Source organism: Rosa rugosa, chromosome 1, assembly GCF_958449725.1.
Source record: "Rosa rugosa chromosome 1, drRosRugo1.1, whole genome shotgun sequence".
In the NCBI taxonomy this organism is placed as follows: Eukaryota; Viridiplantae; Streptophyta; class Magnoliopsida; order Rosales; family Rosaceae; genus Rosa; species Rosa rugosa.
The window spans coordinates 52,980,200-53,041,147 of NC_084820.1; the positions used below are offsets into that span (position 1 = coordinate 52,980,200).

Consider the following 60,948-nt stretch of genomic DNA (forward strand, 5'->3'; position numbering starts at 1 on the left):
CCAGTGTCTTTTAAGAGTCTTTACTCTTTAGACTTCACTTTTCTAGAAGACAAGAGGTTTATTTTTTAAAAAAAATATTTTTTTATTTTTTATTTTTTTTAAATAATATCATGTTGATATATTAATACTCAGGCCAGAATGGACCATTACATATCCTCCCTCTACCATCTTTGGTAGATAAAGAGTTTGTGGTAAACCACAGCGATACATAGGTCCAATTATTTGACGGTACCCATGCAAAGAGAATTATTGAGAAATAGACATAGTAAATAAGCAAGCCTAAAGGTCAAAACTCATAGTTGCCCTAAAAAAATAGGAAATAGAGTTCCCTAAACAAAGAGAATTATTGAGAAATAGACAAACTAAAACAATAGTAATAAGGCCTAGGAAAAACCATGGCCCAATGAATCGAGCCTGTGTGTGATGAGCAGGGAAGTCTGGCCTCCTTCCTCTCGGCAGAAAAACCAGTGTCATTGTCACGCCGCCTGCCAACGATACCCACCGACCTGCCCGCACCCGAGTTGCCAGCCACCGACCCGCTTGCCATCGTTAATGTAACATCCCGTATCTTAATTCACCGGTTTACTAGTCATTTGGACAGTAAACGACAATTTGATTTACTTTTACTCTTTTTCGATAACTTTAGTGGCCCTAAAAGTTGACTTTTTGATCGGGTCAAAATTTTAGAAAACTTTCTTCGTGAAAGTTGTAGAGGACGTTAAACCGAGCGCGTGCATATGTGGTACGAAAAAATCGGAGTTCGTATGTGAAAGTTATAAGTGAAAGATTAAAGTTACTGTTTATGGTAACTTTCTATAAATAGCCGAGTTACTGTGGTAGATTTCCATTTTCGGAAATCTACCGAATTTTCTCTCTCTTCTTCCCCGACTTTCCTTCCCCTTCTGCCGTTTTTTTTTCCACCGACGAATTCTTCCGTTTCCGGCCACCCCACGACGGAATCCGGGCACCGGCAGGTTCGCCTCCTCCTCCTTGTCATGCCTGGGGTGGTGTTTTGTGGTGGCTCGGCTGGTGGAGCTCGGAATTGAGCCGCGAAGTTTACTGTAGCAAAACGAAGGTTTCGTCGATTTTGGTCGATTCCGGCCGTTTCTGGCCACTAAACCACCGTCGAGGGTGCGGTTTTTGCCAAGGATCATTTTGCCCCTAGCCTTGAGCCACGATTTGAAGTGTAGAGGGAGAACTGATCGAAACCCGATCCTAGGGTTCTTGGAATTTTTGGGTTTTCTTCACCGGCCAAATTCGATCACTTAAAGGTAAAATTGGAACATGTTGTAGTTATGAAAATTGTTGGGTCTGTTGAGTAGGTGGTGCTGCCAAAACTTGGTGGCCATCGGAGGTGGTAGCCACCGGCGCGTGGGCCCCAAGCGCTGCCACTGTGGATGGCGCGTGGAGGCGTGTAGGGTTGGTTTTTAATTCCTGTTTTAGCTCAATTAAATCCTATAAATGTTGTAGAGCTTGTATGTGAAGTTTGGTGAATTTTGGAGGAGATTGGAAGTGTTTGTGATTTTCCGAAGTTCGGAGTTTTGTGATTGAATTGTGGGAAATCCGGCTGTCCGATTTCCCTCGTTTTCGTTGTGGAATATGTAAATCAAGGAATTGGCTTTAGTGGTAGAATGTGGGTTGAATCCAAGAAGAATTAGAGAGATGTTATTTGAGGATTCGATTTTAAGAATCGTATTTAATTAGAATAATTATTCACGGAATATATTTGTGTACAGGGCGACGTACCGAGCTATTGCTCGACGAAGGAACTCGTAAGCGTGAACGCCTAAATAGTACTGTGAGTGGACTTTTGTTTTAAATAATGATGCATGCAATTATTTTGAAATTATTGATTTATTTAATTATCGTTTTAATTTCGAGCATGATATTTTGTCTTGGATTATAATTTGACATTGATTTTTCATGAGTTTCGGATATGAACTTATTATGCTCGGATTTAGATTTATGAGTTGTTTTTGAGAATATGAATTGATTTTTCAGAAATTGATTATAATTATTATTTGAAATTCTGATATTGTGATTTTCAATGAATTCTTTTCCGAGGTGATTTCCGGAAATCCATATTTATTTTCATTCGTCGATTTGAGATTTCTGAAAGATTTTCGAAATGGGATTTCGATGGAATTATTTTTTGTTTATTTATCGACTTTCAGTTTTTGCATTGGGATGCCTCGATGATGATTTTGGAATTGGTTTTGTTTCGAATTATGGAGATACTCTTGGCGTGTGGGACACGTCGTTGGAAATTCATTTGCGAGAGTTGGGGAAGCCTTATGTATTTATGGATTTTTGGTTTTCGGATTTTCTTTTGCCATACTTTGGGTGACTATTATCATTGCTAGCATTGATCTTCCGCCTTTGTGGCGAGGTGATGGGATCACCGAAGCCCGTCCGCCTTTGTGGCGCTGGTTACTGTCTTTGTGACAGTAATGCTGAAGCCCAGTATCCTAATCGCTACACATAGTGGCGTATGGGTATATAACGGGAGTATATGGGAGTACTTTAGCCTGGGAGGCTATCACCCGAGCCTGAGTGGCTTATTCGTATGACTATCATCTTCCCCTACTCCTTATATTATTGCTGGGCTAGCGGGGTCTAGTCCGATTCCCTTAACCAGCGGGGCTGGTCTTATTTTCATGAGTATCAGAGTTCTTTCCTCTTTGCTTGGTTGTGGCTAGCGGGGTTAGTCGGTTTTCTTGAGCTGAACTAAAATTGTTGTGTTTCTTTAAATTGTTGCATGCATCGGGTTTTTAAAGATATAAATGTGCAAGCTCATCTAATAATGCTTGAATAACTGAACGCCCATCTAGACTTTCCCTCCTAAATTGAGCTGTTTTGCTATATATATTTCTGGAAACAGCTAGAAGCTCAGGATTATTTTGTCGAAGTGAAGAGAGAATTTGGCATGGTTTTATGCCAGCCCTACTCATTTGTTTAACTTGTAAAGCTTCCTCTTCAGTAAATCGACGACAATAGGGATGTCCAGTCATGTCACTGGAAGGCTCATGGTTATGTAACAAACTATCTATCACTACCCTCCACAGCCCTTCAGCTGTCCTTTTTCCCAAAATTTTAAAAGGACAGTTTATCAAACAAGAAGATGAATTATTTTTCTTGTTCTCAGGTGCAACTGCAGTTCGATAACAACCACCTCTATCACAACCAATAACCACATATCTATTGGTTTTAGATCTTTTGATTACCAAAACATACCCTTGCACCAACCCAATCTTATGAACAGCAGCAATAAGGTCTTCTCGATTTTCAAAAAATTTAGTCGACAATAAGAAGAAGTCATTTGAAACATCAATCATTGTTTGATCTCCTAAATCATAAATCACCAAATTTATAGTTAGGGAACTAACTAAATAACTACTGTTAGTTAAAATTAATTAGGTTCAAATGTTATTCTCGCTTTCTTATCGTTAAGAAGAGGTTATTCTAACTTTCTTCAATCAGTTTACTACCCTCTAACCCTGTCCAACCAAAGTTACTACTTTTTTTCTTCTTCTTTTTTTTTTTAAAAAAAATAATAATTAAAAGCTCTAAACGTAAAAAGAAAGTGATAACACAGAATACATTGAAGAAAAATGTAAGACGAAAAACATACCATTGACAATGAGGTCTTCAATGATACTAGACGAATGATTAAATTGTAACTCTTCGATATCATCTGAGGGCACCAAATTTATAGGAATCTTTTGCAACTCAGCATGCCCGGGCTCTTCTTCCATTGCAACTCAACATACGAAGGTTTCTGCTATCTCTTCTATTGTTGGAAATTATGTTCAAGTGATGAAATCAATGAATTTACTTTTTGCAAAATTCACTCCCAAACATGTGAGTCATAATAACAACCACCTCTAATTTAACAAAGCCCATAGCAATCCAAGATACATAAACCATAAATTTTGATAGAAAATTGAATTTAGTTTATCAAAAATTAGTCAAAATTAAACCTTTAGATTAAATCAAGGGTAAGATAAGTACCTTATGCTTGCGTTTGTTGGAGATGAAGGTTTAAGTCTTCCTTCTGCGAATTCGGCCATGTCGACCCATGGTCACAAAGTTCAACACTCAAAACTTGAAACGGCAAGGAATAGAATGAAAAATCGGTGTAGAATTTGATATAGGATCAGGTCAATTCAGCCAAATCCTTGCATCAATTCCTTTGGGTTTGCCTCAACGTCTTCTATCAGTAGCACTCTTGATTGGATTGTGTTGGCCTCAACGTCTTCTACCAACAGTACTCTTCGGAAACAAAAGGTTTTGCTGGAGAAGAGAGAACGAGAATAGAGAAAGAGAGAGCAATTGTTGTCGTGGTTTTAGATAAGGAAGAGAAAGAAAGAAAAAAAAAGAAAGGGAAAAATAAAACAATTTTCTGACATAGGGATATTTCAGGAAGTAAAAAGATAGTAGATGGGAGATAATATTAAAAAATTGAAAGGGAGTGTGGATTTTAATTTTGGGAGTGTAGATTTCAGTTCCCAAAATCAAAGTCATTCTTTATACATCTAATAAAAGACAAGTAGACTGAAATTCTCGAAATAACAAATTAATTAAGAATTACTAGATCGAACTACTTTTAATTGGAACAAATTTGCGTATTAGAGCATCTCTAACAAGTTGTTTAGAATTGAGCAGTGGATGTAATAAAGTGGTCTTCAGACCCCATTTACTTGACCTAATAAGGTCGTATGATTTCAATCAACGGATTTTGTTTCCGTTTCTCTCAAAATAAGTTGTTTATAATTTTTTTCTAATTTAAAAGAAAAACATTTTGTTTTCTACTCCAACATCTTCTCAACTATAATAATCTAGTGAGCAATCACCCAACTATAAAAATGGCTAAGGTAATAAAGAAGTCACTTGTATAATTGAAATATGAGTATGATACTGCGCACTAATTTAATATTTGGACAACTCTGCCGCACAACACTATGTTTTAAAGCTGCCTCTTGAGTTATGAGCACATCTTGAATTATTCTAATTGGCATGACAGATTTTAATATTTTTCTATCTCCACCTCACCTTTTTTTTATAGGTCGGTAAAATTATCTGTATATTAATGTCTTATTTTTTGAAGTAAAGATGAAATTGTATTAATGATTCATACGATTACAATCGTACTGTAGGGCATCCAGAACAGACTCTAGAGCTTGAAAGAACCATTCCATATGAATGTCATAATCAAAACCAAGACCTGCTAATCTATGAGCAACATGGTTAGCAGTTCTATAAGTATGATGAACACCTATAGACTGCAATTCACCTAGCAAACCTTGGATATCTTCAACAATAGTTCCCAAAGAAGATAAATCTTGGTCCTCTTCTGTCACAGCCTTAACAGCCTCTAAACAATCACTCATTAAAGCAATATTGGACAATCCAAGTGCCTGGATGATCTCCAACCCAGATTTAATAGCAAGAAACTCAGTATGATAAGCAGAAGACACATTAGGCACCCTATACGCAAAGCCAGCGATAAACTCACCCTTCTCGTTACGCAGAACACCTCCTATGCCTCCATGTTGTAAGGAAGAAACATAAGCACCATCAACGTTCAAGCACAACATACCAACCATGGGAGGGGACCAATATGTTGTAGCTTTTGTCCTTTTGGAAGTTACCGGTGTCATGCTTCTGTTAGCTTGAAGAAACTCTTCATACCAAGCCATAGTACAAGCAACAATTACTGGTGCTTGTTTAACATTATCATTCCATAGTTTATCATTTCTGTTCTTCCAAAGCCCCCATAGAATCATCAGTAACTTAGAAAAATTTCTGATGAGAGACTGGAAGCCTGTTCTAGTAACCATTCCTTGAAAATAAAAGGAGTAATAGGAACCTGAATGGAAAAAGGAGGAGCTGCAAGGATTTTCTGTGCAGCAGGACAACCACAAAGCACATGTCCAACACTCTCTAACTGGTGTGAACAAAGCAAACAGCCCATATCACCAGTATAGCCCTTCTTGCTTAAACTCTCTCTTGTTGGTAGCACATTGTGACATGCTCTCCAGATACAAATAGAAACCTTCCCGGGGATATTAGCTTTCCATAATGTCTTCCAAAGAGTCCTGAAAGGGTCACCAAGAGAGGAAGAAGCAAAGAAATCCCCCATCACCATATTCCTAGCTACAAAATAGGCAGATTTAGTAGAAAACCTGCCTTTCTTCTCAAACTTCCAACTCAGGCGATCTCTCCTATCTCTGCTACTGAGAGGAATACACAAAATGGCATCAACAACTTCCTGAGAAAAGACAGGTTGCAGAACATCCAACCTCCAACTCCTAGTAGCTGCATCAAACAAAGAAGAGACAGACTCAATGTCACTAGCAAACGGTCTACGCAAGTGATGATGAGAAATGTTTGGAATCCACTGATCATTCCAAACATTGATTGAGGTGCCCGTGCCAACCTGCCAAAGTAAACCAGCCTGAAGCACAGTTCTAGCTTCCATAATGCTTCTCCATGCAAAGGAAGGGGAATCCCCCATATCCGCATCTAGAAAAGAACCAGTTGGAAAGTATCTAGCCTTAAGCAATTGAGACAATAATGAGTTAGGATTAGTGATTAGCCTCCACCCCTGTTTTGCAAGCATAGATAAATTATGGGCATGCAGATTCTTGAAGCCTAGACCTCCCTCACTTTTAGACAGACACATCCTTTCCCAAGACCTCCAGTGAATTTTGCGATTAGAATCTGAATCTCCCCAAAAGAATTGAGCACAAAGTTGATGCAAATCATCACAGAGACCTTTAGGAAGCATATAACAACTCATAACATAAGTTGGAATAACTTGAGCCACAGCCTTAATTAGAATCTCCTTACCAGTAGAACTCAAGATTTTGGTGCGCCAGCTGATCAGCTTCTTTGTCAGTCTTTCCTTTAAGTAAGAGAAAATTGCTGTTTTTGATTTCCCAACATGAAGGGGTAGCCCTAGATATCTGCCATGATCCTCAACACATTGCACCCCTAAAATAGAAGCTAAAGTACCTTTGACATCAGGATGCACATTCTTACTGAAAACAACACTGCTTTTATCCAAGTTAATCTTTTGACCAGAAGCACGCTCGTAAACATTCAGGATGGACTTGAGGGTAGCACATTCTGAAACAGATGCTTCCCCAAATAGAAAACTATCATCTGTAAATAACAAATGATGAACAACTGGGGCCCCAGGACTCATACGCAACCCTTTCAGTGATCCCTGAGAGACTGCATGAGAAATAAGAGAAGAACAACACACAAAATGAATAAGTATGGAGAGAGAGGGTCCCCTTGTCTAATTCCTCTGGATGGAGTAATGTAACCTGTAGGTGTACCATGTAAAAGAATAGAATAGCGCACTGTTCTAATATAACATAGAACAGTATCAATCCACTTCTGCGCAAAACCCATCTTAGATAAAATAGCAGTCAGAAAAGTCCACTCCAATCTATCATAAGCTTTACTGATATCTAACTTGAGAGAGAAGAAACCCTCATTCTGATACCGAAGCTTATGCATAAAATGAGAAACCTCAGAGGCAACCAAAGTGTTATCAGATATCAAACGACCTGGAACAAAGGCACTTTGAAGAGGGGAGATGATTCCAGGTAGTAAGACTTTCAATCTGTTAGCAAGAACCTTAGAAGCAATTTTATACACCACATTACATAGAGCAATAGGCCTGAAATCAGCTGCAATCTTAGGCTCTTTAATTTTTGGAATAAGAGTCAAATGAGTAAAATTGCTCTCAGAATCCAGAATACCTGTGTTTAAAAAAGTTTTCACCGCTAAACACACATCATGCTGAACAATAGCCCAGTGTTTCTGGAAAAAAACAGGAGACATACCATCAGGTCCGGGTGATTTTGATGGATGCATCTGAAACAAAGCCTTCTTAATTTCCGCATCTGAATATGCAGCTAATAGAGAAGAATTCATATCATTATCAACACATGGTTGAATCTGTTCAAGAACTACCTCCAAAGCTGCAGAATCAGAACCCTCTGAGCGAAAAATATTTTCATAATAATCAACAAAAATTGAGGCTACCTGAGCAGGATCAGTTTGCCATTGCCCTGACAAATCAGTGATACCGACCACCTTATTACGGCTATGTCTGTTAGAAGCTTTCCTGTGGAAAAAAGCTGAATTACGGTCCCCCTCTTTCAACCATAATACTCTAGACCGCTGGCACCAATAAGCTTCTTCCAAGGATAGAAGTTCGTTATACCTAAATTGAAGAGCTTGTTGTTGTTCAAAGTGAGAAGGATCAAACGGAAGTTTCATCAACATATCCATCTTAGATTGCAAAAGAAACATCTCCGTTTTCCTCTGCCGAAAAGTTCCCGCATCCCATTCCATCAGAAGTTTACCTGTTGAACCAATTTTCAATCCAACCTGCTTCAGAGGTTCACCAATAGAGGGAATGGACCATCCTTTCTGAATAACAGCAGCACATTCTTCATGTTGCATCCTCATATTCTCGAACCTAAAACGCCTAGACCTTGGCACTCTGACAACCGGTGCAGCAGCTACCTCTACAACAATGGGATTATGATCTGACCTGTTAGGAGGCAGTGCAACAACTCCGGTCCAAACGTTTCTTCGTATAACAGTTCGCCCAGGTAAAGCGAGAACCCACGAAACCCATATCCTCCAGATTACAGTCGGCCAAAGCTTCCCGGAACATTGTCATCAGAACTGTTCTCCCCTGTGGGCCACCTGATTTCTCATCTACACATAGAATCTCATTGAAGTCACCGACAATCAACCACGGCAGATTCACCTGTGAAGCTAGAGTTCGTAATAGGTCCCATGTCTGAACCCTATCACCATGAGCAGCAAAGCCATAGATGCCGGTGAACTGCCACCCTCCGACGATGCCCGGAGACGTAACCACAATATCGATATGGTGTGCTGAGTAAGTACGCAGATTGACTTTCAAGTCTGACGATCAGAAGAGGGCTAGACCTCTTGAACCCTTCTTTTTGGGATAACAGATGCATCCAGCAAAACCCATTTCGACTCTCAGATCCTCGAGAAGCCCCGGTCCGGCCAAAGTTTCCGAGAGGAAGACTAGACTAGGGTTGACTTTACGAACCATCGAAACTAAAGCTCTCTGTGTTTCCGTGTTAACCAGGCCACGACAATTCCAATTAAGGATCTTGAACTATTGCATCGAAACAGATGCTGAAGCCACCGGAAAACTGGACAGAACCGACAATGGAGGTGCAGTGCAGGGGCACTACGTAGCAGGTGCAGTCCGTCGTGGAAAGAGACAGAAAGCAGAGGATGATGCAGAAGCAGAAGCGTCTGGATATTCTGACAGTAGGATGCCGCCGGGATAGCACTGCGACCACTGGAGGCGGAGCCGCAAATAATGACGGGCAGAGGCCCGACCTAGGGTTTTCTGGAACGATATGTGAGGCGCGTGAGGCGCGTTCTTTTGCGTAAAAAATGTATATTAATGTCTTTAATTAGTCTACATTTGAATCAAATTATTGTAATTTTTTTTTAATCCCATCTCTACCCACCCTTGATTGGGAGGATATTATCTTACTATCTCACCAAACACATGCACACAATAACAAACTAGTCTACTTGATGTATTAATACATTGAGTACTATTCAATAATATAACATTAACTATTTTTTTGTTTGAACATGAAAATGCAATTACAAACTAGGTCCCTAAGATCTTATACAATTAACTATGAATGCTCAAGATATTCGAATAAAATGATGAACTTTTTTTTTTAGTACATATGAGATATCAAATTTAGACCATTTGATTTATCCTCTTCTTGTCTTATACTAATGACTTTCCTAAGCAAGTTCTGACCTAGTGCTCTGCTAGGGTTATCGTCGGCCTCTCACCTTCGACAAAATTTCCAAAATTTTCAAACTTTGATGGCCGTGGCCACTGCTAGCCTTGTGGCTAATTGTTTCTTCCTTCTTATTGCGTTCGTCTGGTTGTTGGGAGCGCCGCCTTGGATTTGGCTCCCGGAGGTGGTCTGGGATGGCATGTCTGCTATTCTGTTGGTTTCTATGGGGTCGTGCTCTGACAGTGTGGCTTTGAGTTGCTCTATATCGGATCGAAATGCCTGGGTCACGGACCGGACTTGTCCGGTTGGTTTCTCAGCGATGGCTGGGTGTATCAGAGATGGTTGGTTTCTCAGAGATAGCAACGTCGGCACTGGTGGCTCGCTGCAGCGTCGAAGTGTTGCCGGAGTTGGGTTGATCCGACCAGATCAGGGGTCCGATCAAAGCTTGGGTGAGTTTCAGGTTGTGCTCGGCGGCTCTGATCGGCTTCGTCCAGATTTAGGAGCTGGTTTTTTCATTGCTTGTGAAGGTACCGGAATTGATCTGAGATTGATTCGAGGTGATCCGATTTTGGGGCTGACTTGGGTGCCTTTCAACCCTGGAGATGGTGCAGTCTCGTCGGCTGCGTCCCACGGTGACGGCGGCGGCGGCTGGTTGGGCTGTGGAGGAATATGTGGGGTGGTCTTAGCTATTTTGCCCTACTGGGCCAGTTGGGCTTGGAATGGGCTAGAGGGCCTGACGCATGTATGGAGGTGGATGGTTTGGGTTCTACGACTTTTTAGGGCGTGGCTTGTCTTTGGAATGGGGGTTGAGGGCATTTGTTCCCTTTCCGCTCCACCTATGAATTGGGTTGCTATGGCCCATAGTATTGTTTAATTTCTGTTTTTGAGTCGCAAAAACTAGTGCCTTAGTTGGAATCTTTTATGCAAGTTTCGAGATTTCTAGGTTTTTGTTAGAATAAATGTGCTATAATTTACCAAAAGGTGGGTGTACTCGGGATTTTTTGGGATGTTATTCCATTAGAATAGGGTCTAATGAGGTTCTAAGGAACGATTCTTTCTGTCGACCCCAAATGGGTGTTTCGTTTTTGTACTGCTTGCTGAATTATAATGAAAGGGCTGACCTATAAAAAAAAAATGACTTTCCTATAGAACTGTACAAGTCCCCCAAATTAATTTCTTTCAATAATGAGAAAAATAATGAGAAAAGTTGTTTTCTCATTATTGTTTCATATATTATTACGTAATAACAACAATCATGTGAAACATCAATCATGTGCAGTGATTCTCATTGTTTAATATCTTTATCACATCTAACTATTTCTCTAAACCCCCTTCCTTGACTTCAAGTGCTCCTCACTTTCCTTGAAAACTACCAGACATCGGGTGCCTTGGTTTCCCAACCCTCACAAAGCCAGTATGGCCTTGATGATATTCTCTCTTCGGATATTCTTCTTTCTTTCAGTTTTGCTTTCCTTTGGCGTTATTGAGCTTGAAGGTTCCCACCATGCTTGCAGCAACCTTCTGAATTTGGAACTACCTTCAACACGCCAAGCTAAAGAGCCTTACAGAACCGGGTATCATTTCCAGCCTCCCAAGAATTGGATCAACGGTGTGTATATATATCTTCAACCTCTTTATTTTTCTCTCGATCTGATTTTTGTTTAATTTGCGTTTTCTCTAGCTTCTCATCCTGTCCTTGTCTTAGTTTATTATTGGTTATAACTCTTACAGTTTGTTCTTTGCTTCTTGTATTTCACATTTGACTTGATCTTATTCTCGAAATGGACAAATGGGCGTTCTTAATTTGGAACCTCACAGATCCTAATGGTTAGTTCCTCTCTTCCCGTGGTCTTACTTTCTACCTTGTCTTTTTATTATTATTATTATTATTATTATTATTATTATTATTTTTAGCAATTGTATTTTCTGGGTTTGGTTTGCCAACCAATTCATATGATCGCAACACACAATAACTAGAGATGCAAATACCTAAAGAGGTCATCTCTTAGCAAGAAAGTCGTGCCTTCTCTGTCCGATTACCTTAGTAATGCCAATAATGAGGTTGGCAAAGTGCTTCTAAATCATGTCTGACAAGACGTATAGAATATTGGTTTCACTAGTTTACAATAATTATAATTGAGATGACAATCCTACAATATTGTAAACCATCCTACAATATTGTCCATTCGGTGACTAAAGTGATTGACAAAGTAATAGTTGAGTGACCAAATTGATATATTTGAAAATTGAGTGACCAAAGTGGTCGAATGAGTTATAGTTGAGTGACCATTTGTGAAATTCTTTATAAAAATTGAAGGAGGGCCAACTACCGATTCATACCTCCAAAATAGAACCTCCCAAAAATAAAAGGCTTTTATTGATTTTATTAGTTGATGAGGATTTTTGGAAAATTAGGGAGGTGTAGATTGTATATTGGTTATTTGTAAAAGTAAGATAGGGGTCTATTAAGTGAGGATGTCCAGATACTAATTTTGAAAGTATGAGAAAAAGAAAAAAATAATAATAGAGAAGTTGTTAGAGAAAAATAATGCTATGTTTTTCTCTAAAACTAGAGAACAATAAAGAATAAATAATAAATAACAGTTATGAATCTCCAAAGTCTAAACTCTATTACAAAAATTCATTTTCTTTCATGATCAAGTAGAGCCTTAGGGTTCTGAGTCCAGTGCGGCGGCAACTCTCCGGATTGCTGTTTGTTTTAGCCCAGTGAGATCGTCGTGGGTTGTGGTAAAGCTGGGTGTGGGGTTCAGCGTGGGTTTGGTAGCGGCAGAAAGTCAGACTGATTTCGGCTTGTCGTGGTGGTGCAGCGCGGAGGCAGAACGTGGAGAGAGCTTTCGATTTGGATCTCTTGATCCGGTCTCCGATTCTAGGTGGATCTGGTTTGCTGGAAGCCAAGGTTCAGCACTAACGGTGAAGAAGAGCGGGACGAGACGCAGGTCTTGGCAGATTTTTCTTTAGTCGGAGTACGGATCGAGTTTTTTTGAAGCAAAGGTGTTCGACGTCGAGGCTTGATTGGTGACTGGTAGCGACGTAATTTGATCAATCGTATAGGTCGAGGAGTTCTGCCGGACTCTGCTGATCATTGGTCGACGCCTGATGGAGGAGTGGCACGGTCGACGCCTGATGGAGGAGTGGCACGGTCGGCCGCCGGAGGGCCGGGCGGCAACAGAGGCAGCCTGGAATCAGAGGGCTAGGTTGGCCTGGTTTTGGTCTTGGGTCGTTGGGCCTGAGCTCAAACCTGGAATGAGGGGTGTTTGGGCTTCTGGGCCTAGATTTGAGCTCAAACTTGGGCTGGTTAAGTCTACTGCAATGGACAAGAAGAGCAAGACCAACCTGTTGCCGAGGTTGTTGGCTCCTGAAGAGGTTGAGGACAGTGCTGGCTCCAACCCTAAGGGGGAGGAGCTAGTATTTTCTGAAGTCTCTGCTATTAGACATCTAGTTACAAGCCTAATAGAGTTGGCGTAACCTTTATGAGTTGTTCTAAGATGTTTCTAGTTGTTATTTGTACAACAATAGCGTACTGACAAATTAGACTAGATGAATGAGTTTTCCTTAGAATAACGAGGTTGTTTTTGCTCGTTTTAGGCTTGCTTTTCGGCGAGCGTCCCTTTAAACCTTAATGAGTTTAGTATTGGCTTAGATAGGTTTATCTAGTTCACCGGATTCTTATATAAGTGCATGTTAGACTCTGGTCTGTTTTTCATGGCTTTGATATCTAATAACATCAAATCCTATTAAAAAAAATAAAAAAATAAAGAATAAATAATAAGAAAGTTATTGGAGATGCTCTCTAATTAGAGGTGACCAACGGGCTTAGGTAATTGGATTGAAGGAGATTCATTCAGGTTTTATGTCACGCTCGGATGAGTCCATCAATTAATATGCCAAACCAAGTCTGGCTAATCGAAGAAAACATTAGGCCAAATCTAAGTTTGATCTTGTAAAAGAGATTATTGGGCCTAAATCTTGTCCTTATCTTATCAAAAAGGTCGTATGCTTTTAAAACGAACATTGCACCCCAATTTACAGTCTAAATCGATGTGTTCAAGCCACTCGAAACCACTTTTTTACTCGTGTACTAAAATCTTGTATATTACTCATGTTTTTTCTTGGCTCTTTTATTTTTGGCCACACCTTGTACTAAACTCTTATGTATTACTTGTGGTTTTCAGGGCCATTGATTTACAAAAACGTGTACCATCATTTTTATCAATATAATCCTCATGGTGTAGCGTGGTCACCCAATATTGTTTGGGCCCATTCAACATCAAATGATCTTGTCAATTGGATCCCACATGACGATGCCCTCAACCCATCAGAGCCGTTTGATATTAACGGCTGTTGGTCGGGGTCTGCTACAATCCTCCCTGGGGGAAAGCCAGCCATTGTCTACACTGGAATCAACTCCGAAAATGAGCAAGTTCAAAACTTGGCCTTCCCCAAAAATCTCTCAGACCCATTTCTCAGAGAATGGGTTAAAATCCCACAAAACCCACTAATGATCCCAACCGAAGCTAACCAAATAAATGCAGACTCATTTAGGGATCCAACTACTGCTTGGCTAGGTTCAGATAATAGATGGAGATTAGTCATTGGAAGCAAGAAAAACCAAACTGGCCTAGCCATTCTATATACGAGCGAAGATTTCCTACATTGGACCATGGTAAACCACACCTTTCATTCAGCAAAGGAAAATGATATGTGGGAGTGCCCAGATTTTTTCCCAGTTTCAAAGAGTAGCCCAATTGGTCTTGACACATCAACGAATGGTCCGGATGTTAAGCATGTGCTCAAGGTTAGCTTGTTTACTGCTAAAGAGTACTACACAATTGGAACATATAACCTAGACAAAGATATATATAACCCTGATAAGGGATCAGTGGAGAGTGATTTGGGTTTGAGATATGATTATGGTAAGTTTTATGCATCAAAATCCTTCTTTGACAGTGCTAAGAACCGTAGGATCTTGTGGGGTTGGAGTAATGAATCCTCAAGTGCCAATGATGACATCAAGAAGGGTTGGTCTGGACTCCAGGTATAACATGTCTATCATAATAGCTATGCACATCCAATTACACTTCACAATTTCTCACGATCCATATAGCTAATGGAATTGATCAGTCTTTAATAAGCTAGCTTATGAATTAAGACTTATAGTATTCAAATTGATTCTTATTGCAGACAATTCCAAGGACCATTTTACTTGATGAGTCTGAAAAACAATTGGTACAATGGCCCATCGAAGAACTTGACAAGCTGAGAACAAAGCAGGTTAGGTTGCCAGGTATTGTGATAAAGGGAGGATCACTACATGAAGTACTTGGAGTCACAGCAGCACAGGTATGCATTTTTGTTTTCTTTTTAGGATTAAATTCTGTTTACTACCTTGTACTTTCAAGGGTTCATCAGTTCAGTCTCTACACTTCTAATTTAATCAGAAAAGTCCTTGCACTCTCCAATTTCATCAAATCGATCCAATCCGTCACTATTCCGTCAATTTTCGCTGTTAAAATGCTGACGTGGGACCTTCTCACATGGAAAATTCCCAAACTACCCATCATTAGGCAGCTCGCCGACTTGTCAATGTTGTGAATACAGATGGGTAGTTTGGAAATTTTCCCCGAAAATTGATGGAGTGGTGATGGATTGGATTGATTTGATGAAATTAGAGAGTGCAAAGACTTTTTTGATTAAATTAGAAGTGCAGGGACTGAACTGATGAACCCTTGAAAGTACAGGGTAGTAAGCAGAATTTAGTCCTTCTTTTTATTTATTTATAGGATTTATACTATTGAGTTTCTGTTATCTGTTATTAAAAAGCACATAAATCCATTTCAATACCTGAATAATTTCTTGAACTGGTTATTTTTTTACTTTTGTTGGTGATCTTCGGGTTTACAGGCAGATATAGAAGTTACATTTGAGATAAGTGATTTTGAAAAAACAGAGGTGCTGGATCCAAGTTGGACCGATCCACAAATTTTGTGTAGCAAAAAGGATGCCTCAGTTTATGGGGGTCTAGGACCATTTGGGTTGCTGGTTTTGGCTTCAGAGGGTTTGCAAGAATACACAGCAGTCTTTTATAGAATATTCAAATCTCACAACAACAACAACAAATATGTGGTGCTCATGTGCAGTGATCAAAGCAGGTATAGACCCAGGAATGTCTAACCAAACTTCAATTCATATTTTCACCCCATTTATTCTTTTTTGGTTTATTGTCTTCATAGGTCTTCCTTGAATGAAAATAATGATAAGACTACATACGGGGCATTTGTAAATGTGGATCCTGTTCATGAGAAGCTATCACTCAGAAGCTTGGTAAGTTGCTAAATTTTTTTCCGCTTTACTCTTTTTGTTTATAGTTTATACATAGCTCATATGATTGTATCTCAAGCGCATTTCAAAATGTTGCAGATTGATCACTCTATAGTGGAGAGCTTTGGTGGAGAAGGCAAGGCGTGCATAACAGCTAGGGTTTATCCCACATTGGCTGTTGATGGTTATACCAACTTATATACTTTCAATTATGGGAAAGAGAGTGTAAAAGTCACAGGAAGTGCATGGACCATGAGGACTGCAAAGATTAATCGATCAAGAAAAGAAGAGAATGAATAGTGGAGAGATAGTATTGTTGGCAGGAGGAGAAGAAAAACATGTGTGGAATATTGATCTTGTATATGAAATCTTCGATCATTTCTAATGCCTATTTGAGATAATGAATATGAGACCCAAATAATTTGTGCGTTTCATTTAATGAGAGGTGGAAAGATCGATGGTAGAGCGTGGCTTGGAGAAACCCTAAGCATGCATGGCCGCACTCTGTGGGGATGTTTAACGTAAAGCGGCTTACAACCAATATTTAGCCTAGTTAATTTTGTTCTAAACGTAGTTAATTTTGTTCTATGATTAATGTAGTAGTTCTAAGAAGTAGGTCTAGATTTCTTCTACAAAACACTCGATCAATCACTCAATCTTTACAAAACTTTGGTTAATTAATTTTTTGGATTTCTTCAATTCCAACAGACGGATTAAAAAAAATCCAAAAATCATGGTAAAAAATATTGAATTAAAAAAGCACATTTACCATAAAACAAGAAGCCAAATCTACCATGAATAGTGTGCTTATGCTTGATGCACCTCCTCTTATTAATGCATCTCTGGCATGGCCATCGATTTTGCTTTCGCTCCCGTTTTGTATTAACTAGAAATTATGCCCACGCTTTGCCGCGGGAGTTACTCGTCAATGAATTAGAACTACATAATGGAAGAAAGAAATTATTACATAATATTACATGGTATCCCTGATCTCATAACATTACTGTTGTTCAGGAGAGTAATTGCTTGTGTAGACAACGATAGAGATCAATTCCGCGTGATGCTGCGGGGTTGGTTATAAGTTTAACTACAACAAAAACAAACGTTCAAAATATTATGTCCGTAATCAAAGTATCTTTTACAGATTTGAAAATCTGGTATGTTAACCAGATACATACATGAGCGATTTTGATCCAATTAGGTACATCGGTGCTGCAAATAAAACCAAGAGCAACAGAAGATCAGAACTTTAAGAATCAGATTAATCAAACAAGAAAATCAAGTCAAAATATTCTTCCAATTTCAGAGTAAAAAAAAGTTAAAAATTTTCCTTATCAAACTTAAAAGCTGAAAGTTCATCACTGTAATTAAAAAAAAAAAAGGGAGAGAGAGCAATTTTTTTGCCATGAAATGTTCCCATATTTGCAGAACATCTAGTGAACAATGAAATACCTAATTCCCTAATAAAAACTTCCATTCTTTCAATCGTTGTCCCAAATTTTTGTTTTGGGGGAGGAGGGGAGCTAGGGGGAGAAATAATCCCACAGAATTGCAAAAGAATCATTTGAGCACCATGACCCCCTAAGAGTTAGAAGTGTACATGTTATATATGCAAGTGCATCATCTGTAAATGATATAATCAATTTCCTAACCACATGTAAATGAAAACTTTCCTTCCATTTTTCAGAAACTACATGAAACAAAAGAGCATGAACAATCAAGCAAGAATTGTGCTAAAACAACTCACTCCTCAAAATCTGAACTTTGAAGAGTAAAGGTATTCCCAATGTTAGAAAAACCAATACAGAAACAGCAACATACTTTTTGCTATTTGTTAAGCAGCAGACAAAGGGTATTACCTGCTATGGCATTTACAAATGTCTTAATTTGAAAGTTGCTGCTTCCATCATTCTTTGCCACTGGTGCAAAATCTTGGCAAACATCCTGAGGTGTAGAATGTCTCTTTAGCTGCGACAGGCGCCATATATCTACCTTAAAGATAAAAAAAAAATTGAGGAACAAGATAAAAAAAAAATTGAGGAACAATTGTGCTAGATCGCCCAGCTAGAAATACACAAATAGTGCTAAATGATTGCTTACACATTTAAACTGATAAATTCAGTTGTTAAAGCAAAGGAAACCAATAGCTTACAAACCCAGGTGTGATAGTTGGAAATTACAGAAGCGAATAAAAAAAATTGAGATACATATAGACACAGATAGAGAATTACCTGACTTGCTGAAATGCTTTTAGCCAATATGTAATCCATAAGAAGCAACCAGCCATAGCTGCTGTAATCAACCAAGTTAAGCCTTTAAAGCTGAAGACTGAATTTGAAACTATGACCGAATGACTCAAGCTGGAAAAAACATGCAGATGCCAGACAAATTGGAATCGAAGCTCTCAGTAGAATCAGTTGATCTATTTTCTTGTATCTGTCACTGAAGCCTAGTGAAATTTTATCAAAAGATTATATGCCTTTTTTTAAAGGATGTTAAGGCTTTAAGGTAATGCATAAATGAAGCATTTTATATTAACTGTTCCTGATTATTAGGCTAAAACGACGCATAAACTTTTAGAAAATAAACAGACAGAAGAAAGCAGTATATCTAAAAGATGTAGATACAGATCACAAAATGCAGAAACTTGAGAAAAGAAATTCATCAGTTAAAAATTTTGTTTCTTGCTGGAACATGGTGCAATTTGTTTCGTTTGAGGAAGATGACTTTGTTAATCATAAAGTTAACCATTTCATGACAACACCAAAAGCTACTATGCTAAGTTAATTGAGCACTATAGAGATGTTTGAACGAAAAGACAATGGATTCAGATTCATTCACAACTAAACAACTGGTAAAAGGAAACAAAGTTTATATAAGAGGATTATAAAACATGAAAAGAAATAATGATCAAAATATGAAAGATGATAACTCACTTAGACACTGCTGGCCATTGTACTGGTGCCCAAACGCATTTTTTCTGATCATTTCCGGCAAGTTATCTAAGAATCCAAACTAAACCAAAAGCATGGGCCAGAGAAGACCCACCTGTTTTGAACCCCTTATATAAATTCCACATCTTGAATTCCTGGAAAAAAAAAAAAAAAAAAAAGGATGTTAAACCTTAAATTGTAGGACTCAAACTTTAATCTGCAATATGCATAGGCATGCCTTACCTTTGAATTGCTCAAAGGTCTTCTTCTTTCTGTTTCAATCATGACAATAGCACGTGAATGGATCCTTGCAAATATAGATGATGAAAATCATGAAATTAATTCATCATTTTCTCCCAATATTCATATCAAATCAATTGCACAACTAAACCAAACAATGACGTAAAAAGGGAAAGACTAAGCCAAAATGAGTTCAAATTAATAAAAGAAATTGGTAAGTGTAAATGAATGAAAAAGCTTGGGTAACTCACCAAGTCGATCTGTGCTGATGTTGATCTTGATGGAGAAGTTTGATGTCGGCTAAAAGCAGATGCTGACGACAATGGAGGCTTCTCGAATTAGGATAGTACCGGAGATCCCTCTTATATATTCAACTATTCAGGGCAAAACTGTAATCCCAAAATGGAATTCATTTCCAACACTAGCTATTTGTCCGATTGTGAAATCTGGAAGAATCGGTATTCTTCGTTTTGTTTGGACTTGATAATATCATTATCGGCTTTTGTTCAAGATTGCAGGTTGTTTCTGCCATCAGTCTACTGGGTTTTCAGACAATGTCAAATCTCAATTGAACCAGCCGACATCGTGTCAAACACTAAGAAGAACCTGAAATTCTAGTGGAAAAAGAAGGACAGAAGCGTCTTTTTAACCCCTTCCAATGCAAATGACGCATATGCCCAGCTGACATAGTATGAAACACGTAGAAAAACGTGTAATTGGGAGAAAAATTCAAGGGTAAAATGGCCTTTTCGACCTGATGAACAGTAATAACAGTACCCACCCAACCGGCCTTTCGTATATAGTATAATTTATTATTAAATGACTAAAACAGTTGAATCTAATAATGTATTGCAAATTAAACCCTAGCAGACCACAACTCGTGTTTTGAGCTGGATCAGCGCCGTTTCCGGTGTCTGTGCGTGGCGGCAGGGGCGGAGCCACGTTGGGGCACGGTGGGTCCCGTGCCCCAGTCAGATCTTCATTATATATATTTCTAGTTTCATACTTGCATGAAAAGTTGTTGTGAAGCAGTGGTGGAGGTATTCAAGTACTTGTGCTTGGTCCCAAGTTCCAATGTTGGTACTAGCCAAAATATGTTAACCTTTTTGTTTATTTCTTCCTTTTTATAACATTAGTACCATTCTAACTTCTTAACACAAAAACATTAACACTTCCCTTTTATGTAGTTGAATGTTTGATTAATAAAATATGTAATTTTAAAAAAATATTGACCTTTCTAATTTTTTATTTTTATTAAAATTTTAATATATTCTAAGTTTTTTTATTTTAATTTTTTAACTTTCGAGTGCCCCAGTAGAGATCAATTTCTGGCTCCGCCACTGCGTGGCGGTGTATTGACCGGGATCAATGATGAGTCTTCAGGTTCTAGCATGGAACTGTCGAGGGATTGTGGGGGGATGTCGTCTTCGTGCGTTTGTAGATTTGATCAGGAAAGAGAAAGCTAGGCTTTTGTTTTTGTCAAAGACTCTGTGTTCTTAAGGTCAGCTTGAGACTTTAAGGGTTAGGACCGGATTTGATAACTGTTTGGGCAAAGAAGATGGCGATGAATCACCGGGGGTTGCACTCCTCTGGATGAATGACGTTCCGCTGCGCATACACAATTACTCAGCCCAGCATGTGGATGTATCTATTGCCACTTCGGGTTCAGCAGAAGAATGGAGATTGACTGGCATCTATGGGTATGCTCAAACTAGTGACCATAGTCGAACGTGGGAGCTGATGAGGCAATTGGCAGCGTTGTCTTCTCTCCCATGGGTCCTTATAGGGGACTTTAATGAAATCCTTTCCATGGAGGAAAAATATGGGGGGGGGGGGGGGTGGTGTGTGTTCGAAGATGGGCACAGATGCAGGCCTTCAGGGCAGCGATAATGGATTGTTCGTTGATTGACATGGGTTTTTCAGGTAGCCCTTTTACTTGGTCCGATCATCAGACCAAAGAACGTCTTGATCGAGCTTTATGGTCGGCTAAGTTAAGAGACTTGTTTCCAGCTTCTTTGTTAACGCACTTGCCTCCAAGTACCTCGGACCATAGTCTGCTATTGCTACAGGTTTGCTCCAGTCCTCAACCTAGGCAATACCATAGACGTCGCTTTCGGTTTGAGTAATTCTGGGAGACTCATCCCGAGTGTGAAAGTGTTGTACAGAGGGGTTGGGCAGCTGTGAGTCCGGAAGACCCACTTAGCCAAACAGCTATGAAGATCAAGCAAACCGGCAGAGAACTGCAGGCTTGGCAGCAGCCTACTTTCATGTTCAGGAAAGCAGAGATGAGAGCGGTGCGCAATCGTTTGGATGAGTTGTTGGGTATGCCCTTCGATCCTGCACATAATGTTGAGAAGCAAAGCTTGAATGCTAGGTTTCAGGAGTTACTCACTCAAGAAGAAACATTCTGGATTCAACGTTCCAAAGCTTTATGGTTAAAAGCAGGAGATCATAACACTGCTTTCTTCCACTACAAGGCGTCAAATAGGCGAGCACGCAATTCCATTAAGGGTTTGCTTCATTCTGATGGGTGGTGGGTGTTCGATATGAAGGAAATTGAGCAGGTTGTTACGGGATACTATCAGGCTTTGTTTGCATATGAAGGAGTGCATAGAGCAGCGTGGGATATTATTTTGAACACTGTACAGTCTCGGGTCACTATGGAGATGAATAAGGAACTACTGAATCCTTATACTGATGAGGAAGTGAAGATAGCTCTATTTCAAATGCATCCATCAAAGGCCCCGGGACCCGATGGAATGTCCCCTTTTTTCTTCCAAAAGTATTGGCATGTGGTAGGTCCAGATATGTGTACGGGTGAAGTCTTTTTTATCTTCAGGTGTTCTACCCACGGAAATGAATTTCACACATGTGACTCTGATTCCCAATGTTTCGGAACCTAAACAAATGACAGATCTACGTCTTATTGCTTTATGTAATGTGCTTTACAGGATATGTTCAAAAGTTCTGGCTAACAGGTTAAAGCGACTATTACTGGATGTCGTCTCTCCATTGTAAAGCGCTTTTGTTCTGGGTAGGTTGATTTCGGACAACACTTTGATCGTAACTGAGGTTGCCCACTTTTTGCATACTACTCGAAGAGGGGAGGATGCACACTTTTCTCTTAAACTTGATATTAGTAAAGCATACATACGATAGACTGGAGTGGGATTTCATACGAAGTATCCTGTTGAAGTTAGGATTTGCAGCTGCATGGGTTGATTTAGTGATGACCAGTGTGACTACAATCAGCTACTCTTTTTTGGTGAATGGGGAGGTTTGCAGTTATGTAAAACCGGCTAGAGGAGTTTGTCAAGGGGATCCACTGTCACCATATCTGTTTATTTTATGTGCAGAAGGATTGTCATCCCTCATTCAACATTTTGTGTGGCAACAATGGGTTAAAGGTATGAGACTTACTCCTACGGCCCAAGTGTTACATCATTTATTGTTTGCTGATGACAGTTTTGTGTTTCGAACTGCTGATGAGGAGGAATATCAGCAGTTCCGGAATATCTTATACACTTATGAAATTGCCTCAGGGCAACAGATTAATTTACAGAAAAGTAGTGTGGCTTTTAGTCATCATCTGGATATGGACAAGCAGCTGGTCTTAGCAAACATTAGGGGGGTTCAGAGAGTTTATAAGCATGACCGTTACTTAGGTCTTCCTACGCATGTAGGCGAAGCAAAACTGCAGCTTTTGGTTATCTAAAGGAAAAACTGTCCAAGAAGTTAATTAGTTGGCATGCTAAGTTGCTAAGTGGAGTGGGAAAAGAAATCTTAATTAAGGTAGTGGCTCAGACGGTCCCTAATTATGTGATGAATTGTTACATGTTACCAGTGGGGTTATGTGATGATCTGCAACAATTATGTGCGGGTTTCTGGTGGGGTGATAGTGACGAAAAAAGTAAAATTCATTGGCGTTCGTGGGAGAGGCTCTGTATACCTAAATATGAGGGTGGCATGGGCTTCAAAAACTTGCATTGTTTTAACATGGCTATGCTGGCTCTAAACAGGGATGACGTTTACTGCAGAATTCAGGTTCGTTGATCTCTCAATTGTATAAAGCCATTTACTTTCCAGAGAGTGATTTTTCAAATGCCCAAGGGTACGGGGCTATCGTTCTCCTGGGGGAGCATTATGGAGGCTAGGGAGGTGCTAAGTCAAGGACCTAGATGGCGTGTGGGTAATGGAACACAGATAGATATATGGAAGGATAGATGGATTCCGAATACTTATCCCAGGTGTCCTTCTCCTCCACCACTGGGGGCACCAAATTTGTTGCAGAACTTATTGATCTTATACTACATTGCCGGGATAAGCCCAAGTTGGAAGAGTTTTTTCCACCGGCGGATGTGGATCTTATTCTGTCTATTCCTTTGGGATGCAGAGGAGTACATGATCGCTTAATTTCTCATTTCCATAAGCATGGTTTCTTTACCACTAACAGTGCATATTTTGTAGCTAGGGATGTGGCTCTTGGGAATGTACTCGCTCCACCGTTACCATCTGATCCTTTCCGGCCATCATGGAAGGATATTTGGTGTGCCAAGGTTCCGGGTAAAGTAGCGTTACATGCTTGGAGGCATTGTTCTGATGTGTTGCCTACAAGAACTGCTCTGAGTCGCAAAGGGTATATGGGTGACATGGGATGCCTGCTTTGTCTGAACCCAGTGGAGTCTACAGAACATCTTTTTGTGCAATGCTCGTATGCACAGGAGTTATGGGGGGCTGCCAATACTACTGTTGATTTTAATGGTAGTACGTGTATAAAAGAGTGGCTATTAAATTTGGCTTCAACGCAATCAAAAGACAGATTTGCAAAGAGCCTAGTCGTGCTATGGTCTATCCGGAATAATAGGAATTTGCAACTCTAGGAGGGTAAGCAACATCGCCCATCTGAGGCTGCCATGCTTAGTCTGGGGTGGCTGGAGGATTATAGAAAGACTCATGCTATGGAAAAACAACCACATACAAGCATGCCACAACGATGGGCCAAACTGGCGTTAGGGTGGATCAAATGCAATGTTGATGGTGCCTATTTGGCAGCGACGCGAGTGGCAACGTCAGGGGTTGTGCTTTAACGTGAGGATGAGAACTTTGTGGCAGCTGCAGCTAAGCCTTTAAGGTAGATCACATCCCCATTTCATGCAGAGTTGATGGCCTTACTGGAAGGGTTGAAATTAACAGAAACTTTGCATTATGAAAAGGCTATTTTTGAGTCGGATTGTTCGTTGTTGGTACAAGCAATTGGCAACCAAGTAGCTGATATTTCTAGCTTGGGTATATTAGTGGAAGAGGTCAGGGACTTCCAACGTCGAAAACAGGACTTCAAGGTGTACTATGTACCTCGGGAAGTTAATACTTTAGCTCATAGGCTTGCCAAGTATGCTTCGACTTCGTTAGAGGGTCAAGCATGGTTTGTTATTGCTCCCGATTTCATAAGGGACGCCATTCTAAGTGATTGTAATCACTATTGAATTTAATGAAATTTCATTTAAAAAAAAACAGTTGAATCTAGGACGAGTAGATCGAGGATGACCAAATGCCAATATATCAAATGGCCATTGCTTGGAATCATGGCAAGTGGTTTAGTGGATGCATTGGGTGCTTTCACGGGAACTTCAAGATGTGGAACCCTCATGTCCTACGTTCGAAGTCTGGGTTGGTATAGTGTTATTTATTGAATTATAAACGTGGTTAGGAAGCCTTTGGGATACGGCGAACAATCTAAAAAGAGGGTGTCAAAAAAAAAAAATGGTCATTGCTTGGGGGAGGAGGGGGTGATTAAATATGTTAACAAAACTGTTTTGGTTTGGTTTTTGTCGCAAATCCAACAAGCGAATACCTAATTTTTCTAATATAATTGACTCAAGATTAGTTCTTCTATGCATTTGTAAGTCTAAATCTAGTAAAGATACAAAGTAAACGAAATTATTAGACTGAATAATTGGACGGCGAGGACCTATTAGACTGAAATTATGACCTCAGGGACTTTTCAGATTAAATGAGAATGTCAGGGACTGAAACGAAAAAATAGTTAGAGTACAGGGACTAAACATAATTTAATCCTTTCTTATATTATGATATTGGAATTTGAATGATGTGTCACAGTTAACTCACTCAGTCAACTGATCTTTAATGTTGGAGAATATACAGATAAATAAGGTCGTCTCTGGTTTGGTACATTAAAAGAAGGCAAATGATTGTTGGCCTCAAATGCGGCCTAAGATTTGTAGTCTTAATCTTAGGTGTCATACCATATCACCTACACGCATCACATATTTGTCAAATCATACCATGTAATCTTGAAAAAAAAAGACCATTGTACTTACATGAGCATTTTCCAAGCATAATTAGCTAGAATGAGCCACGCTCATGCTACCGCCAGCGGTACCAATTACCACCAACGGTGTGACCTACGGAAGCACAGCCAAGCAGGCTACCGTCTGAGCCCCTGCTCACCCCCAGATCACCGCTGACGCGCCGCCACGCGCCTCGCCAAGATAGCATCAGAAGCTCCAGAAGCTGGGAACTTAAGCATGTCAGTCCCACATCGAAAACAAGGAAGAGGTCAGCCTCTTCCCAACCTATAAAAGGTTCTCTCCTCTCTCCTCATTAATTACGCATTTACTACTTACCTACTGTTACGTTGTCAACATAAATACATTGACTAACTTAGGCATCGGAGAAGAGAAGACCGCCCAGCGCGGTCTCCCTTTAACGCCCTCTGTATTTTACTTGACAGGTAGCGGGAGTATTGATCTGATCACAAGTAGCGGTCCGGTCCGCCCCTCGGACCAGCGTTAACCAAGGTTTAGCTACCACTAAACTTTAGACATTAACAACCATCTTATCCTTCTAAAATCTAATGGCTCTAAATTATTTTGGCTTTTTTTTTTCTTTTTTTCTTTTCATTACATTCACGCTTAGATTTAAACAACATTTTTTTTTTCCTTCAATCAAGAATAGAAAAAAAATTCATGTAATTCGATCAATACAGTAAAACCTCGATAAATGAATGTTCGATAAATTAATAATCATGATTAAATAATAAATTTCTCCACTCTTGACTTGGGACTAGTGTTTATTACCAAAAACCTCGCTAAATGCATAAGATAATAATTTTTCTAGACATCCTTAAAGACCCAACGAATATATAAAGTAATAATTGATGAAATAAATGAAAAAAAATGAAAAAAATATCGCAAAATATATTAATAATTGATGAAATACATAAAAGAAATAGTATATAATATTCAAAAAAAATTTAAGGACAAGAGAATTTGGGAGGATACTTGGCTGCTTTCATTAATAATAGGGGCCTCTTTATATAGAGGATTACAACTACAATATCTTGGAGTACAAGGAATCCTAATCAAACATTGATTAGGAGATGTAGAATATTCGACCCTATTACAATTAGAACAGGTAATCATGTTTGTTGTTGTTTCTGGTGGCTTTCTCCGGGTACCTCACACAGAATGCTATACCGTCTGGGGTATCGATGCACCTCCTAAATCCTGTACCAAGAACACACGCTTAGAGGGGTAAACCGTACCGGACGGTTTACACCTCTCCGATGCCTGAGTGAGAAGCTAATATAGGTGTATAGTAAGTAAATAGTAGACAAAGGAGTTATTACCCGTAAAAGGTGGTTGTGCTAATGCCTTTATACTCGAGCATGTGAAGGAAGTCTCCCCCATCTTCGATGTGGGACACTAGTTGTTCTTCTGATGCCATATCAGTCCTCCTGTGTGTAAATAGTTGGGCTGTGCTGGCCTTGCCCAGGGCCCTGGGTGCCCGGGGTGGCATCCCAAATGAGCCCCGCCATGGTGGGTCGTGAACCCGGCCCATGGCATAGTACATGGGAGTACCGATGGGGCCCGGCCGATAGTGCCAAACTTAGTTGAGACTTCCCTAGTATGTACAAGTCCCCCAAGTTCCCGTTCAAGATGTTTCTTGGGTGGGGACTTATTATTGTCTCGGAAGTTTGGCACTAGTGTGCCTATAGGGAGTCCCCCAAGTTCCCGTTCAAGGGATATCTTGAGCGGGTTACGCTGTAGGTAGCTAATCTACACGCTGCGATAGGGTGAGGGTTGAGCCTCCGGTACCCAATGGGGTAGAGAGGACTTGGCTCTGATACCCGATGGGGTAGAGGAAGTGAGCCTCCGGTACCCAATGGGGTAGAGGATGTGAGCCTCCGGTACCCAATGGGGTAGAGAGGACTTGGCTCTGATACCCGATGGGGTAGAGGAAGTGAGCATCCGGTACCCAATGGGGTAGAGGATGTGAGCCTCCGGTACCCAATGGGGTAGAGAGGACTTGGCTCTGATACCCGATGAGGTAGAGGAAGTGAGCATCCGGTACCCAAGGGGGAGAGGATGTGAGCCTCCGGTACCCAATGGGGTAGAGAGGACTTGGCTCTGATACCCGATGGGGTAGAGGAAGTGAGCCTCCGGTACCCAATGGGGCAGAGGATGTGAGCCTCCGGCACCCAATTGGGTAGAGAGGACTTGGCTCTGATGCCCGATGGGGTAGAGGAAGTGAGCCTCCGGTACCCAATGGGGTAGAGGGGACTTGGCTCTGATACCCGATGGGGTAGAGAGAGGACTTGGCTCTGGTACCCGATGGGGTAGAGGAAGTGAGCCTCGGGTACCCAATGGGGTAGAGAGGACTTGGCTCTGATACCCGATGGGGTAGAGGAAGTGAGCCTCCGGTACCCAATGGGGTAGAGGATGTGAGCCTTCGGTACCTAATGGGGTAGAGAGGACTTGGCTCTGATACCCGATGGGGTAGAGGAAGTGAGACTCGTGGTATCCAATGGGGTAGGCGGTGCATGTCAGCCACGTGGGGCAGACTGAGTGCAATAAATGCCCGTCCCCTCAACTGATGGTTTTCGAGACGTGGGACACGTGTAGTGATCTTGCGGTTGAGGTCTTTTCGTCTTCAACGGCCCTGATGCTTTGGAGATTGAATTTAAGAGGGAAACAGACTGTTTCCCTTCTCACTTTTTCCAAAATTCTGAGAATTTGCGAGTTTGCTTTTTTACCTTCTCTCTGTGTGCCTCTGTTGCTGTGAGGAGTGAAGACGAAAGCCTTGAGGTCCGATCACAGAGAAGGCCTTGGCCGGATTAGCGACTGCAGGAAAAGAGGTAAGAGAATGTGGTTTGGTTTTTGGTTTTTCTTGTGTGTTTCCGTTTAGCATGTTTTTTTTCTGTTTTTCTTGGGTTTTTTTGTGTTGCGTTTCTGGGTTTTTTCTGGGTTTTTGTTTGTTTGCGTTTCTGGGTTTCTCAGAATAAGCAATATGTGAAAGTGGGTAGGGATTGCTACGGGCGATTGGGTGTTTATGGACTTTGCTTGAATTTATGGGTTTTTTTTCTGGGTTTTTTGTTTGAAGTGGGGAGTGATCCGCGCTTCACCATGGTCTTAGATCTGGCTAGGCTAACCCTTGTGCTTCTGATTCCAGATACATCGAGTTTTGAAGTCCCCGGTATCGTAGTTAGGATGGAATCAGAAACCAAGGGTGGGGATGCGGGATCGTCGTACCAGTCCTCTGCCAGGCAAGCTGAAGTGGACATCGATCGGTACTTAGCGCAAGTAAGTCAATTAGCAGAGAATACCGGATCCTCGACTGGGGTGTTCTCGGAGAGCAGTGAGGAGTCCGACGAGGGTGAGAGCGAGGGAGGGTCGGCGGAGGCCCCGGTAGTCACAGTGGCAATTCCCGAGGGCATACCGAAGCCTAGGTATACACTTGCGGACGGGACCGTATGCGACGAACCCCGGAGAAGTATGACGATGAAGGAGATCATCGCCATGCGACTGAAGTGGGGAATACCGGATACAGTGGAGCTTAGGCCTCTCAAGGATGGAGAGATGGCCGCAAATCCTGCCCCGGGGTGGGTGGCGTTGCACGAGAACCAGTTCCACCAAGGATTATCGCTACCTCTGCCCCGGTGCCTACAGTATCTGCTGCGGATGCTGAACCTGTCACCGGGGCTGTTGACCCCGAATGCTATTCGTCAAATATACAGTATGTTGGCCATGTGGGACTTGTGCCAACAAGGGTGGCCTTCCGTAAATGAATTCCGCGCGGTGCACAGGGTCCTGTACTCGAGGAAGCTGTCCTGTGCGGGTACGGTGACATTTGCTGCTAGGGACTACGAACCACTAGTTACCGATATGCCCTCCTCGATGAGCAAAAGGTGGAGGAACAAAGTATTTCTAGCCGGGGGCCGGTGGCAAATCAAAAATAAGAAGTGGCAGTTGACCGGTACCTTCCAAGCCATCGGGGACCAGGCCTACAGTTTGTCTGAGGTAGAAAGGAAGAGGATAGCCCGGGTATATGCCGTTTGGAATGAGAAGGAGAGGAGCTCTTATAGATTCATCCGACACTCTATACTTTATAGGCTAGGACTAGGATGGCTTCCCGGTGAGGCTGAAAGGTTTTTTTTTGTTTTTTTTTTTTGTATGTCACCCTATCCTCTTTCCTTGACTAACTTCGAACTGATTGCAGTGAAAGCACCGAAGAGGAAACCCCGGAAAGGCAAAGAGGAGGACAAGATGGATGATAATCAGCTGATGGATATGTTGATGGGGCAAGGAGAAGACGCCCTTCACATTGAAGTCGACCTAGGGTCGAAAACTACGGGTCGGTCCGTTGAAGAGACCCTACTGGAGCTTACTGATGCGGGGTATGGGGAACCTAATCCTGAAGCTCCCGCGACCCAAGTCGTACAGCCGTCAGTTGCTGACGTCATTACCATTGCTGATACCGGAAAGGAAAAAGCATCGGCCTCTGTATCTATTTCCTCCCGCTCCACTGGGAGTGATGAGGCCTTGCTTCCAGGTGAGAAGAAGAGATCTCACAAGCATCGGCACCGAAGCGAGAAGCATGAGGTGACGTACACCGGCCGGGACGTTAAGGGATCCGGTGCTAAGAGACAGAAGAAGGATCACCCGGTACCTGAGTCGTCGCCTTCGCTTGCCCTGTTCTCTCCTGCCCTTCCCGTAATCCCCAAAAAGCCCATCAAGCAGCTGCTGAGTGAGTACGGGGTTGCTGATGAGAAGTTCGTGCGGGCCATGCTTAGTGACCTGAAGGATATTGATCTCGACCGGGTGCGGGCCAAAGACAATACTCCCAAAGAGAATCGCCGTATTGCCCGGGAATCCATGATGCGGGTACGAGTTTGCTTTACCCTTGTAGCCTTTTATTACTATATATACATTTTAATCGGTGCGCTTGCAGGCACTCTTCAATGTGTACGCGGTGGATGCCAGCGAGGAAGATACTCAACTGAAGGAGGAGGTTAGCAGTCTCTCCGGGCAGGTGAAGTATCTTCATGGCGAGAAGGCCAGGCTGGAGAAGGAGCGGGACTCCTTGAAGAAGAAGATTGAGTCTTTGACTCCCCTGGTTGCCGAGATGGACGCGGCCAAGCAGCGGATCGCGGAGCTTGAATCTGAAATCTCTGAGGCCCGGGAAGAGGTGAAAAGTGCCCGGGACTCCGAAAAAGAGGCTACGGAGTCTGCCACATCCTGGAAGGAGAAAGCAGACTACCTGGAGGAGCGTCTTCCCGCGGAGAAGTACGAGGCTGTAGAGGAGTACAAGGCCTCCGAAGAGCTCATTGCCATGCTGGCTGCTGCCCAAGACAAAGCTGTTATCATGAAGTTCAAGGAATGGGTGGCGGCCGGGTACTTGGACGAGGCCAAATTCAGGCGGGGCCTTCTTGAGAAGAAGAAGAAAGACAAGGATGCTGCGGCCAGGTCTGGTGCCGGTGGATCCCAGAGTACCGGTGGGGAGCAGTAATACTTGGATTCCTTTTTTTGTATATGTTTTTTTTTTTAGTAGAAGTTATCCTTGCCTTGAACAATGGCGTAATTCCTGTGCTTGGTAGTCCAGGCTTTTGTGGATTAATTTTTTTTTGAATTTGAATGGGAATTGGAAAGGAATTAAAATTTGCTAGGATTTTGTACCTTAAGCACTTACTTGCATCACTTATTACCGGAATAGAGTAACTGACAATAGCTATGTCCGGGCATGTCCGGGGTAGGTAAAAAAATGCTAGAAATGGTCTGAATAATTCATTTTTCCATTCAAATACCACATGGTGGTTAAATACAGAATGAGTACCCGATGGGTAGCTTGCCATAGCTGTATGGTCAAAAATCAAAAGCTAGGACAAGATGCTCCCGGAGCTACTTGTAATAGTACTGCAGGCGCTGGGTATTCCATGGATGCCGGGATACGACTCCGTCCATGTCCCGGATGAAAAAGGTTGCGGGGCCTACCTCTTCAATGATCTCGTAAGGGCCTGTCCAGGATGGATCCAGTCCCCGGGGCTCTGGGTAGACCTGCTTCATGACCCAGTCCCCCAACTTCAGTGTGCGGGATTGTACCTTGGCATCGTAGTAGCGAGCTATCCTCCTCTTGTTAGCCAAGTTATGCATGTGTGCCACATCCCTTCGTTCCTCTAGTAAATCGGCATCGAGTTGTAGGCCTTCCGAGTTGGTACCCGCATCGAAGTATTCGATCCGGGGACTCTGGACCTGTGTTTCAATAGGGAGTACCGCTTCTGTCCCGAAAGCCATGCAGAATGGGGTCTCTCCGGTGGCCTCTGTTGTCGTGGTCCTGATAGCCCACAACACCTCCGGGAGTTTAGCAGCCCAAAGACCCTTGGCATCGTCGAGCTTCTTTTTCAGTATCTTCTTGATGATCTTGTTGACAGCCTCGACCTGACCGTTGGTCTGGGGTTGGGCCGGGGATGCATATAGAATCCTGGTGCCCAGGTTCTCTGTGTAAGCCCTCAACTCATCATTGTCAAACTGGGTACCATTGTCCGTGATTATGGTGTCCGGGACTCCAAACCTGCAGTAGATGTTCTTCCACAGGAAATTTTTTACCTTTTCCGTGGTGATGGCGACAAGAGGTTCTGCTTCAACCCACTTTGTTTGATAGTCCACAGCGACGATGGCGTATTTGAATTGTCCCACTGCTGTGGGAAGTTTACCAATCAAGTCCAAACCCCACTGACAGAACGGCCACGGTGCCAGGAGGATGGAAAGAGCAATGGGCGGTGCCCTTGGGATATTTGCATACATTTGGCACTTGTGGCAAGAACTGGATATTGTTTGGGCTAGGGCCGACATGGTTGGCCAGAAATATCCTGCCCTTAGGGTCTTGTGTGCAAGAGATCGGGCTCCGGCATGGTTACCGCATACACCAGCATGTATGTCCTTCATTATTTTGTGACCTTCCTCCGGTGTTACACACCTCAGACTGGGGAAGCAGTGGCCTCTCCGGTATAACTTGCCATTCATGATCGTGTATCGAGCTGACCTTAACTGCAGTCTTCTGGCCTCGACCTTATCATCCGGTGCCAGGCCGTCGATCATGTATTTCAAAATTGGGTCCATCCACGAAGCTGTGTGATCCACAGCGAATATTTCTGACACAGTTTTAGAAGTGCTAGGTCTCTCGAGTATTTCGACTTTAGTGGCTCCATAGGTAGGACTTGGGGAAGTTGATGCAAGCTTAGCAAGGGCGTCTGCCTTGTCGTTTTCTGCCCTCGGTATTTGGGTAAAAATGTAGGAGGTAAATCTCTGCACTAATGCCCGAGCCAGAGCCTGGTAAGAGGACATGTGGGGTTCCTTTGCCTCGAAGTTACCGCTGACCTGGTTTACGACTAACTGGGAATCACTGAAAATACTAAGGTGCTGCACCCCTAGTTCCCGGGCGATCTGCAGACCTGCTATGAGTGCCTCGTACTCTGCGGTGTTGTTGGATGCCTTGAAGGCAAATTTGAGGGCGTACTCGTAGACTTGATCGTCCGGGCTAATTAGCAGGATACCGGCTCCACTTGTTTTCTTGTTGGATGCGCCATCAACATATAATCGCCAAGTGCTTGGCGGAGGCGGATCCGGGGCTAGTGGTTCAGGTGATTCTAGGGAAGGGTTATGGGAGGGAATCGCCTCAGAAATAAAATCTGCCGCTGCCTGGCCCTTGATAGCTGTCCGGGGTTGGTACTTGATATCGAACTCTCCCAGCTCGATGGCCCATTTAATTAACCTGCCCGATGTCTCTGGTTTCTGCAAAACCTGCCTCAGCGGGTGATTAGTGAAAACGGTGATTGAATGTGCTTGGAAGTAATGCCTAAGCTTCCGGGCCGATACCAGGAGGGCCAGTGCTATTTTTTCAATGTCCGGGTACCTGGATTCTGCACCAGTGTACCCCTTTCCAGCATAGTACACCGGGTACTCGCAATCGGAGTCCTTCCTAATCAGAGCTGAGCTTACAGCCGTTGAAGATGCCGCCAGATATATGTAGAGCATTTCTCCTGGAACAGGTTTGTAAAGTAGAGGTACCGCTGATAAGTACGCCTTCAAGCCAATAAAAGCAGTCTCGTGCTCAGCTGTCCAGGCTATTACCTCGACGTGCTGGGTTTTTAGTAGTTTGAAGAAAGGAGTACACTTGTCCGTCAGCCTGGAGATGAACCTTGACAGGGCGGCCACCTTGCCTGTAAGAGATTGGACCTCGTTCCGGTAGGTTGGGGATACCATGTCTAATATAGCCTGCACCTTCTCCGGGTTGGCCTCGATCCCCCTGTGGCTAATGATGTACCCAAGAAACTTTCCTACCTCGACCCCGAAGATGCACTTCTGCGGGTTAAGCCGCATACCATTGTGTAATATGATGGTGAAGACGATTGACAAGTTGGTTACGTGGTCCTCCGGAGTTAAACTTTTTACCAGCATATCGTCCACGTAAACTTCCATGATAGTACCGATAACCTCCTCAAACATAGAGTTGACGAGTCGCTGATAAGTGGCACCTGCGTTCTTTAATCCGAAAGGCATGACCTGGTAACAATAGAGACCCTTGTCTGTGGTGAAGGCAGTGTGCTCCTCGTCTGCCGGGTTCATTCGAATTTGGTTGTACCCGCTGAACGCATCCATGAAACTGAGTAACCGGTACCCAGCAGTGGAGTCGATTAGTTGGTCAATTCGCGGGAGCGGGAAGCTATCCTTGGGGCATGCCCGGTTGAGGTTTGTGTAGTCCACACACATGCGCCATGATCCCTGAGATTTCTTTGGCACCATGACCACGTTGGCTAACCATCGGGGATACGTGACTTCCCTGACAAAGTTGATGGCCATCAACTTCTTTACTTCAGCCTGGATAGCCCGGTACTTATCGTGTGTGAAGGCCCTTCTCTTTTGTCTTACCGGTGCTGAATAAGGGACAATACTAAGATTGTGCGTGGCTATCTCCATTGGTATACCGGGCATGTCCTCATATGACCAGGCGAATGCAGATGAGTTTGAGCGGAGGAACGAGATCAACCTTTCCCTGATAACCGGAGACAGCTTAGTACCTATCTTAACAGTCCTGTCCGGGAACTGCTCTGATAGCACCACCTCCTCAATGTCCTCTACGGCACCGGGCCGTTCTTCGTCTGAATCGGTATCGTCCCTGGGATCCTCGTACCTATCCGTCAGAGGGTTAGTAGCCACGGGCAACATCTCAGACTTTCCCCTACCGCGAGATACGGTCAATGAATAGCATTTCCTCGCTGCGGCCTGGTCACCTCGGATCGTAGCAATGCCGACCGGGGTTGGCACTTTCATCATCAGCATGTGACCTGCAATGAAGGTTTTCAGACGCCAAAGTGCCGGTCGGCCTAGGATAGCATTATAAGATGAGACGCAGTCCACCACGATGAACTCTGTTTTGATGGTTGAACAATTTGGGCTTTCGCCTACCGTGATCGATAGGTAATCTGATCCGAGTGGTTGGACGATATCCCCTGAAAAGCTAATGAGGGGCTCATTATCCTGCAACAGCTTGGCTCTCCCTCTGTTCAAAGCTTTGTACGCATCGCGAAATAATACGCTAACTGAGGCCCCGGTGTCCACGAGCACCCGGGACATTATATAATGGTCCATTTGGAGCGTGATTAAGAAGGGATCATCATGGGGCATTTTCAGATCGGCTTCCTCCTCCTGCAGGAATGTCACCGATGTCCATCCGGTACCACCGTCTTGCCGCGGGGCCTTGTGGAAGTTGAAAACTTCCGGATGACCGAAACTAGAATTTCGCCTCTTCCTCTGGGGATGAAATTCCTTCGGGCCCCCACCGTGGATCGTGAAGATTTGGCCGTACACGTCCACCGCTCCTATCTCCTTAGCAGACAGGTACCGTTGAAGCTTGCCCCTCTGGATAAGGGACTCGATAGTATTTTTTAAAGCAACACAGAGATTGGTATTGTGTCCGGCATCCTCGTGATAAGTGCAGAACTTTCCGGTATCTTGCTGGGTAAGTTTACTCTTCGGGAACTTCCTTGGGGGTGGGCCCGGTATCTCATCCTTACTTTCGTTCCAAATAGTCTCGTATGAAGCGTTAAGGATTGTGAACACCTCATACCGGGGGGGTGGTGGGGTTCGCGGGGCCTGTTGTACCCCTGGCTCCCGCTGATGGTGAGTGGTCCCATAACTGTTAGTCCTGGACGAGGACTCTTTGCTTCTTTTGCCCGAGGTATGGGGTGACCTGTCATGACTATGGGCCCACTCCCTCTTTCGTGGCTCATCCCTGACAGTTGAAGCCGGGGTTGGCACCCTTAGCTCTGGTCTGGGGGTATCCCCGTAGGTTTCGAATTCGGCCTGGGCGTGTCTGATGGCAGTGGCCATCAGCTCGTCGTAGTTGGCTGGAGGATTATGGTTAATCCCATAGAGAAATTCTCCGCGCCTTAAGCCTCTCCTGAAAGCCAGCTCGGCCAGTTCCTTATTAAGGTCTCGGCACTTGGCGGTAGCCGCCTGCCACCGATTTACAAAAGACTTCAAAGTTTCATTCTCTCCCTGCTGGACCTTTAACAGGCCCTTTGGTGTGTGTATCCCATCGGTGCGTAAGATGAATCGAGCTACAAACTTGTCAGCTAACTCCTTGAAGTTCCCTACAGAACCGACCGGCAGTTCGTAGAACCAACTCAAAGCTTCCCCTGACAAGGTTTCCTGGAACATATTACAACACACCTCATCCGTATATCCCTTGGCGCTTGTTTGCGAGCGGAAGGCCTGTAGATGCTGATAGGGGTCTCCAACCCCCGTGTAGTCAATCTTCAGTGGCTTCGACATATCCGCTCGAATGGCTCCTCTGACCTGTTGGGTGAAAGGACCCGGGCGGTCCTCGTAGGTGGCCAGGGCCCTCCAGGTGTCCCTGTTTTCTGTGGCTTGCACCCTTGCCTGCAGAGCGTGCAAAGAGTTGCTCATTTGCACAAGTAATGCCGTGTTTGCGTCGGTTACCGGGGGATATTCGGTACTGGCTGTGGTAACGGTGGTGGTGGTAGATGCCTCAAGCTTTCCGGGAATAACTCTACCGGTACTTGGATTACCCGCTGGGCAGCGTTCACGCCTGTTGCTGGTTGGGATGCCCTAGCCAGGGCCTGGGTGAGCGCCTCGTTGTGCTGGTGCCTCCGGTCCAGTGCTCGGGCCAGCGCTGTGTTTTCATCTTCCAGATCCTGCATCTTCTGTTGCGTAAGGCGGTTTGTTTCCCTATCGGTACTCTGTTGTTCCCGATCGATCCTGGATTGTTCCCTGAAGGCTGCTATCTCCGCCCGCATGGATTCCAATTCCGATACCGGAGACACTTGGTCCGGGACATGCGGGTCCAAGGATCCGAGACCATGAATTTCTTCAACACCTGGCGCTTCTGCTGATGAAGTACCCGGAGAGAATATCAGTGCCCGGGTGACACTTCTACCCTCTCCTGCCGTTCCTTCCGGCTCAGTCATGACAAGGCCCCTATCTGGCGCGCCAATGTTTCTGGTGGCTTTCTCCGGGTACCTCACACAGAATGCTATACTGTCTGGGGTACCGATGCACCTCCTAAATCCTGTACCAAGAACACACGCTTAGAGGGGTAAACCGTACCGGACGGTTTACACCTCTCCGATGCCTGAGTGAGAAGCTAATATAGGTGTATAGTAAGTAAATAGTAGACAAAGGAGTTATTACCCGTAAAAGGTGGTTGTGCTAATGCCTTTATACTCGAGCATGTGAAGGAAGTCTCCCCCATCTTCGATGTGGGACACTAGTTGTTCTTCTGATGCCATATCAGTCCTCCTGTGTGTAAATAGTTGGGCTGTGCTGGCCTTGCCCAGGGCCCTGGGTGCCCGGGGTGGCATCCCAAATGAGCCCCGCCATGGTGGGTCGTGAACCCGGCCCATGGCATAGTACATGGGAGTACCGATGGGGCCCGGCCGATAGTGCCAAACTTAGTTGAGACTTCCCTAGTATGTACAGTTGTAAACTTGTTAGTTAGATATAGCTTTGCGTTAACGCGACACCATTGGACTGGTGTAAAGAATATCTTTCAATACCTAAAGGGTACGATGGCTATGGACATATTCTATCCATACAGAGAGAAAACGATGGATGACATGATGAATTCGGACCCATCATACGTCGAAAGTGTCGCCGCTGCCGGCTGGCGTCCCCTTACTCCTTACCAAAAATCAAACGATGTTTTGGTAGATTTTTTCTGATGCTGGGAACCTCTCTGACTCGTATAAAGATCGTTCCCAAACTGGTTAAGTATTTACCATGAGAAACACCGTGATATCTTGGAGGTCTACCACAAAGACCCTTGTCTCTACATCTTCGAATCATGTAGAGATTATAACTCTTCCCGAAGCAGTTCATGATTTATATGTTTAAGATCCATAATTATGCATATTTGAAGTACTTATGGTTTGAAGTCTACCACAGATGAACCTACGAGCATTTATGAGGATATTTGGCTTGCATTGAACAAATGAAACAATGCTACATCAAAGGCGACAATACAAGCATATATCGCCTAAGTTCTTCTACAATCAGTAACAACAAACTCTCCTTAAGATCAAAGTGAACCAAGTTCGATCTGAGGACAATGTGGCAGATTTAATTTATTCATTAAGTCTTTGCCTAAATCTACTTTCAAGAAACATGTGCAAAGTGTTAGTCTACGAAAATTATCTTCCACGATCGTAGTCATCAAGGGGAGACACATACATTAAGGATGTCTATATGTTCTGATCTCAAAATGTAAAGGGTGTGTACTTCCCCTTCGACTGAGGTTATTTTTGCCCCACTGGGTTTTTGTTACTCAGCAAGATTTTTAACAAGGCAACATGAGAAACACCACCATTTGGACGGTATAAGGGAGAGTGTTGAAGGAAACCCAATTTATGTGTGTCTGGCCTAAACATGATTATTTGTTCTAGTTGTAATAGGATAGAATATTCTAGATCTCTGTTTGATTAGGATTCCTTGTACTCTAAGATATTGTAGGGGTGGGCATTTGAACCCGAAATCCCGTACCCGAACCCGTCCCATCCCATCCTGAGCAATATGGGACGGGATCATTAATTTTTTTTTTTAGTGATCGGCATGGTCTCATCATGTCCGAAGTACTTCGGGATTAGATTGGGATTGTAATTTCAATCCCGAGCTCATCCCGTCCCATCCCGAAATAATTATATTTATAATTAAAATTAAAATTTTAATATGTGTAAATTTTTGATAGGCTGTTTGTGATAATTTTTAATATTTATATTTGGCAATTACTCAATTTTCTTGACTTATTTGAACTTCTTTCAAGTTTTGTAAAGCCATAAGGTTTGGATTGATGATTTTTGTATGGATATTGCTCACATATGTTGGTGTTTGATTATTTTGAACTTTGAATGATCATTATGATTTGATGCTAAGTTGAAATATACATATTACATTTTAAAAATGTTAAAATGGGCTGATCCCGAATGAATCCAAATGAACCTGAAACCAAAAGGGACGGGACAGGATCAATTTTTGAAAAAAGCAATCCCATCCCGTTGATAGAATTGTGTTTGGGTTTGGGATTATGGTCATCCCGGACCATCCTGTCCCGGCAGGGCCGGAACCAAGATTTGACAACAGAGGGGTTCCAAAATATAATTGACAAATAATGATATCATTTAATGAATTAATTTACAAGGACAGATAATCTCAGCCACAAAAGACAAAGAAGAAAACAATAATTACTTGTAATTACATTTCCATACTCAGATTACTCTTTATATTGCATGAGTTTCTTTCCTAGCTTCATACATGATTATATATATATAATCAATGCATAGTCTGGAAACTTGAAGGGGGTCTGGACCCCCCCAAGACCCAAACGTAGTTCCGCCGCTGTGTCCCATGCTCACTCCTAAGATATTGTAGATGTAATCCTCTATATAAAGAGGCTCATATTATCAATGAAAGTATCCAAATATTCTCCCAGATTCTCTTGTCTTTAAACAAAGAACTGTTTTAGGGAATCAAAATTGGGAGAGAAATAGCTATGTCTTTCATTGATAACATGAGTCTTTTTATATAGAGGATTACAAGCATAGAATCAGAGTCTTACAAGAAAACATAATCGTACAATGATTGGATATCTACAAAGATATCTCTGAGAATATCTGTAAGAATAACCCTATTACAACTTAGACAAGTAATTAGAGTTCGGGCCAGACACACAATTCAGATATATTTGAACACTCCCCCTTGTGTCGCCCAAACGTGGTGCTTCTCTCGTTGCCTTGTCAAAAACCTTGCCGAGTAACAAAAAGCATGTAGGACAAAAATAGCCTCGGTCGAAGGAGAAAAATAGTACAATACACCCTTCACGTTTCGAGACCAAACATGTAGACATCTCCCCCTGATGTCTGTACCTCCCCCTGATGACTACGATCATGGGAGTTCGGATAACTTCCACAAATTAATGCTTGCAACATGTTTCTCGAACGTGGATTTAGGCAGTGACTTAGCAAACAAGTCTGCCACATTGTCCTCAGATCGAACCTAGTTCACTCTGATCTTGAGGAGCTTTTGTTGTTGCTGATTGTAGAAGAATTTGGGTGATATGTGCTTGGTGTTGTCGCCTTTAATGTAGCTTTGCTTCATTTGTTCAATGCAAGCAGCATTATCCTCATAAATGCTTGTAGGGTCGTCTGTGGTAGACTTCAAACCACAATTGCTTCGAACATGAGTAATTATGGATTTAAGCCATATACATTTTCGAACCGTTTCGTGAAGAGCAATAATCTCTGCATAGTTCGAAGAAGTAGCGATAAGGGTTTGTTTTGTAGACCTCCAAGATATCGCGGTCTTACCCATGGTGAACAGATAACCAATTTGGGAACGACCTTTGTATGGGTCAGAGAGGTACCCAGCATAAGCAAAACCTTCCAAAACACTAATGTCATTTTGGGATGGGGAGAAGGAACGCAGGCCACTGTTGATGGCGTCCCTGACATTTGATGGGTCTGAATCCATCATCTCTTTGTAGGGATAGAACAAGCCCATATCAATCTTACCACTTAGGTATCGAAAGATATCTTTAACACCAGTCCAATGGCGTTGTGTTGGCGCAGAGCTATATCTAGCTAACAAGTTCATGGAAAATGAGATGTGTGGTCTTATGCATTTAGCTAAGTACAATAATGCGCCTATTGAACTTAAGTAGGGCACTTCTGCCTCTAGCACATCTTCGTCATCATCCTTTGGACAGAATTTTGGATCAAAACTACGGACGACCATTAGGGTGCTTGAAGGCTTAACTTTGTCAGTATTGAAACGCCTAAGCGTGTTTTGGGAATAAGCTGATTGATGAATCAGGATACCATCTTCACGGTGCTCAAGTTCCGAACAGAAGTAAAACCGTGTTCTCCCAAGGTCCTTCATCTCAAACTCGGATTTTAAGTACTCAGCGGTTTCCCTTAACTCTTTAAGGGTGCCAATTATGTTCATGTCATCAACATAGACCACTACTATAGGGAATCCGGAACTTGTTCTCTTTATGAAAACACATGGGCATAGATCATTGTTAACATATCCGTTCCCAGTCAAGTATTCACTTAGACGGTTATACCACATCCGTCCGGATTGCTTCAATCCATATAGTGAGCGTTTCAACCTTATTGCAAACGCGCTCCGTGGTTTGGAGCCACTTGACTTGGGTAACTGAAGTCCATCCGGGACCTTCATGTATATTTCTATATCTAGATCCCCATATAGATAAGCAGTAACCACATCCATGAGCTGGATGTTCAGTTTTCAGAAACTACCAAACTGACAAGGTAGCGGAACGTAATGACTTCTATTACTAGAGAATATGTCTCCTCGTAGTCGATTCCAGGGCGTTGTGAGAAGCCTTGCACTGCAAGGCGAGCTTTGTACCTTACAATCTCGTATCTCTCATTACGCTTTCTAATGAATACCCATTTATGGCCAACTGGCTTGGTGTTGGGCGATATTGGCACAACTGGCCCAAATACCTTTCTTTTCGCTAGAGAATCAAGTTATGCCTGGATTGCTTCTTTCCATTTTGGCCAATCAGCTCTACGTTGGCATTCATCAATGGAGCGTGGTTCGATGTCATCGGTCTCAATAATCTCACGCGCTACTGAATACGCTAATACATCATCAATGATGATGGAACTTCTTTCCCACGTCTCATGTACACCAGTGTAATTCACAGAGATCTCTACGTTCTCAGGGATAGGTTCTAACATTGAGGCATCCCCCAACGATGTCTCTTGGACATAACCATAATCCGGAACATTCTCATGGGACGAGTTTTGAGTATTGATGATCAAATGATTTTCTTGTGCCTCATTCGCTCTCTTTCTAGGGTGAGTATCCTTCGAACCAATCGGTCTACCTCGCGGAACCTGCGGCTATAGACGCCACATCACTGCCAATTTGGGTAGTAGCACCATCTCTTAGTACCTCAGGAGCGGTGTTACGTCTAGTATTTGGGATATCAATCCTTACAGGCTTATTTGCAGCAGGTATATGTGATCTCGTCACTTTAGCAATATCAGAAAACGTATCAGGTAGAGTATCTGCTACTCTCTGAAGCTCGATAATTCTTCGCACTTCAAGTTCGAACTGTGCGGTATGGGGATCGAGATGAGACATAGTGGGGACAGACCACGACAATTCATGTCGTTCTTGCTGAACATTTATGTTCTTATCTCCCCCTAACGACGGGAAGACTGTCTCATCAAAGTGACAATCCTCAAATCTAGTGGTAAAGAGATCGCTTGTCAAGGGTTCCAGGTAGCGGACGATAGTTGGAGCCTCGTATCCAACATATATGCACATTCGTCTCTGTGGACCCATCTTAGTACGCTGTGGCAGCGTAATAGACACATAGATGGCACACCCAAAGATGCGTAAGTAAGAGATATCAGGTTCATACCTAGTCACTAGGTGTAACGCAGAATAAGGTTGGGTGGTAGTGGGTCCTAGACGAATTAGCGTAGCTGCATGCAGGATTGCATATCCCCAAGCGGAAACAAGGAGATTGGCGTGCATAATCAATGTCCGAACTATCATTTGTATGAGTTTAATGGCGGCTTCTGCGAGACCATTTAGGGTATGTACATGATGAATTAGATGCTCAACATCAATCCTCAGTGACATGCAATAGTCATCGAATATTTTTGATCTAAACTCCCTAGCATTATCAAGTCGAATTGACTTAATAGGATGGTCCGGGTAGTGAGCCCGTAGACAGATAATCTGGGCTAGGAATTTAGCATATGCAGCATTTCTAGTGGATAATAGCGCGACATGTGACCAGCATGTTGATACATCAACCAACACCATAAAATATTTAAAAGGTCCGCAAGGTGGTTGAATTGGTCCACAGATATCCCCTTGGATTCTTTACAAGAATGGAATGAGTATTTTTTGATCCTTTACGTAGGACCGTCTCGGTCCTAATTTCCCTAAGGAACAGGCTTTGCAAAATGAGCGAGGGGGCTTAGAAGCAACCAATGAGGATTTTGGTTGGTCCTAAGCGTCTGAAGCGCTATTAGAAGCAAAATTGGTGACTACACCATCTACTATGGCACCATGACCATGGGAAACACCCTCCATGGCGTCATGGCCATGGGAGACGCCAACCATGGCGTCATCAGAGGAGACAACGGCGGCGCCAGAGGTAGTGGCGGTGGCGGTCACACTTAATCCTGGAATCAATTTTTGATTCTTGCTTCGTTTCGCTTGAAAGAATGGATGTTCGTGTGAAGCCTGAAGTATACGGATCATCATATCATGACCATGATGTCCTAGTCGGTCATGCCAAAGCCAATATGTGTCAGAATCCAAGAGATCTTCTCTTATCACATAAATTCCACTAGATTGACACATGAGCTTCTCGAAGATGCGCTTCCATCTACAATGATTAGAGGTAATGCAAAGGAACTCTTTTATGTTCTTTGTATGAGTTTCCGCATGGAATCCGTTGGCTCTGATATCCTTGAAGCTCAATTTATAAGGTTCGATTTTCCTTAAGAGTGTAGAGAGCTTCTGTGATTGTTAATGCTTAAGATTTGGTGGTAGCCAAGTCTTTACTAACGCTGGTCCGAGGGGCGGACCGCTACTTGTGATATTCAGAGCTTCCGCTACCTGTCAAGTAAAATACAGAGGGCGTCAGAGGGAGACCACGTCGGGCGGTCTTCTCTTCTCCGATGCCTAAGTTAGTCAATGTTTTTATGTTGACAAAGTAACAGTAGGTAAGTAGTAAATGCGTAATTAATGAGGAGAGAGGAGAAAACCTTTTATGGGTGAGGAGGGAGCTGATCTTCTCCATGTTTTCGATGTGGGACTGACATGCTTCAGTTCCCAGCTTCTGGAGCTTCTGATGCTATCTTGGCGCGGCGCGTGGCGGCGCGTCAGCGGTGAACTGGGGGTAAGCCGGGGCTCAGGCGGTAGCCTGCTTGGCTGTGTTCCCGTAGGTCACTCCTTTGGCAGGTTTTGGTACCACTTGCGGTAGCATGAGCGCGGCTCATTATAGCTAATTATGCTTGCAAATGCCTATGTAAGTACAAGTCTCCCAAGTCCCCAGTCAAGGAGGGCAATCTTGGTTGGGGAGTTGCCTAGCGGTTCGAAGCGTTACTTCCGCTAGACTTGCAAAAGCATAATTAGCGTCAGTGTGTTGTCAACCATGGACTTACTGAGCAAATGCTTTATACCCTTTCGGGTGGGCCCCTGTTAGGCCCCCCAGGGAGTCCCCCACTCCCCGGCTAAGATAGACCTCCGTTTGGCTGGTGTATTGTTTGTTGAGGGGAGCTGCGCTGAGCAGAGGGTGTTGGGTAGCGAGCCCAAGCTTTGATACCCAAGTGGCGGGGGTCAACGTGCCTGATCAGGGCCGTCGAAGACTGTGTTGACGTGTCCCCTTACTTGTCCCGGAGGACCATGGTTTGACTGCAACGCCGCGTGGCGGTCGTTGTTCGAGTGAGGCGTTGCCTCAGAAATCGCTGTTGGCGGGAGTCCATCCGCTGATAGTGGGTGGCCACCAATGTCGCCAGGATATTCCTGGCGGTAGCCCAGTGAATGGTGTTTCACTCAGCGGAGATTGTTTGCAAGATGGAAGGGGAGAAGTTCCGCTAGCGGAGTTGCGCTTAGCGGAGACCGTCTTGCTAGCGAAATGAAGGAGAAGTTCCGCTAGCGGAGTTGCGCTTAGCGGATACTGTCGCTCGCGAGATGAGGGAGAAGTTCCGCTAGCAGAGTTGTGCTTAGCGGAGACTGTCTCACTCGCGAGATGAGGGAGAAGTTCCGCTAGCAGAGTTGCGTTTAGCGGAGACTGTCTCGCTCGCGAGATGAGGGAGAAGTTCCGCTAGCAGAGTTGCGCTTAGCGGAGACTGTCGCTCGTAACAGTTAGTATGCCTGCCTTGTGGATAGTTACTTCGTACAGACGCTTAGTTTGAAGGCATCCAACACGTGGCTGATATGTATTGGGTTAGTGTGTGGAACAACGTCCCCGCAGCACGCTCGTCTCCTCGCCATTAATGTGAGTAATTATTGATTTTGTAACCGAGGCGACGCCTCGGTTAATCCGGGGAGTTAGTGCGTTCGTGGGGCACGTGTACGGCCGTGGTGCGATGTCATTTTTCAGCGGACGGCCTAGATTGGTTTGATGTTGACATAAAAGAGAGGGAAACTGAGTAGTTTGACACTTCACACTTTGAGCTGATATTGTCGTCGTCGTCAAGCTTTGCTCTGAGATCCGAGGAGGAGATCCTACAATTTCATGAAGTTATCGATCGTTGAAGGGCGAAGGCCTCTTGAAGCGAAGACGAGCATCCACGAGCACGCCGGAGTTTCCATCTTTAAGGTTGGTATTCTGAATCTCGTCCCTGTTTCATTGGATTTTCTTTGTTTGTCAGTTTCTGGTTTTGATATTTCGAAGTGGTTTCTGTCTTTCCCTGGTGTATGCAAGGGTCTTGAATTGTGTTTTGGGGTAGGTTTTAGGTGTTTGACAGAGGGTTGGGGTTTCTTGCCTTGCTAGATGGTCGAATCTGGGTTTTAGTGTCGATGCGTTTTGTTCTTGTTTTGACACTTTCTGGGATTTCTGGGTATGGGTGTTCTTGATGTTCTTGGATGAAAATTGACGTAGGGATAGCTTAGATCTTGTGTGAACTGACTGGTTTGGGTTTTAGGGTTTGTGATGGCTAGCGTCGTAGAGGTCTCGAGCAGTGAGGATTCCGGGTCTGACGTGTCGTTCAGCGTGGCGGATAGGGTATTTATTGACTCATTGCGTCCGTCTGCCCATGCAGGAACCTCACTGTCGGACCCGTTGGATATCGAGCCGCTACAGACAATACCTTGGGAGGTAGCAATGGGTCGTGCCGGGCGTGTAGAGGGCTCTAGGGAGGGGGAGGAAGCTGCCGCCCGCAATAGGCGCGAAGAGCGGTTAGCGAGCAATAGCTACGCTAGCGGTTCTGCTGACGGGGGAGAGGATGGCGTTGGAGAGATAGAATTCGCTTGGGTTCTAAGTGATGGTACAGCAGTTGATGAGGCGGGAGGGCCGATGACTGTGGCCGCCGTGAACCGTCTGAAGCGGGTGTTCCGCCTGCCCGGAGTGGTGAAGTTGCGTCCGCCGATCGCTGATGAGAAGGCCTTCATTCTGCCAGTGGGGTACGCTGCCGTGCATAAGGCGATCTTCAGCCAGGGGGTGACATTTCCCCTTCTGCCAAACCTACAAATCTTAGTTTGCGAGTTTGGTATCGCCTTTGGGCAAGTATGCCCTAATATGTGGTGGTTGCTCATGGCGCTCAACTCGCTATGGCGCTCAACTCACTATAGCGCTTATCCGGTTGCGAGGGTCCAACCGTGGCGGAGGTGCTACACTTCTACGAGTTGGTATATGTGAAGCGCCAAGACTGAATTTGAGCCGACGCCATGGGCCGCCCAAGTTAATCGAGAATTTGAAGGATTCCATGTCTCCCTGGCGGGGGACCTTCTGTGTTGCTACCGCTGGATGGGAATATCAGGTGGGGGATAATGTTGGGGAGCCGACATTTAGGATTAAGTCGGAGTTCCAACCTATCCGAGGTTGTCGCTAGGTTCCGCAAAATTTAGTTGCTAACCTTGTTTGTATGAGATGCCGTTGTACCTTGTTCTCACTCTTATTTCGTGGTTTTTTGCAGCGGGCCTGCGTTACAACTTGACGCACGAGGAAGAGTGCCGCGTGGCGAGGATTAGAGGTTGTTGGCAGAACCGCAACCTGCTTGACCTTCGGCTTCTCATCGGTTGGGAACTGTTGGTCGATCAACAGTTGACACGCTCCCTTGGTAAGTGACTTCCACTGATCCCTGCCATAGCTTTTATTTTGTATCAGGCTAACCTGTTGTTTTTGTAGACTCTCCGCCGGGTAACAAAGCGAGCCGCGACGCTTTTGCCAAAGCGATGGACCGTGCCGAGATAAATGATTTTCTTGAGAGTATGTACGCCGCTGGGTTGGCGGCTCAGCAGACGACGGTGAATCCACAGACGTTGGCGGTGAGCCAGTCTAAAACCCCAATGGTGCTGCCGATGCCGCACCACTCTCATCTCGGGGCCGACGGTCTGCCAATCGCTCAAGCTGGAACTGGCGGAGATCTCAGTGTTGCCGGCGGGAGCAAGGCTCCGACTGCGCCTGCGCAGTTGAAAGAAAAAGTGCCCGCCAATTGGCGCGGGTCCCAGAAGGAGAGGGCGGTGCCCACGAAGGCACCAGCTACCATTGCGGGGTTGGAGCCGCAGATGGCAACGAGGCCTATCGCCGCTGGCACTACACGGGCGGTAATGCAGAGGAAGAGGCGGCAGAACGACGCCGATAAGGAGGACGAGGTTGCTGACGCGACAACCATCGGGGCCCGCCAACAGAAGAAGGCAAAGCAGGCTCCGCCCAAGGTGACTGTGGCCGCCAGCAGGGAGGTACAAATGAGCGATCTGGACTCGTTTGCTGCGTACGCCGAATTCGTGACCGACCCCGAGCGGGAGTTTCTTTCACCTTTGTGAGCGACTGGGGTTTGGCGGACTTGAGGGGATTGTGCGCTCGACTGCCATTGATCAGTCGCGATTCATTTCAGCCTTCAGGCACCTGTCTGTTGGGCTGCATGAGCTGTTCCTAGCGGCGTCGAGCCAGCCCCGGGCTGAGCGGCAGCTTAGGGAAGAGATCAAGGGTCTCGAGAGAGATTTGTAAGAGGCCAAAGACAAGTTGGTGGACGTTCAGCAGCGTTTGACCAAGGCGGAGTGCGTCGCGATGGACGCCCGTGGTAAGCTGAGCGTCGCCGTTGATCGGGACCTCGAGCGGAATGATCATGTATTCAGGTTGGAGCAAGACATATCTTTGTTGAAGGATCAACTAGCGGCCAAGGCCAAGAAGGTTGAGATTCTTCAACGGGATTCTGCCGCCAAATCCTCAGAGGTGCAGCGGTTGGAGGGCGAGCTTGCCCAACGGGCAGAGGAGAGGAGCCGTACTGAGGCCGCCGTCGTGGAGGCGTTCAAGCAGTCTCCGGACTACAAGCAGGCGATGATGGAGGCGGCCAAGGCTGGCGCCACCGCCAACCTGGAACTGTTGAACCAGAAGGGCGCTATTGACTAGGTCAAGGCGTCCCAGTCTGTTGGGCCGTCAGGGCAGAGGGAAACTCCTGCGAGCGGTGCGGTTCCCACCCAAGCTGAGGGTGTCCGCTCAGGAAGTGGTGAGAGCGGTGATCGTCCGACAGATGTCGGTTTGCAGACGCCTCCCCCAACTCAATCAGAAGTCTCCCGTGCAAACTTTATGGCGGCCCACACCCGCGCGGATGGCACCATGGTGACGCCAAGCCCTACTGATCACGGGTCTGACCAAACAAGCCGCCTGGTCGATCAACCGCCGGTGGATGGTAAAGAAGTTGCTGCTGCGCCCAACAATCCCTGAAGATCATTCGAGCCCTTGTGTAATTCTTTTCTTTTTGTAATGCCGCTAAGGCCTTTTGTATCTTGACGGTATTCTTTGGGCGGGGAGTCCCGACCCTAGATAATGAAGCGTAGTTTCTTTGAAATTTTCAGTGGGTCTGTTTACAATGATTGCGTTTCTTGCATGTTGACATACCGCTAGAGTGTTGACTTAGGCTTTTGTCGATCAATCGAAACATTAAAGCAATTAAAATTGTTCAAAGTGCACTATGTAGCGGACGTGGTCCGCTGAACATTGTTGGCGTTGCCAGTTGACTTGTGCTGGACTTGGTGAAAATGGTTTGAATAATTCCTCATTTCATTGATATCTGAGATATCAGCGTTTACAAAAGCGGGGTTGTACCCGTTGGGTAGCTTCCCTTAGCTAAATATATAGCAAAAATTTAGCTAAGTCAAGATGCTCTTGGGTAGCGGCATGACTATTTGTAATAATACCGAAGGTGTTTGGTATTCCAAGGGTGGGTCGTTGTGACGCCATCCTTGTCCATTAAGTAGAAGGTGTCGGGGCTAACTACTTCCACGATTTTGTATGGTCCTTCCCAAGTTGGGCAGAGTGTCGTTGGCGGTGGAATGACTTCCTTCATTACCCAGTCCCCCAGTTGGAGGTTCCGAGCTTTTACTCTAGCATTGTAGAAACGTGATACCCGCTGCTTGTTTTGCAAGTTGTGCAAATGGGCCTTGTGTCGTTTCTCCTCGAGGAGGTCTTTGTCGAGGCTGATGCCCTCGCCGTTGGTCTCGGGGCAGTAACCCTCGAACCTAGCGGTAGGCTGGGTGACCTCAATGGGTAGGACGGCCTCAGTACCGTACATCATACAGAATGGCATTTCACCAGTGGCGGAAGTTGGGGTAGTCCTGATGGCCCACAGAACTTCCGGGAGTTTTTCCGCCCATAAACCCTTGGCGTCGTTGAGTTTCTTTTTCAGCAGCTTCTTGATTATCTTGTTTGCTGCTTCGACTTGGCCGTTGGTTTGGGGGTGAGCGACGGATGCAAAGTTCATCGTGGTGCCCAGGTTACTGGTGAAAGATATGAGTTCTTTGTTGTTAAACTGCGTCCCATTGTCTGTGATGATGGTGTGGGGGACGCCATAGTGGCAGTATATGTTCTTCCAGAGGAAGTGGGTTACCTTGGCGGTAGTTATTGCTGTCAGCGGCTCTGCCTCTATCCACTTGCTATTGTAGTCGGTGGCGACAATGATGTACTTGAATTGGCCCTTCGGAGTTAGGAATTTACCAACCAAGTCCAGGCCCCACATGGAGTGGATCCATGGGCCAATTATAATTGACAGGGGTTCCGCCAGGGCATGGGGGAGGTCAGCGTATTGTTGACATTTGTGGCAAGACCAGGAGATTTTCCTGGCGTCGTCGCTGAGCGTGGGCCAGAAATAGCCATGTCACATTGTGTGGTTGGCTAAAGATCTGGCGCACGAGTGGTTTCCACATTCTCCAGCGTGTATCATTGCTAGCATTACCTTTCCTTCCTCTGGGGTCAAGCAACGGAGGTTGGGGTGGGTGAACCCCTGGCGGTAGAGTTTGCCATTCTGGATATTATAGCGGGTTGCTCTCCGCTTAAGCTGCCTTGCCTCGACCCTGTCGGTGGGCAGTGTACCATTGCACTTGTATTCGATGATTTCATCCATCCAGCTGGGGTTGACCTCAATGTTGAAAACTTCCGCCAGGGTTTTTGTGATGCTTGGCTTGTCAAGGCGCTCCACCCTTGTGTCCGCTGGACATTGGTGTGGTTGAGCGGTTGCTAGTCTCGCTAGTGAATCAGCCTTGGCATTCTTTTCCCTGGGGATCTGTGTGATGCTGTGAAACTTGAATTTTTTTAGGAGTGTCTTGACATACCCCAAGTACGCCGCCAACTGCTGGTCCTTGGCCTAGAAACTGTCATTGACTTGGTTAACGACTAACTGGGAATCGCTGAATATGTTGACATTATCAGCGCCCGAGTCGATGGCGAGGAGTAAGCCGTCAATGAGTGCTTCATACTCCGCCATGTTGTCTGAGGCTTTGAAATTGAACTTCAACGCGTATTCTACGTTTAGTCCCCCTGGTCCACGTGGAGGTTCCAGTCTGACTGCTGCTGGGGGGCTGGTTCCTCAACAGTTATCATTTCTGTGTTGGCCTCTTGTGCGCCCTGGTTGGGTTCAACTTGCCGTTCGGTGAGCTCAGCGATGAAGTCTGCCACCGCCTGGCCCTTCATGGCAGGTGGATTACCTTCAGTTCTATCCCTGGCTGCCAAGCGGTTGGTGTTTGGCTGTGATTCCGTCTCCTGCTCCATCATTAGGCGGGGCAGAGGAGGCGGGCCCATTATTTCTGGTGGGTTCAGCGGTACCTGCATTTGTATGATTGGTATGGGTACCATGCCGCCTGTATTGGGTCGACTGCGTCTGGTGCTCCGCGATTGCTCGCTCTGTGCTGTGTTAGCGTTTGCCTCCAGGGCCTTTTTTAATTCGTCAAACCTTGACATCAGCGTGGCCACCTGCTTTTGGGCCTCGGCCTTCTCCCTGCGCTCCTGCTTGCGCTCCCTATTTGCCTTGTGGAGGTCCGCCAGTTCCAGCTCATACATAGCGGCAAGGTCCTGCACCGGTGGGCGTCTACCACTCGGCTAAGCCTCCGCTGTTGTTGGAGTTGGCGGGACCTGGAGAGTAATCTGGGGTTCCATGCCGGGGTTGACCGACCTGCTGAATAGTGCACGGTTAACATTAACCGCTGGGTTAACGTTAATCGTTGGGTTGGTGGATTGATCGGCCTGCTCTTCAGCGTTTGCCCCGCTACCGTTAGTCATGGTGGATGTGGTGGGATGGCCTTTGTTCAAGGATTCCCACAGACGGCGCCAATGTTAATGCTTAAGATTTGGCGGTAGCCAAGTCTTTACTAACGCTGGTCCAAGGGGCGGACCGCTACTTGTGATATTCAGAGCTTCCGCTACCTGTCAAGTAAAATACAGAAGGCGTCAGAGGGTGACCGCGTCGGGCGGTCTTCTCTTCTCCGATGCCTAAGTTAGTCAATGTATTTATGTTGGCAAAGTAACAATAGGTAAATAGTAAATGCGTAATTAATGAGGAGAGAGGAGAAAACCTTTTATGGGTGAGGAGGGAGCTGATCTTCTCCATGTTTTCAATGTGGGACTGACATGCTTCAGTTCCCAACTTCTAGAGCTTCTGATGCTATCTTGGCGCGGCGTGTCAGCGGTGAACTGGGGGTAAGCCGGGGCTCAGGTGGTAGCCTACTTGGCTGTGTTCCCGTAGGTCACTCATTTGGCTGGTTTTGGTACCGCTGGCGGTAGCATGAGCGCGGCTCATTATAGCTAATTATGCTTGCAAATGCCTATGTAAGTACAACGACGATTATCAAGGTGCCATTGGGCAATAGGAATTGGGTCATTCCATATCCTTGAACTAATCCTGATGGCCCAGCCATCGTACTCATAGAGGAATATGTAGGCAAGATCTCCAACAATAATTGCCTATGGCGGAGAATGGTGTGTGTAGTCGTACTATCTGCAAGACATTGCAATTCTCCAGATTCCATTCTTAAAAGAAAAACTCAGAATTAAAATTGAGTCATAATGAAAAGAACTCAAAATTGTATTCATTAGCCAACGGAATTACATCATTTTCTCTTTTGACCAGAGAAAATCTAATCCAAGTACTAGCTAATGCAAAACAATGGTAATTGTTTGACTTCTTTCGGTAACTCCAAAATAAATGTGACCAGGTGAGTAGAGAGATGTCGGTAGGCTAGGGCAAGGCTCGCATAAGTACCACTAATCTCAAAACCTTCCTAGACATCACACTTACTTTGGATGTGCCTAGTTTGAAGAAAAACTAAACCATTGGCATTTACTACAAAAATCATATGGCAAGTGCCTATTACATCTCTTGAAAAAAATAAAAGACTTAAACAAAATCGCCAATCTCTTGATCTTAGCCTTTGAAGTCTTCACGCTCAGATCAAGATCGTCATCTTGATCTTCTTGCTCCATGTAATTTGCTTCCCTTGCTTCACGATACATCCTGTAAGCGTTTGCAATATTTTAATATGCATTACAAGATTTGGCCCAATGTCCGGACGCTCCATATCGAAGACAAGCATCTTTATGGTTTGGCTTCCTTGATCGAGGCGCCTTAGGGGCACGCTTGGGACGGCTATTGTCCTTGGTGGCATCACCACTATAGCTGGAGGCTCTGCCTTTCTCTCTCTTCACACATTGACCTCCACGGTTCTGTGCACGCCTATCTTGGAGGTTACCTTCCTTTCTAGTGCGAGAATATGGACCAGAACGTCCAAAATTATCCCTAGCTTTAGGGTTTCGCTCCTTGCGCCCTCCCTTAGGAGCGCGACTATAATCAGACTCCGGAATAGACTCGGTTCCCATGGTCTAGAGTTATAGTTCTTCACAAGGATGTTGTCGTGCTTTTCAGCTACATTCATGGCTCTAGTTAGCTCATGAAACCATGTGATGTGTCCTGCATTGACATCAATCCAATAGTTCTTAGCAACCATCAATGCAGAGACAGGGATGGTAGTGAGAGTCTTCTCGATCAACATCGTATCAGTGATATTCTTTCCACAGATATCAAAAACTTGATATGAAAGGCTTAAGAGTTGTAGTCAAGTACAGACTTGAAATCACAAAAGCGGAGGTTGTTCCATCTCACTTCTAAATCAGGAAGCAGGGAGTCACAAAGTTTGCCAAATCGCTCTTCGAGTTCGACCCATAGCTTTCTTGGGTCTTCTTTATTCAGGTACTCATTTTAGAGCGAGTCATTCATGTGACGTGTCATGAAAATAATGGCTTTAGCTTGATTCACTTCCAAAGTGGCAGCTTCAGCAACAGTAAGCACGTTCTAACTGAGCTCAAGGATCGTATTCAGAATTCCTTGAGACTTAAGATGCTGGCGGACATCACAAACCCACTAGTGATATCCAGCGCATGTTGTCTCCAGTGGAGCAAAGTCCAACTTGTTCATGTTACTCATCCTGAAAAACAACCAAAAAATAGGGTTAGTTTCAGAGCGAAAAATGCTACCACGAAAACAATAAAAATTTCTGAGCAGTCGCTCCTAAGAAATTTGATTCCAAGATATATTGGATTAGTTCGAAACAATAATGTGTTTGTGGTCGATCGTATCTTCTCAACAAACTCTAAGTTGGAGGTCTCAACAAATTCAAAGCTTGGAGATAGCACGAACCCCCACAGTTCGGCTTCAGTCTCCCCTATGAAGAAGAAAGGGGACGGGGGGGGGGGGGGGGGGTGGTGTATAAGAAGGGAGGTTGCAAGTCCCTGAGAAAAAGAAAAGGAATCGAAAGTACGGAAAGCGGGAACGTTTAATAAAAATTATCTTGAAATATGTCCTTGGAAAAATTGGCCGGAGAAGTCGCCGGTGGGTGGCCGGAAGCTTCTGCAAAGTCTGCTGGTGTGGTTAATCGTCTAGATCGAGGCTAATCTAGGCTGATGCGTGCGCTGGCGAGGCTAATGCTAGGCACAGGGGTGCACCGGGCCTGTCGCTGGCGAGGCTATCGGCGTGCGGGGCTGTTGCGAGAGGCTTCCGGAAGCGAGGTTAATCTGCACGGTAGGGGTTGGCGGCAACAGGCGAGGCTATCAGGGCTAGCGAGGCTAACCTGCAGGCACAGGGGTGTGCAGAGGCCAGGGCATGCGAGGCTAACGAGGTCGGCACAGGGGGGCGCGCCAAGCCAGTCGAGGCTAGGGTTTGAAGGCTACGATTTTAGGATTTCAGGGTTAGGACTTCGTGCTGATAACTTGTTTTAGGGAATCGAAATTGAGAGAGAAATAGCTGTGTCTTTCATTGATAACAGGGGCCTCTTTATATAGAGGATTACAAGCATAGAATCAGAGTCTTACAAGGAAACATAATCGTACAATGATTGGATATCTACGAAGATATCTCCAAGAATATCTGTAAGACTAAGAGCATCTTTAGCATACTCTCTATTTTTGCTCCTTATCTATTTTAGAGAGCATGTTTAGATTTTTATTTATTTAAACAGCTGCACCAGACTCCTAAGTGACTCTCTATTATAACTTTTAGCTATCTCGCTCCTAAATATAGAGAGCGAGATGAGGCTCTCTATAATTTAAAACATTTATTTTGAGTTACTTTATGTAATTTATAAATACATTTAAACTATTTAATATTCCTTTAAAAAATAATATAAATTCAAAATTAGCTAAAATATCATTCTCAAAAAAAAAAAAAAAAATTAGCTAAAATATAGAGCACTGATACAGACGTATTTATAAAGTGGCTAGCTAAAATGACTTTTTAACAACTTTAGCTAAAATTGGACTAAAAAATGGCTAGCATTGCTAAAGATGCTCTAACCCTATTACAACTCAAATAAGTAATTGGAGTTTGGGCCAAACACAATTCAGATATACTTGAACAAGAACAAATTTTTTTGGATTAACTTTTTTTTTTTTTGTGAAATTGGATTGACTTTATAATTAATAAAAAATTAGTGCAAAATAAAAATTTATTGACCATAACTAATTAATTAGCCCCATTTTTTGTTATTAAACTTTTGTTTTTGGTAAAATTAGTTTAAAGTTTATGTATTCCAATAAAGAGCCAACACCTGGTAGCCTCTTTTCTCTCTACCCACCACACTTCCACTCCACCTCTACATAGTTTTGTTTCTTCACATAGCGGGCTCCACCTAGGTACCTAATGGTTATTTGCCAGGTGAAGTGCTAAATTACACGTCATGAGTTTTTTTTTTTTTGTCGTGACTGGTAGAGGTCTAGAGGACGACCAAATGTTAGTAAATGGTCATTGTTCACCCAACAACGGTTTTGCATTTATAATAGTTGAATTCTGGAAGAGTAGAGGAACAACAAATGCTAATATATCAAATTACCATTGCCGCAGTGGTAGAACCTGAAAGTGATTCTTAGAGGAGTCGAACAAGAAAATAATTATAGAGATTTTTTTATTAATCCAAATTATATATATATATATATATATATATATATATATATATATTGCAATATTGGATGGTTCTAAAAAGTTATCAAGTAAATAATATATATTGATTAAATCTAATTAAATATATGGAGTTGACTTTGGATCTTAATTTTTTTTTTTTTTTGAAGAATATCATGTCGATATATTAATATTACTCAAGCCAGAAATGACCATTACATATCCTCCCTCTACCATCTCTGGATAGATAAAGAGTTTGTGGTAAAACCACAGCGATACATAGATTAGGTCCGATCATTTGACGGTACCCATGCTTACTTATTTAAAGCAAGCCTATAACTATGAACTAATCTCGCATAGTAATAGGCTAAAAGATTTGTAACTATGTCAAATGCTTAAGAAATGGCCATTTACTCCACTAAAAGATTTGTGTGCCCACTTACCCAATTTAAATATAAAAAAACAAGTTTGCCCTTAAATAATTAAAAAGTCATTGGAGACTTCGTCGGAATCCCGTCGCCGGACTCCGGTCATCGGTAAGCAGTCACAGGGCGGAGGTTCCCAATGAGGTCGTCGGAAAATTTTATTGCCCCCCAATAAATTTTTATTGGGGTTAATGAAGTTTATTGGGCGGGCAATAAAACAGGACGCCAGACTCAAGTCACCGGTCCGGAGGTTGTCGGAAATTCGTAAAGAGGTCGTCGGAGACTTTTACTACCCCATTGGGGGGTAATAAAGTTTATTGGGGTCAATAAAAAAATTATTGGGTATTATTGGAGGACAATAAAAAGTTTATTGGGTATTATTGAGGGGGGCAATAAAACCGGACGCCGGACTTCGATCACCAGTTGCCGAATTTCGGTGGTTGGTGGTCGGATTTCGGCTACCGGTGACCGGTGATCGGATTTATGCGGCCGTCACTGGATTCCCGCGACCGGAGTCTGGCAGAGTCTCTCTCTCTCTCTAAGTGACAAAGGGAAAGAGGGCAAAATTGTCTCAAAAATAAATAAATAATAAAAAATAACTTAATTGGGTACGTATTATGGTAAAAAAATATGTATTGTTGGGTAAGTGTGTAATCTTATAAGATGTTTTGGTAAATAGGATTAGTGTAGCTCAAATTTGGGTAAATAGACATTTTCCCTAAAATCATATAGGTAATGTAAGGAATTTCCGCCATTGCCATTGCCGGGCATCTTGCGAATAATTGACTCAAGATAATGGCAATGTTGCAATTGTAAGTCTAATTTTATATTTATTTGTATTTAATAATGAATTAACAAGAAAGCGAATGCATTGAAGATTTGGATTTGAATGACGTGTAACAATTAAGAGTTAATTGACTGATCTTTAATGTTGGAGATATGCACGGACAAAAAAGGTCATATACATACGGAAGCTGTATTATGTATTATGGTAAATATGTATTATGGTATGTTACAAGGGAAAAGAAGGAAGCTCATTTAATTGTGGTTGACTTATTAATAAAGATATATATATATATATATATATATATATATATATTGTGGTTGACTTATTAATAAATATATATATATATGTTTTCCTTAAAACATACGGTCTTGAATTAGATTAATTTTCCCTCCCTATATATATGCAGAGAGATTCATACCACGAATAAGCAAATATACAAAACATTCAGAGCCTCCACCAAAATTATCAATCCTTCGTCCTAAAAATGAAGAATTTGATGTGCTTAGCGGCAGTACTCATATTTTTCATTCAAACTGCAATTTTGCCAACCGAAGCAAATATCATTGCCCAAACATGTTCAAAAACACCAAACCCTCCGGTGTGTCTCTCGTCTCTCAAATCCCACCCTCGGAGCGCCCAAGCAGATATATATGGCTTAGCTGTCATAATGATCGATGTGGTAAAGGCAAAGTCCACAACGACTCTGAACCAAATCAACCAATTGCTTAAGCAAAGCCCAGGAGATAAAGCCTTGAGAGATTGTGCTGACAATTACAAAGGAGTTGTAGAAATTGATATCCCAGAGGCCTATCAGGCAATCAAGGCGGGGAGAGCTATGTTTGCATTGCAAAGCATGAATGACGCTGTGATTGAGGCCAATGAATGCGAACGCAACTTTGCACGCAGCAAATCTCATCCTCTGACAAAATTGAATAAAGATGCGGCAGATGTTGCTAGTGTGGCTGCAGCAATTATTGATGCATTTCCTTGATTCATAAGTACTTGTTGCTGTTGCATGTTGTTTAATTTTTAACCATACTACCTTGACATCAATAAAATTGGTTTAATAACGGAAATATTTGTTCTCTTTTATAGGATTGTCTTCTTGATTGCTTGCCCATCTGAAATTATTTTTTAAGGGCTAATTTAATTTTGTCTTTGAAACTTTTACACTTTAAATCAATGTGTCTTTGCATTTCTGATTTCATCACACCTTAAATTGAATTTTACTTTTTTTTTTTTAATTTCTAATTGAGATATGTTGGAAGTTAAAGTTGAAATCTTTTAATCATTTGTAGTTTATGAATTATGTTTTTCGATATGCTGTTTTGGTTGGAATCTCAGTAGAGAAACAATTGGTTAGTGTAATGACCAACTTCTCTACCTTCTTTATACATATTACAAAAGCCGGTTTTCTAACCGGACGTGCATCAGGGACGTAGCCAGGAATGACAGAAGGGTTGGGCTAATTTTATACATACAAAATTTTTGCGAAGAACTCTTTTTTTTTTTGAGGTTTGGAACCCAGTGGGAGGCTCATCCTCACGCCTTTGTTATTCAAAACATACAATGGGGGGGGGGGGGGGGGGGGACATAAAACCAAAACCCCGTAAATTAAAACTTACAAGCATAAATCTATCTGAATCGTACCCTCCGAGGCCCACTAACTTCAAATTCAGTAATCACTGAATCATTATCAATACTATCGGCAAAGTCTTTTTCAATTATCGGAATGAGAGATCCATTCCCAATTATCAACCTTAATCATTGTAACAGCAACAACCCGATACAGAGATCCATTCCCAATTATCAACCCATCATCATTCATCAACAACCCATTACCCATCAGCAATGACAATCAATTTATTCAATTATCAAACATTCAACAAAAATACGTCCCTGCCCACTACAGCAATGACAATCAATCAACCAAAAATTCAATACCTGGTAACCTGGGATCTGGATTGAAGCCTTGAAACTGCGGAAGTCGCAGACTTGCAGTGGAGCTGTGGTCTGTGGAGGTGGCTCGGTGGCGGAGGAGGTGGCTCAGGCGTGGAGCGGTGGAGGTGGCTCGGCGGACTGCCGGGACTTGCTAATCGAACCTGGAAGGCTGGAACTCTGGAAGGCGGAAGCAAAATGGGGACAGCGGCACAGTGCCACAGGGGGAGAAGGGGAGCGTCTGAGACTCCGAGAGTCGACCTACATCAGTATATTTTTTTTATTTTTTTTTATTGGGCTATACCCATACTTGGTCGATTTTGGGCCAAATTTTCCCTTGGACTGTAGCCCAAGTAGCCCTTGTCTTGGCTACGTCCCTGACGTGCATATTGATATATTATAAAAATATGAGTTCTAAGCAGGAGCTGGTGTTTTAATCAAGCTCTTGTATTTTAAAAATGAATATTCTAACCAAAGCTGTTTTTTATATACGGATTACAAAAATGCTTAGTTGTCATCAAATATCCTCCACTTATACTTGGAGCCAGTTATTTTACATGAGTTCTATGGATGTGTCATCAATCGGTTCTTCTATGTTTATGAGCAGTTCATTTGTTTTTTGGATGCGACGGGCTGCCACTGCAATATTGGATGGTAAGAGAAACTAAAATGAATGAAGCTGTAGATGGTATTTGATCTTGAATCCGATGAGAGTATAAAATCTAGAAAACAGCACCATATGAAACATAGCCAAAATGCAAGAAAATAATGCTATAGTTCGTATAAAATGGCTGAAACTTCTTTGCGAAGAAAAGCTGAGGGCAATGCGAGAGTTTCAGACCTAAATCAAACAGTAAATCTGATTTGCAGCTAGATAACAGTAAGATATTGTAAGAGCATAAATAACTCATGACAACTATGTGCCTAATCTAAGCAAAGTTCAATTTTCACATTTGTATTTATGCATACTGGACAATCTACTACAACCCCAGATCAGATTTCCTGGAAACAAAGATATTTTCATACAAATCAGCAGAACAGCAAATGGGGAATAACCCTGAAATAATCTTCCGCGCTAGCCACCATCAGACAAGAGGAGGAAAACCCCAGACTAAAATGTGAAAGTTAAGGATACATAACAAATATAGTACACAAAATTCAATCTAGACCTTGACTGTGAAATGTGAATGTACAAAACATTGTTTTAATGGATTCAATTATGGTCAATTCCGATGTTTATAACCTTTCCTTGTTTTAATGAAAGGTTACTTTCCCGATCAGAATATTGGGGATCTCTGAGGGACTAACTTTGGCCTATTGGTAGATGGTACTTCTAGATATCTTTTTTCTCCCTAATTCTCATTATTATCTTCAAAACTATGACGTGGTCATATAGTTTTTCTCTGGCATTCTTTTCCATAAAACCTGTCATCCAATTAATTGACGCCATATTAATGTATAAAACAAAAAAACAAATTTAATTGAAAAAGGAGAAGGGCAATTCAGAATCCGAAATATAAAACGACCTTGCAGGCAGCACTGCAATAGAGGGAATCGTCTTGCAATCAGGGGCGGAACCACGTTGAAGGCTTTATGGGCTCAAGCCTAGACAACTTTTTGGGCTAAAAACCCTTAAGTATACATATATCTCTCAGCCCATACCAACCCAAAGAAAGAAAAAAATTATAGGTTTGATTCATTCGCGTCTCATCTCATCGACTCATAGCGTGTATTCCCAGAAGGCCAGAATCCCAGCTGATTCGCGTCATCGACTCATCCCAGCTCCCAGCCCAATAGCCCACAGCAGCTGACAGCCTCACGCGGTCACGCCCTCAGTCCCTCACTGCCTCACTATCTCTAGTGCTTCGAACTTTCGATGGAGCCATGGAGGATTGGAGGTTAACCCTAAATCGATTGAAACAACTCAAACAAGGTATGAAGCTCTAAACCTATCGATCTCCCCTGTTTTGAATTTGTGAAGCTCTAAATCCCAGAAATCCCAGATCTTTCTGAGTTGGGCTTTGCCGATTCTGTTTCTTACCACTGAGGGAGAGAGGGACTGAGGGAGATAGAGAAAGAGAGACTGAGAGAGAGAGAACCCGGTGGTTACTGGTTAGCTGAGGCGGTGAGGCCTGAGGAAGTGAGGATCTTGATTGAGTTGATTCTTGATTTGTTGAATGTTGATTACTTGATCATGGTCTGAATG

General features: G+C 43.6%; 2 protein-coding genes and 1 long non-coding RNA gene across 11 annotated transcripts; 2 read left to right on the top strand and 1 right to left on the bottom strand.

Moving 5' to 3' along the window:
- Window positions 1-11,120: 11,120 nt before the first annotated feature.
- LOC133725428 (beta-fructofuranosidase, insoluble isoenzyme CWINV1-like) lies at window positions 11,121-16,596 on the top strand. The gene is made up of 7 exons (XM_062152691.1): window positions 11,121-11,445; window positions 11,655-11,663; window positions 14,030-14,892; window positions 15,039-15,197; window positions 15,759-16,006; window positions 16,088-16,178; window positions 16,275-16,596. Exons 1-7 carry the CDS (start codon window positions 11,253-11,255, stop codon window positions 16,473-16,475), a joined length of 1,764 nt encoding a protein of 587 aa, XP_062008675.1. The 5' UTR covers window positions 11,121-11,252; the 3' UTR covers window positions 16,476-16,596.
- A 526-nt stretch (window positions 16,597-17,122) lies between these two features.
- Window positions 17,123-19,881, bottom strand: LOC133725429 (uncharacterized). 9 transcript variants are annotated; one of them, XR_009854437.1, is made up of 6 exons: window positions 19,600-19,881; window positions 19,352-19,415; window positions 19,112-19,263; window positions 18,407-18,624; window positions 18,035-18,163; window positions 17,123-17,387 (listed from the first exon to the last, which is right to left on the bottom strand). It is a non-coding gene; the product is annotated as an uncharacterized LOC133725429 (long non-coding RNA). The 9 variants fall into 9 exon arrangements; XR_009854440.1 differs by lacking the exon at window positions 19,600-19,881 and having other exon boundaries at window positions 18,407-18,464; window positions 19,352-19,593; XR_009854444.1 differs by lacking the exon at window positions 19,600-19,881 and having other exon boundaries at window positions 18,035-18,167; window positions 18,407-18,464; window positions 19,352-19,593.
- Window positions 19,882-57,245: 37,364 nt separating this feature from the next.
- On the top strand, window positions 57,246-57,931 carry LOC133740923 (cell wall / vacuolar inhibitor of fructosidase 1-like). The gene has a single exon (XM_062168858.1). It carries the CDS (start codon window positions 57,289-57,291, stop codon window positions 57,793-57,795), a length of 507 nt encoding a protein of 168 aa, XP_062024842.1. The 5' UTR covers window positions 57,246-57,288; the 3' UTR covers window positions 57,796-57,931.
- Window positions 57,932-60,948: the final 3,017 nt, after the last annotated feature.

Excerpts from the sequence above, each read along its gene's own strand:
- LOC133725428 (XM_062152691.1), top strand. The coding sequence starts at position 11,253 with ATGGCCTTGATGATATTCTCTCTTCGGATATTCTTCTTTCTTTCAGTT. Across the intron at positions 15,198-15,758 it reads TTGGAGTCACAGCAGCACAG|GCAGATATAGAAGTTACATT; the intron begins GTATGCATTTTT and ends TCGGGTTTACAG. Across the intron at positions 16,179-16,274 it reads AGCTATCACTCAGAAGCTTG|ATTGATCACTCTATAGTGGA; the intron begins GTAAGTTGCTAA and ends AAAATGTTGCAG.
- LOC133740923 (XM_062168858.1), top strand. The coding sequence starts at position 57,289 with ATGAAGAATTTGATGTGCTTAGCGGCAGTACTCATATTTTTCATTCAA.